At 39.1% G+C, this 72,089-nt stretch overlaps 1 protein-coding gene and 1 pseudogene across 1 annotated transcript; both read right to left on the bottom strand.

Annotated features, from left to right (window-relative positions):
• Positions 1-48,773: 48,773 nt before the first annotated feature.
• On the bottom strand, positions 48,774-49,256 carry LOC122065744 (annotated as a pseudogene).
• Positions 49,257-52,055: 2,799 nt separating this feature from the next.
• Positions 52,056-54,905, bottom strand: LOC122065745 (pentatricopeptide repeat-containing protein At5g16420, mitochondrial-like). The gene is made up of 3 exons (XM_042629594.1): positions 54,837-54,905; positions 54,407-54,677; positions 52,056-52,339 (listed from the first exon to the last, which is right to left on the bottom strand). Exons 1-3 carry the CDS (start codon positions 54,903-54,905, stop codon positions 52,056-52,058), a joined length of 624 nt encoding a protein of 207 aa, XP_042485528.1.
• Positions 54,906-72,089: the final 17,184 nt, after the last annotated feature.

Genomic DNA, 72,089 nt, shown 5'->3' with positions numbered 1-72,089 from the left:
ACGCTGGGGCAACTTATCAAAGAGCAGTTATTGCCATATTGCATGACATGATGCACAAGGATGTGGAAGTCTATATGAATGACATGATAGGAAAGTCAAAGGCTCAGCAGGGGCCTACCCCATGCTATAGCGATTCTTTGAAAGGATCAAGAAGTATCAGCTGAAGTTGAATCCTCAAAAGTGCGTATTTGGGGCAACAATAGGAAAATTGTTGGGGTTCTTGGTGAGTGAAAGAGGCATCGAAGTCGACCCTATCAAGATCAAGGCAATCCAAGAAATTCCCACACCTCGTATTGAGAAGGAGATATGGGGATTCTTGGGTCATATTCAATATATCAACAGATTTATAGCTCAACTGATTACGATCTATGATCCAATCTTCAAGCTGCTAAAGAAGGATCAGCCCACATAATGGAATGACCAATGCCAACAAGCTTTTGATAAGATAAAAGGATATCTTATGAACCCACCAGTATTGACATCACCGGTGGAAAGGGAACCACTTCTGTTGTATTTATCAGTTGGGGAGTATTTCATGGGCTCGTTGCTAGCACAAAAGAAGACAGAGAAGGGGGTAGAGCAGGCCATATACTACCTCAGTAAGAAGTTCTTGGAGTATGAGGCACGATACATATCTTTGGAAAGAACTTGTGTTGCACTGATTTGGGCAACAAAAAGGCTGTGACACTACACGGTAGCTTATTCAGTACGGTTGATCTCAAGGATGGATCCAATCAAGTACCTCTTCGAGAAACCAGCTCTAACAAGAAGGACGGTTCGATGGTTGCTATTGGTATCAGAATTTGACATCACCTATGTTGCTTAGAAATCTATCAAGGGACAAGCCATAGCCGATCATTTGTCATTTGGCTACCCACCCCACAGAAGATGGAAGAGCCTTAGATGATGCCTTTCCTAATAAAGAAATCATACCAATTGAAGAGGAAGATACAACTAATGAATGGCAGTTATTTTTTAATGGAGCTAACCTTAAGGGGTGTAGTGTAGGAATATTGCTTGTCACTCTGGACGTCCTTTACCTGCCTTTGTCATTCCGCCTTGATTTCCCCTATAAGAATATGAAGTTTGTGCCTTGGGACTAGAAATAGCTCTAACCATTGGGGTGAAAAGGATCAAGGTATATGGATATTCAATCTTTGTCATCTGCCAGATGTAAGAAAAGTGGAAGACCAGAGATGAGAAACTAAAGTTGTATCAAGAACATCTGGAAGAGGTGATTTGACACTTCGAGAGGATCTCATTTGAATACTTCCAAAAGGATAACAATGGGTTTGCCGATGCCCTTGCAACCTTTGCATCCATGGTAGAATGCAACCCTATGGCTCGGATCCGACCATTCTTAGTGGAACAAAAAAGCAAGCCCATTTACCAAAATATAGTGAAATCTCTCACTGTAGATGGTCGGTCCTGGTTTGCTCACATAGTGGACTTCATCAGAGAAAGGAAGTATCTGGTTGAAGCTACAAATGGGGAAAAGGAGTTCCTTATGAGATATGCTACCCAATTTATTCTCCTAGGTGATTTATTGTACAAGAGATCCTATGATGGGATACAATTGCTATATATCCCATCATAGGATGAAGATTAAGCTAGAACAATTATGAAGGAAATTCATCAAGGCTTTTGCAGACCCCACATGAATACCAAGATGCTAGCTAAGAATATTCTCAGACAGGGATACTACTGGAACACAATGGAAGCAGAATGTGTATGCTTTGTCAAGAGATGCTACAAATGTTAGATATTTGTCAATAGCATACACATCCCACCAACATAATTGCACTCACTTAGTTCTCCTTGGCCATTCTCTACTTGAGGCATTGACGTTATAAGAAAGGTCAACCCCAAAGCATCCAGCGGTCACGAGTTCATCTTAGTGGCCATTGATTATTTCATCAAGTGGGTATAAGCTCAGTCATATGCAGTCCTCACATATGCTATGGTCATAAAATTCGTCCAAGAAAATATCATTTACCGATATAGAGTGCCCCAATGGCTGATATCAAATCAAGGATCCCATTTCTAGGGCAAAACTGACAAGATCTACACAAAGTTCAGTATCAAAAGGCATCGCTCTAACACTTACAGGCCACAGACCAATGGGGTAGTGGAAGCAGCTAACAAGAACATCAAAATCATCCTACAAAAAATGGCTGAAACACATAAGGATTGGGCGAACAAGTTGCCACTTGCTTTATGGGCATACCAGACTTCTGTATGATCTTTGACAGGGGAAACTCCTTTTTCCTTGGTATATGGGGTTGAGGCAGTTCGGTCGATGGAAATTCTAGTACCATCCCTTTAGCTGCTCCTGGATAGTCAGTTACCTGAAGGAGAATGTGTGAAGACTAGACATGATAAGCTCAATTTTCTCGATAAAAGATGCATGAAGGCCATGGATAGTCTAAGGAAGTATCAACTAAGAATGGCAAGGGCCTTCCCAAGAGGAAAATTCAGGCCCAACTGGAGTAGCCCATTCACTATCAAAGAAATTCTACCAAGTAAGGCTGTGAGACTCATGATCCTCAATGGGGAAGAAATACCCGGACTGGTCAACATGGATCAACTCAAGAGTTATTATGTCTGAAAGGGTGAATAACCCGAAGTGTGCTAGACCTGATTCCTCTCAAAGGATATGTAGGCAACTTGATATGTGCAAGTGCGGTCTCACCAATCTCAAGGCAATATTATGGTTCCTAGATTAATAATAAAGGTATCTAAAAAGATCATCATAGCTTATGCTCCCCAAGAATCGTCATTTGGCATGCAAGGCCATTAGGTATCTATCATTCACCTGTGGCCCTCCAAATTTTTACCCAGAATTTCATCCCCCAAAAGTCACCACCCGGTACTAGTAAATCAAGGCCAGTTCATTCCCCACCCTTGATTAGTCAAAAAAGGAAAAACTTGATGCAATAGTGGTAAAGGTTCGGTTGTGTCAATATCTAATGTGTGATGCTTTGAAGAATCACTCTCTTCTTTGTTTGCGATGGTTTCAGGAAAGGAAATGGACTCTTTTGACGAGACATTAAGAAAATGGACTAGACATAAACATTATGGCACCAGGACTACTAGTACTATGAGTATGTCAATATTCAGTTGGGTCGGGTGCATAAAACTACATCACAGTTTACTCTGAAAGGTGCCTCAACACTGGGATACTGATCTTCACGTATTTTGGTTTGGGATAGTTAAGATCTGCCCGACTCTCAAAAAATTCCGAGCTTGTGTGCTATCTTCACCTAAGGGTAGATTGATTCAACCATCTTTGAAGAAAGATTACGTGGAGGAGATCCAAAGTTTCTTCGAATGGGGAAAGGAGAAAATGAAGCAGTTCATTAGATATGGGAAGATTGACATTTTGAAGGTGGCTAGGATTTTCACCCGATATCTATCATTGGGTGGAATCTGTTAGCAGAGATCCCAGGATACTTATCTACTTTGCATGATAGCTTGCTATGTTCTCCGAACTCCCAGACATGGTGCACCACTTGTTCTAATAGAGGTGGTAAAGCAGTTGAAGGAAGGAAGTAATATCTCCCCACAGTCCTCGTAGAGACACTTAAGGGATTTGATGACATGAGCCACAGCCACAGATTTGAAACTGATCATTATCAAGGAAGTCCTACTATTTTCCAACTTTGGTTACTTGAGAGGCTGAAACTAGCCAAGCCGTTAAATGGATGCCAAATTGGAGTTTCTTTCTATCAAGACAAGAGGGAAGTCATAGAATTTAAGCGCATCGTTGATTGGGAAGAGCACCTATAAGGAAGAACTACATAGGATATTGCATGGAAGTGCCCATGGTGGCCACAAGACGATTTCCTATTAAAGATTCCTGGATGCAACTATGTCAGGTTGATGGGATTGACTCATACATCCTTTTACTTGCCCTCTTAGCCGACAGTATGGACTGCAAGCGGAGGACCCCAAGGAATTGATGAACTTTTACCCACCCTAAGAACTGCCTCCCCACATTGTAACCTACATATCCTATCTTTGGTAGGAAATTTATTCCCCATTTCTATGTAATTCACTTGGTAATGAAGCGAGGTGATATTTGGATTTTCGTGTTATTCCAGTTATTCTAATGAAGACTTGAATTGTGAAATTAATCATGCCCTAAAATTCAAATTCATGAACAAGAAAGATTTTTCAATGCTAAAAGATAAGTTTTCATTCCCAACATAAAATGTCAAGTCTGGCTATACAAAAGATAAAAAAAAAATAAAGTAATAAACATGGGGGGAAAGATAAAAAAGAATACAAAAAACACAACATTTGTGTCTTGTAGGGAACAGGTTTCTAAGAAGCAGCATCTTCATCCATGCCACACTCAGGGTTGTCCATGGAAAACATTGGGGAACTATCAGACGTCAACCACGAGTTCGCCATTTATGCCGTGAGGTACGGTACCTAATGTGTGCAGCCTGTTACGTAATCATCTCCCTCTGAGAACCAACTTGTCCTATCAGAGAGCCAACCTATCTTGTCAAAGAGATAACCTACTCACCCTAGAAAGCACAAGAGAATGTCAGAACAAGAAAAAATGATGAAAGAGAATCAAGCCAAAGATATGATGGTACCCTCTGATATATCTCGTTACAAAGACCCTGATGCATCCACCGAAGTTCATTAGGAGGGGGATCATTTTGTTGCCAAAAAAAAATCGATGGGAATAACCCCTCACCCAAAGGTCAAGTTTTCAAAAAATCAAGAAACAAAGAATTAAAAAATCAAAAAATCAAAATTCAAAAGTTCAAATTTTCAAAAAATTATAAATCACAGAATCAAAATTCAATTTTCAAAGATGATGATCAAATCATTGAACCGGTCCCAGGGGGCCCAATCTCATTTGCATTGGTCTCAAATGGTCCAGACTCATTAAGATCAAGATACCCAGTCCCACGGTCCGAGCGGCCTAAGACCAAACTTTGCCTTCACCAGTCCAAGTGACCTAACCTAGGGAAGATCAAGATACCCGATCCCACGGTCCAAGTGGCCTAAGACCAATTTTCCTAGACCGGTCCAAGTGACCAAACCAAGGGAGACAAGATCAAGATACTTGGTCTCGCAGTCCAAGTGGCCTAAGACCAATTTTCCTAGACCGGTTCAAGTGACCCATCCTAGGAGATAAAATTAAGATGCCCGGTCCCACGGTCCAAGTGGCCTTAGACCAATTCCCTAGACTGGTCCATGGAGACCCAGCCTAGGAAAATCAAGAATCAGATACTAACATCCTTTGCAAGAATGGTGTGAATCCCTACAAGCGATGGCTCAGGAATGGCATAAAAAAGGATTGCCGAACCAAATCAAATACTAACATCCTTTGCAAGAATGGTGTGAATCCCTGCAAGCGATGGCTCAAGAACGGCATGAAAAATGATTGCTTTACCAAATTAGATAATAACATCTTTTGTAGGAATGGTGCGAATCCTTGCAAGTGATGACTCAGAACGGCATGAAAAAAGATTGCCGGACCAAATTAGTTACTAACATTTTATGCAGGAATGGTGTGAATCCTAGTAAACGATGACTTTAGAGCAGTAAAACAGGTAAGAATCTAAACTTTGAATAGTTAAGGGATATTACCTGTTGCATTTACACCTCCGTCACCCTTGAGCAAGATGATGAAAGTACATGCTCCGGGTGACAAAATGTGGTCGTTCTTTTCTTTGCCCTTCGACTGTGGCACAGGCCTCAGCCAAAGAGGGACATTCTGTAGAAACTCAATTTTGTCACCCTCCCCTGGCTATGATGACTCACAGATCATGGACATGGCCTTTTGCTTCTAATCAACAGAGATGACAACTAACTGAAGTAAACCAACCCCAAAACATCACACAGAAACCCCATGCGAGAGAAAAAAGGGGTCCAATTATGACATCACATAGACGAAGGAATCTAGTCCAAAGCGACTTTATGGATGGATAGTACTCGGAATCATGATTCCAACGATATATAGTGCATCAAAATCGAATTCCTCGTGGCCCCGCTTCGGACCAACGCAGCCCACTGACAACCCGCTCCACCTCGGATCGTTGCGGCCCCATGTCGGAGCCAGTGGCCCTATGCCACCCTGCTAGCAAACCCTACGCCACTACACCTTATTGGCTAAAAAACCACCTTTTTCACCCAATTGGCTAAGAAAATCCTCTTTTTCACCCCATTGGTCCAAGAAACCTATAAATACCCCCTCCTTGAAATTACACACTTGAGTAGCTTGGTGAGCACCCTTGTTGGAGACACCTTGCTCTTCTCTCCCTCCCCTTTGAAGTTCTTCCCAATTCCTTCGAAGTTCTTTGGAGTTCTTCGAAGATCTTTAAAGTTCTTTAAATTTCTTCGAAGTTCTTCCCAAGCCTTCCCAAGCCTTATAAGCCCTCCTATAGTCTATCCCCAATGAAAGCTCTACTAGAGTGTCACCTCAGCCTAAGCCCTCCTATAGCCTATCCCTAGCAGAAGCTCTGTCGGAGTGCCACCTCAGACTAAGCACTCCTATAGCCTATCCCTAACAGAAGCTCTGTCAGAGTGCCACCTCATCCTAAGCCCGGAAGTAGCCTTCCCTAGCTGAAGCTCTGCCAAAATCCAAATCCGGAAGTACCCCCTCCCTAGTGGAAGCTCTACTGGAGTGCCACCTCAGCCTATGCCTGAAAGTAGCATTCCCCAGTCGAAGCTCTTCCTAAACTCAAATCCAAAAGTAACCTTTCCTTGGCTGAACTCTACCCGAATATTACCACAGTCAGCATCTCTTGAAAAAAGGAAGTTGGAGGTCAAGACCATCTTCCCCTGAGCTAGGAGAATCCACAAGAAAGTTTGTGCCTGCACCAATCGGGGGTCCACCCCTCTTGACTAGAAACAGGGGTCAAGCTAAGGTATAATCTCTTACCCGAGTTAGCATAATGTAGACTCTTTATTGACCTTGTTTTAGTGTGCATAAGTAATCAAATTTAGTCAATGTATATATGTGTTATAACTTAGCCATGCATATAGTATAGGAATAATCTTGGAAAATGTTCGTCCTCAAGCATCTAGTAGGAAGACCGGTTGAATCGGATAGATAGGGTGTCTAACACCTTCCTAACTCTATAACTTGACACATGCCCTTTTCTCTGGACCAAACCAAATTCTAGGTCCTTTTCTTAGGAATTGGGCCCACCCTCGGGTCCTAGGCCCATAACCCTAGATGGCAACTCCAAAACCCTTTTATATGATCCCAATCCCCCGTATTGGACCATCATCAAACACCCGTCTCAATGACAACCCTTACACTCCTGCGAAATAGGCCCCCACATATCTCTGAGCGGTGGTACTGCGGAGTGGGGCCCGCAAAAGAGCACACACAACACACCCGTCCCTAAAAAAGAGAAAGAGAGGAGAGAGGATTAAATGCAAGTCTTCCCCCCCCCCACCCCCCACAAAGGGGAAAAGGATTTCTCCGGCCTCTACCCTCACAAGAGGAAAAGCTAACTTATTCAGATTTATAACTTTAAACATAAGGAAGGAAGAAAGAAGAGAGAGAATATGCTTTCACTTTTTTGTCATCTTATGGTTATTTTTTATGTTAAAAAAATCAAAATAATTTTAGTTTTTGAATCCCTATTTCGTAATTTTTTTTTTTTGGTCAAATATCTATTTTATAAATCAATCCCACAAAAAAGGTACCAGAAAAACCCTACACACATCAATCAATTAACAAAACTCCCACACATGAGGATTGAAATAAATTAAAAAAAAAAAAAGAAAAAAAATGAAGAGGTCAAGCTGGGCATGCCACCAATTTCCCTAGATTTTTTTTTATTTGAAAAATATATTTAAATAGAAAAGAAGAAAAAAAAACTATAGACAAAGCCAAATTGACTAGGCAAGGGAAAGACCTTATCTCAAAAAAGCCAACTAGAAAGGAGGGAGACTTACTGAACCTGCCCTAAGAAAGGGACATACTAAAAAACCAAAAAGAGAGAGAGAGAAAGAAGAAACATGTAAAAGAAGCATGGAGAACAAGAAAATAGGAGAAGGTAGAAACAAAATAAAACCAAACTGATGACACAAGAAAAAACAGGGAAAGAGGGAAGGAGAGAGGCATTAGGATCATTTCCAAAGGAAAGTGAAGGAGAGAGAGTGACACACTTTAAACACCCCAACAGCATGCCAACCTTTTTCCATTAAAAAATGGTAAAAGATTCAGAACCGCTAAAACAAAAATCCTACAACTCAACCTTTCAAGAAATTGAAGATAGCCAAACACAAAGTACTAAACATAAAGTGATTCGTAGCACTAACTCGAGAATCTTCCTATATCCTTCGAAATTAGGAGAAAGCTTTGAATGATTCAATCGCATCAATGGTTTTACCTGACAATCTATTTTCCATTTATATCTCAATTGTATGATTTTTTTATTTAAGAAAGTAACTTAAAAATATATATATTCTTTTGGCCAATCTTGTCTTTATTGGTGGATTTTTTTTTTTATGAAAAAATAAAATTCATTCAATGAGAAAGATAAGTTAAAACATCAATGTCTGGGTTAAAGTTGTTAATGAAAGACCAATTGTTTATTGCCGTTGAGGCTATATCTTGCATTAGGAGAATCGAATCAATGTAAGGCCTAAGACAAAAATGAGGTATATACAAAAGAGTATAGACATCTAAAAGTAGGGGTATAAAGCTCCAAGCCCACGATATGGTATTCCCATAAAATATATATATATATATATATATATATTCTATCTCCTTTGAATCATTCTAGATTTCTCCTATTCTCCATCCTTCCTTAAAGCTTGCTTCATGCCATAAAGAATGCCCCAAACATTGACCTCCAAAGCTGGTCCTGTCATCATGTAATTGACATATAATGAGAGAAATTTTCTTTTGTTTATAATGCAAGTAATCCATCCAGCAAAAAATTTCTTAAGGTTGGTGTATTGTTTGGTAGAATGAGATTATGGAGGTTCTTATTGTGGCTAGCAGGCAAAGAGTCTTGTATACCTGTTTCATGTGAGGGAGCCATTCTTGCACAAGGTTTAGAATAAAATAGGGGTTTGGTTTTAGCTTTGCAAAAATGGCCCGGTTCCTATGTGTATCCATAGAAAGTAACAGATTATAATAAGAACGCTAAAAAATATATATATATTATTTAAGTCATCAAAAGGTACAATATCAGAGTTAAATGGGTACATAATGAGAAATTTGAAAAAGGAGGCAAAGAGAGATTTTGTTTCGAGCCCCCAAAGGCCTAGCTGCACAGATACTTTTTGTGAATTCACAAGAGATGAAAATATTCTAAAAAAATTCTTGTTGATTTAGATATTTTATGTAACTTAAAATTAGGTTATTTCCACTAAAAAAAAATTAATAATTAAATAGCATGGTTACTTCACTGGTGGTGAGGAAAAATTTCCCACTCAATTAATTGGTGAAGTAATAGGGAGGGGGATGGTTGTCAAGCTACATACCCCCTATAATTAGAGTACTGGCATGGAAAGCCATTAGCAGAGAATCACTTCCCTCTAATTTTTTTAGGAAAAACCATTCCACCTTGAGATTGGCTAGTCACCAAAAGAAAAATGGTATTTAGCCACGGTTTTAACCGTAGCGATTGCTAATCTAACCGCAACAAAAGGTCAGTAACCGTGGTTTGAAAACTGCGGCTAATCCACAATCAATACCAACGTGGAAAATGAGAAGGCTTCTTTAGCGCGGTTAGATGCTTTGTTTTAACCACAGTTTATATAAACTAGGGTTTTTGCAATGTATTTTGTTGGTGTGGTTCAAGAAAATTGTGGTAAGTATTTTGCTTTTTGGCCACAGTTATAAGAAACTGTGGTTCTTGATAATTTTACTTAAGGCCTGGTTTAGAAAAACTTGAGGCAACTAAAATATTATTTAGCCATGGATTAAAAAAGTGTGGTGATTGTTTATCATTACCTGTGGTTTGCTTTATTGTGCTCGAATTCTTAGCTGCAATTTATAATAACCGCGGCCAAATGTTTTTTTTTTTTTTTAAATAATATAACGCTACTCTAGCTAACCATATAAACTAGAAACATTTTACCCAAACCCAATCTAGGGCTAGCTAAGCCCAAAATAAGAAAGGAAATGGAGATTAAAACTATAAATTAATTATCACCATTCTTGAGACTTGAGAGACAAAAATTGAGCACTTTTTACTAAAGATTTTCTTCACACAAAAACAAAGTCTGAAACTGTATTCAACATGAACATGTTGATGTACGATGTCTTGTATTTTGTCGCAGTTTAATCCAGGGAGTACTGGTGCAGGCACCTCGAGAGGTAGGACAGTAGTCTCGCTTGGCTTACTGCAACAAACTACAAGACATTGTACATCAACAATCTTCACCTCGGATTAAACTACGACAGAATATAAGACATCATACACAAAAAATCTCCACCTTGGCTTGAATTCCGTCAAGCCTCCAGTAAAGATAACATATAGATATCTTCATCCCCGTACCTCATAAGGGGTACAAACCCACACCTATTTTGTGCGACCCTCATCTTCAACAATGAGTGATATTAACTAAGCCCAAACAGGACTTGAACTTCTCTATAGTGACCGGCATAGTAAGCATATCTGCAGGATTGCGATCTGTATGAATCTTTCTCAAGTGAATACTTCCTTCTACACGAGCTTCCTGATCTTGTGAAACCTCACATCAATATGCTTTGTCCTTGCATGAAACACCTAATTCTTTGCAAGATGTATGGCAGTTTGACTATCACAATGTAATATTGTACCTCCTTGCTTCAACCCCAACTCACGAACCAATCTAGCCAACCAAACTCCTTCCTTGGCAGCCTCAACTGCTGTGATGTACTCTGCCTTTGTAGTGGACAATGCACATATAGGCTGAAGCATCGCGCTCCATGATATAGGTCCACCAGCCAATTTAAATACATATCCTATAGTAGACCTCCTCTTTTCTAAATCACCAGCATAGTCAGAATTAACATAACCCACCAATTCTGTGGAACTTCCCTTACCACTGAACATAATACATATATCTTTAGTCTTGCTCAAATATATGAAGATCCACTTAATTGCATTCTAATGCTCCTTCCCTGGATTATTCATGTATCTGCTAACAACACTGACTGCATGAACAAATCCGGCCTGCTACAAACCATAGCATACATGAGACTCCCAATTTCGCTAGCATAGGGGACTTGAGACATCTGCTCCACCTCCTCATATGTTGTAGGGCATTCCCTTTCAGATAACCTGAAGTGGCTAGCTAACGGAGTGCTAACTGGCTCAGCATTTTTCATGTTGAAATGCTTTAGTACCTTTTCAATATACCTCTTCTGAGTTACCTAAAGTTTACCTGCATTCCTATCTCTAAGGATTTCCATGCCAAGGATCTTTTTAGCAACAGTAAGATCCTTAATCTTAAATTCAGCACTCAATAAAGACTTCAAAGAGACTATATCATGCTTATTCTTTGTAGCAATAAGCATATCATCAACATAAAGGATCAATAAAATAATAGAATTATCACTTGACACTTTGTAATAAACACAACTATCATATTCACTTCTTGTATAGCCAGTCTTCATCATGTGAGAATTAAAGCGCTTGTACCACCACCTAGGAGATTACTTAAGATCATAAAGTGACCTTTTAAGCAAACAAACATGATCTTCCTTCCATTGCACCTTGAAAACTTCAGGCTACTCTATGTAAATCTATTCCTTCAAGTCACTATGAAAAAACGCTATCTTCACATCAAGCTGTTCAAGCTCCAATTCATACATGGTCACCAAAGCAAGTAGTACACGGATCAAAGTGTGCTTCACCACTGGAGAGAATATTTCATTATAGTCTACCCCCTCCTTCTGTGCATATCCCTTGGCTACAAGTCTGGCCTTATACCTTTCACGCTCATTCTCAGATGCTGCCTCTTTCTTACGAAAGACCCTTACACCCAATGATTTTTCTTCCCTTGGGTTTTTCTACAATCTCCCAAGTCTTGTTCTTCTATAGAGACTCAATTTCCTCCATCATAGTTGTCATCCATTTATCACATTGTGCATCACTCAAAGCATCCGGATAGGAAGATAGATCACCTGTATCTACAATGAGGGCATAGGCAACCATGTCCTCAAACCTGTATCTCACAAGTGCTTTATGAGTATGCTTCCTTTTATCCTTTGCCACAATATAGGAAACTTCTATTATTTCTTGTTGTCCTAGTAAGTCATTGGATGACTCGTTCGCTCTTGTTGTTTCTGACTCACCTAACTCCACATGCACAGCAGAACCTTCTTTATTTTTATCAATTGCTTGTGAACTATAGTTTGACTTCACCATGTGAGACTCATCAAACACAACATCCCTGTGAACGACAACCTTCTATGAACTTGGATCCCACAACTTAAATCCCTTTACACCTTTCTCAAAACCAAGAAAGATACACTGCTTAGACTTTGAGTTTAACTTGAAACGTTGTTGACTCTCTACATGAGTATAGGTTAGACAACCAAATATTTTTAGAATAGAATAATCTACTGGTTTTTCTATCCATACTTCTTCGGAAATTTTACAATCAATCGCCTTTGATGGAGACCTGTTGATAAGGAAACATACTATATTCACTACTTCTGCCCAAAATCTCTTACTCAACCCTGCATTCAGCCTTATACTTCAAGCTCTATCTAGAAGTGTCTTGTTCATCTTTTCAGCTACACCATTTTGTTGTGGTGTATTTGGAATCGTGAAGTGACGTGTAATCCTCTCAGCTTTACACAATTTTAGAAACGACTTGTTCCTATGCTCCCCTCCATTATCTAATCTCAAGTACTTAATTTTTTTTCTTGTTTTCCTTTCTATTCCTTAAATTTAGTGAACACCTCACTTTATGCTTTATGAAGTAAATCCAGACTTTCTTGAGTAATCATCAACAAAGGTCACAAAGTGTTCTACCCCACCTTTAGATTTGGTTGTTGACGGACCCCATACATTGCTATATACATAATCAAGCACCCCCTTACTTTTATATCTTGCAATTTTGAAACCAACCTTGCACTATTTCTCAAATATACAATACTTGTAGAAGTTCAATTTACAAGTTTTCACCCCCTTCAACAGTTTTCTTTTATGTAGCTCTATCAATCTTCTTTTTCTAATATTCCCTAGCCGCATATGCCACAGATAAGTATCATCTGTATCAGATCTTGCATCTATAGTTACAGATGCTCCACCTGTAACAGTGCTCCCTATGAGTCTGTAGAGGTTTCCTATTAGCTGTCCCTTCATGACAAACATAACACCCTTAACAACTCTAAGAACTTTATCTTCTGCTATGTACTTGTAGCCATTTGAGTCAAGTGCCCCCAAAGATACTAAGTGTTTTCTTAGTTCTTGTACATGTTTAACATTTACTAAAGCTCTTACTATTTCATCAAACATTTTAATTTTGATAGTGTCTATCCCAATGCTCTTGCACACAGCATCATTGCCCACTAGGACAGACCCATCACTATATGGTTGATACGTATCAAACCAATCCTTGTGTGGACACATGTGATATGAGCATCAAGAATCTAAAATCCATGAGTCAGAAGGTTGATTCTTACCTGATGATATAGAGAGTACATCTCCATCTGAACTATCAGCCACACTAGCTTCCTTAGATGCCTTATCTGTACCTTTCTTCATCAAGTCTACCTTCCTTTTCAAGCACTCTCTCTTAAGATGGTCTTCCTTCTTTGAATAGTAATAAGAGACCTTTGTCTTTGCCCTTTTGATTTCAATCGACTCTTCCTAGATTCCTTCTGATTTGATTTCCCTCTTTCTTGCTCTTTGTCACTTCTGAAAAGACCATCTCCTTGAGATTTCATAGTTCTGGCCTTCTTCATTGTATCATTAGACATGAGGCAGCCGCAACTTCATCCGTCTCAGGGGTCTCCTCCCCATACAAGAGGGTCGTTACCAAGTGATCATCGATTCTGGGAGCATCAATAGCAATAGTGTGAGGGTAGGGGCCAGAGAAATCCCCTTTTTCCCCTTTTTGGGGAAAAAGAGATAATACCTAAGCTTGACCCCTGTTTCGAGTCAAGAGGGGTGGACCCCTGATTGGAGTGGGCACGAACTTTCTTATGGATTCTCCAGGCTCAGGGGAAGATAGTCTTGACCTCTAACTTTCTTTCTCGAGAGATGTTGATTGTGGTAATATTCAGGTTGAGTTCCGTCTAGGAAATGTTACTTTCGGATTTGAGTTTTGGCAGAGCTTCGGCTAGGGAAGGCTACTTCTGGGCTTAGGCTAAGGTGGCATTTTAGCAGAGCTTCCACTAGGGAGGGGCTACTTCTAGGCTTAGGCTGAGGTGATACTTTGGCAAAGCTTCCACTATGGAGGGGCTATTTCCAAATTTAGATTTCGGCAAAGCTTCGACTAGGGAAGGCTACTTTTAGGCTTCGGCTGAGGTGGCACTCCGACAGAGCTTTCGTTGCGGTTAGGCTATGGGAGGGTTAGGCTAAGGGGGCACTCCGACAGAGCTTCCACTAGGGAGGGGCTACTTTTGGATTTGGATTTCGGCAGAGCTTTAGCTAGGGAAGGCTACTTTTAGGCTTAGGCTTAGGTGGCACTCCGACAGAGCTTCTGCTAGGGATAAGCTATAGGAGGGCTAGGCTAAGGTGACACTCCAGTCGGGCTTTTTCTAGGGATAGGCTATAGGAGGGCTAGGCTGAGGTGGCACTCCAGCGGAGCTTTCGTTAGGGGTAGGCTATGGGAGAGTTAGGCTGAGGTGGCACTCCGACAAAGCTTCCACTAGGGATAGGCTATAGAAGGGCTTAAAAGGCTTGGGAAGGCTTAGGAAGAACTTTGAAGAACTTCAAAGATCTTCGAAGAACCCCGAAGATCTTCGAAGGAATTGGGAAGAACTTCGAAGGGGAGGGAGAGAGGGGTAGAGTATCTCCAACAAGGGTGCTCACCAAGTGGCTCAAGTGTGAAATTTCAAGGAGGGGGATATTTATAGGTTTCTTGGACCAATGGGGTGAAAGAGGGGATTTCTCCACCAATGGGGTGAAAAAGGTAAATTTTTTGGCCAATGGGGTGCAGTGGTGTAGGGTACACAAGCAGGGTGATGTGGGGTACATATGCGGGTGAAGAGGAGAAATCACCAAAATCCGGCTGCCGACGTGGGGCCGTGGTGGTCGGTAGTGGGGCCGCTTTGGTCTAAAGTGGGGCCATAAGGAATATTCCTCAGAACATGTGACACCACAATTGGGCTCCTTTTCTCTCTTGCATAGGGTTTTTAGGGTTTCTAGAGTTTCTGGGTGAGTGTGGGGTGTTTTGGGGTTGGGTTATTTTTAGTCAGTTGTCATCTCTGTTGATTGAAAACAAAAGATAGTGTCCACAATCCGTGAGTCATCACAACGGGGGGAGGGTGACAAAATTGGATGTCTACAAATAGTAATGTTTTGTCTTCATCCTCGATCTTAACCTCCAAATTTACAAGTTTACTTACAATCTGATTGAACGTGTTAAGATGTTCTAATAGATCCGTACCTTCCTTTATCTGTAGAGAATACAATTGTTTCTTTACGAATAGCTTATTCGTTAAGGACTTCGTCTTGTAGTTGCTTTCAAGTTTCGCCCATAACTGCAGTGCAAATTCGATACCCACAATATATTATAGGGCATCATCAAAAAGATTGAATCACCTAGCACTTACCATCTTTTCCTCCATCTCTTCCCAATCTTCATCAGTGACCTTTGCAGGTTTCTTCGACTTTCCCAACAAAGTTTTTACCAAATTCTGTTGTATCAGAAGATATTTCATCCTTTGATGTTAGAGGGTGAAGTTGTTCTTCACATTGAACCGCTCGATGTCATACTTGACATTCGATCCCTTCCCTACCATCGTGATAGCAAACCCTAAAAAACTGAAACCTAGAGTTCTGATACCAATTTGCAGAAATGCAATCTTGTAAACTTGTGTGCATTATTTGTTCTTGTTTTTCTATCTTCTGCATCGTTTTAGGGTTGTGTTTCTACAGAACATGGATAAGAAACTTACACCCCAAAAGAGACCTGATCAATGTTCTTGGTGGATACTATAGATATGTATGGTAGCTTTAGCTATAATTGCTTTTGAGCAGAAAAAGGATATACAATAATTAGGACTTGATTCAGGAACATAACTTAGTCCCTCCACCTCCCATATCAACTTGGATGTAATCTCATCATATTCTGGGACATACTTCTACCAATTACATAATTAGGAGAAAATTAGGAAACTTGAGTGTGTATAAATTAACAAGCAAATGAATTGGACAATCAGAGTTGTCTTAAACCAGTCCCAATTTATCGAGACAGAAGAGAGTAAGAACCAACCAATGCTATATTATATTAAGGCTGCGTTTGGTAGTCATTCAGTTCCTGATAATAGGGGCAGGAAACACCAAAAAAAAATCCCATCCATTATTTATATACTTTATTTCCTTTTGATCCTGTAATTGAACTTCTTAAATTCATTTCATTTTCACCCGATTCGCGAGCAAACACAGAATCAGTCCAAGATGTAAGCATAATAGTTTTCTCATTCTATCCCATCCGTTATTTATCCTACTTCAATGCAATCTAAAATCAAGAATGCACCTAAGCAAAATCAATAATCCCTCCTGATGACAACAATTTATTTTCGTCTCAACATGGAAAACCAATCAATTAGGCTCTCTGCATGACAATGCATACTATCAACTCAACTAATCCTCATCTCAACTAATTGTAGCCAGCTAGAATCTTTTGCTATTTCACTCAACTCAGGTCCATAGCAACTGTTGCATTGTTCCAGGAACAACCTAACATTTAAGGAATTTCCATGAACCATGCTTGATGTTAGCTAAAAGTTTTGAATCCAGCGACTAATCTGATGCATCCACCCACCTTTACCCGCACTTGGGACTGGCAGCATAAAGGCACTGGTGGAGTGAGTAACTCGGAGCCAGAGACTCTCCGTGCCCTTTATGATGTGGTTATTGATGGTCAAATTTAGTGGAACCATGCTCAATTGGAAACACTTCATCAATTTTTCACTTTGTAGTTTGATCCAAGCTACCACAAAAAAAAACAATTGGGTGGTAGAATACGAAGGCAACACAACACAAACAGCTCAACTCAACTAAGCTTTACCTTACTAGTGTGAGTTGATGCTCCATATTGCACGGATAATCTTGTTAACGGCTAAGAGAATTTCGCATTGAATTTACTATGCAATCAACAAAATATTAACTGAACTACTAGATCATGTCTAATTCTAAGATAATGCACATAACCCACCTGAGGAGGTATTCCCAACTCGTCATCGTCTTTGAGACTCGTTTTACCAGCCAAGACTTGTGTTGAAGCCATTGCACGTGAATGTCACGATTAAGAGCCATGGGACCAAATTTTCAGATGTTTGAGAGGTGTAAGGGACTATAGGCTCACTACTTCCAAATTAATTTGGTGCCTTCCAAGCTGTGCTTTGAGATACATAAACCAAATGTCAAGCTTCACTGAGAGATCAGAGAAGAACTGAGCCATCGAACATGACACGAATTCTTCTATTGTTTGGATGACTACGACAACTAAAAACAGACACGCTTCGCCTCTCTCCCTCTCTCTCTCTCTCTCATATCACCTGGAGGCTTGTCTAGTTTTTTTTCTTCAACGATGTGCAAGGCAAGGAAGAAACATCAAATAATGAGAAGAATTGCAACAATATGATCGATTCATTCATGATTTGATATCTTCTTCGTTTAGAATTAATATATTTTTTCTTTTCTCCAATTGTTTCCCTTTGAAAGAACAAAGAATTTGTAGGTGGATATGATGAGTAATACCTCTTGGTCTGTGGTTCTGATTCAACCATGACAGACACCAATCGCTATTAGCCTCTAATCTCCCTCAGATTTTAAAAGCATATTAATTTTTTATTTCTTTGAATTTATTTTTCTTAAAAACCCTAATTTTTCATGTTTGATTTTGATCTCTTTTCCTTCGAAGAAGATTGTAGAAACATAATAATTTGCCATAAGATCTCAATTTCTTATACTTCTAATTCGCTTTCTTTTCCAGTACTATGGGCCTAGCTCTCGTTTGGTTCATGCTATCCTTGGACCCTAAGATTTGGGTTTAAACTTTAAAGAACAAAATTGCAATCTTCTCATGTGCAACTCATTAATGAATCCTTTTGGTATGGAATTTGAAAACCCCAGAACTGATCAGCCTCTGTTGCAGGAGAAAATAGATGCTATTAGGTGAAAATGATCTCTCATGCAATCAAAGGATTGCTAAAGATTATGGTTGTACTGGTTGTTTTCTTGTTTACCAGAGCTAAAATGAACTAGTCCCATTACCTGCCTATCAACCCAACAAGGGAGAGGGCAGATAGCTTCATTTTAGTTTGGGCATTGAGAATACTACGAAAGGTGCGACTTGACAACTCCAAATTTGGGGCTGATTCTGGTGTGCCCTCAAAAGCAGTCTCTTCGGAGGTAATAGAATCCCCAAATGGAGAAGCTAAATCCACTTTGGCTTATCGCTGTGAAAAGTGCCAGAGTTGTTGCAGTGAAAGATAATGTTGTTAGTCACATTCAATGTGATGGAGAGACATCCTTTTGAGTGGCAAAACTAGAGAAGTGGAAGAGAGTCCCTGAAAAGTCGTAAGTAGGAGGAGCCGGGTTGGGCCGGCACGAAAACCCTCTGATGCCAAAGTCAGAACTCTGCAACAGGTAATTCTTATTTTCCTTATTCAAAAGAATCGATCCCCTTTTTAGGGGCTTACCTCCAGTATTTATAAATGCTTGGTTATGGCTGCGTATGGTAAGAGTCCTGAAAGGAGGTCACGACCTGATTTTTGGGAAGATTTGGGGGATATTCCCTATTTGCTGAGGGTTTTGGATCCCACGAGATGATCCACTGTAGATTCTTTGCTATAAAATCGGACGTAGATTCCCTATTCGAGGTGTATTCCTTATCTGAAGAGTCTTCCCTTAGGGAACTTCCTTGTGTGGATAAAATCTCCAAAGATCTGGTGAGTAGTGCATCATCCTAAGTTGGGTAGAAATCGTCTGAAATTCCGTGTCTGTTCCGTAAATACAGGCACAGCTAAGGGGTGCAGCTGCACAAATGCCGAGTAGGAGGCTCATCCAAACAATGTCTGAGACTCTGAGCACGAGGGCTGTCCGAACAACGGCCGAGCTGAGGATTAGGCCATATGGTTGCGTTCCTAGGGTGAAGCGGGCATTTTAGGTAATGTTCCTGAGCCTGGTACATACTTGGACTCATCACACTTCAACAAGTTTGATGAGCATGAGTGCTCATTTATCTTCGTTGAGCCCCTTTGATGGATGACCCCAGGTATGACCTATAAGGCTATAACTAGTCTTAAGGGTTAATTCCAGTGCTGCGCCACATGGAGAAAGCCCGAGGAAGGCCCTTGTGTATTGGCCAGTCGTGGCCTTCCTTAAGGTCGAGCATAGTAACCCGTCTTCGATGGTCCTTCATTGCAAAACAAAAAGGAGCAGAGCCAATAATAATGGTGATAAGAGAAAGACAATGAGAGGGTTTTGGCAGAAGGAGAGAAGGCGAGAGATACAAATCAGCGATGGACAAAGAGGGATCTGAGTGGGCTTCGGTTGGGTTCAAGCAGGAAGAGCTTCAACACAAGTCTAGGCAATTGAGAGCCTAGGGTTTCAGATTGAAGAAGAAGATAGTTGCGAAGAGCGGAATCGGGTTCTGAGCTTTTCTTCCACGATTTTTACTTTTTGAACATTGGTATTAAACATGTGTGTGGTAGTTTGGGTATTAAGAAAAATAAATTCATGATTTAACGGACTATAGATAGAATCTTTCAGATTGGGAAGAGTGATATTTCTGAAAATGTCTAGGAGAGTATGATATTTCACCAAAGTACAGGAGAGGAGAGTGACATATCCTCATAATTTTATAACGGGATTTGAATCCCATTTTTTTCAACACGAATTATGTTCAAGTATTTTTACTATCCATTTACATTATCACTGCTCCCCCCCGATGAGAATTACATTTAGCCTAGGCAAGTTGCTGATAGTGCCGGGCAGTAATCATAGCAATAGAATCTTCGTGGGAGAAACAACTTCTTGAAGAGCATTCAATCTGTGCTTAATTTGCAAGCTCCAATTAGCCTAGCGGCCATTAGGATCTCAGTGGAGATGTGATCACATAGTCAGACAACAATGTGGAGAGGGGATTTATGGCAGTTAATTGCAGTAGAGACAATATTAGCCTGGAGATCAGCAGCTAGGGATTCTGCTTCTGTGGTGACCTCACCAGTGTTTGATCTCTGAAGAGGGATAACCTCTCAACAATTTCCTTTGATACAAAAGTTGCTCACATAGAGAAAGCCGCCAATCCGATAGTTATCTCCAGCCATTGGCATTCTCTCTCTCTCTCTCTCTCTCTCTCTCTCTCTCCTTTTTATCGTTTAATATCTGTGCGAATGCCTGTTTTGTGCAAGATTACTAAAATGTATGTTCCCCATGATACCTCTAAGGGTTAGAGTTCTCACCCTCTTAAAAAAAGAAGAAAATCCTAGATAACTTAAACTTTTGTTACCAAAATTTAGAAACCCAGAATGGGAGACACAATTAGCTCCATCCATTTCGATATCAAAATCAGTAGCAACCATGGTTTGAGGAATTGGATTGGATCGGTCAGGATCGGATTGAAATCGGCTTTGATTGATCTTAATTCTAAGTCAATACTGTATTAATAGATTGGTACGAACAAAGGGTAAAATAGTCTTAAAATGATTTTTTAATTGAAAGTAGGTTTTTTTTTTTTTTTATCCTGATCGATCCAAATCAGTATCGGATTGATATCGGTCTTGATCGATCCTGTTCCTGATACTGAGTTCTCAAACCTTGGTTGGAACTATTCGAAAGAGAAGGTCCTGATGTGACCACCCCTCTCCCCATATATCTGCCTATTTTATAGTGTTGATGAGGCACGGTGAATTGATTCCTGTTCATCGTAGCCTCGGGGAAACCTCCTCCTTTTTAATTAAAAGAAAAAAAAGCTTATAAATCTTGTCATGTGTTAAGTTTCATTGATGTTCTACTATTTTTCTGACTTAAGAAGGAAATATGTAGAAAAATGAAGCTCAAAGTTTTATGTTGAGTGCACAAGCATGAGAAAGAAATTGAGAAAACAACCACAGACAAGCACAGAGAATTTACCATGATTTAGCCCAATTGTCTACATTCACCGGTGAGAACTAAATATTTCCTTTATCAATTAGAAAATACCATACATCTCTCCACCTCATTGTGTTAACCAGTATTAGAGTTTTTCATAAAGTTACGATAAATAGACACTCTAAATCCTTACTTTCACACAATTGCAATCCGTCCATCTTCATGTAATGGACCCATAATCGACTCAGTAAACCATGTACAAGCATAATAATAACTGCGTGGATCTTACAAAACACAAGATGCAACATAAAAATCTAGACTACTTTGACTTAGATCTACAAGCCACCCTGAAGAAAAACGATGTTGATGTCGATTATATGAACTTTCTGAGTCTCTTTCCCTATTTGTCACACCCAAATTGATTAGCCCCCTACCCCCACCCAAGTGTCCTGCATGGTTTACTGTTGCACAATTGTGATGTGATTTTACCTCTCTACTATTGAAACTGGTCAGAAAGATCACTTCCAGTCACAAGACCTGAAGCAAAAGAGGCAAAAGAGGCCCGCTTCTTGGATCTGCATTTGTTCATAGTCTGAACTTTTGGTTTTCTTTGGCATCCTCTTAATCCTTTTGTCCGACTTCCAATGATGGCTTCATATGTTTCAACACTCTCTACAATTTTATACAAATTCCTAATCATCTGCCTCTGGATCTCAACTAGGGGTGAAACAGAGCTGGGTTAGGTTAGGTTTCTTAAAACCCCAGCCCAACGTTTGGTCCCCAAAATTCAACCTAGGTCCAATTCAACCCTGTTGAGCTCATGCATAGGGCTAACCTTGTCGGGCTCATGCCAACCCAACCTGGCCCCTAATTGACCCAGGTTGGGTTGGGTTGGGTCGGGTTGGCCTTAATTGGCCTTGATTTTAGCCAAGGTCAGGCTAACCCTGATTGAACCATTTTTTTCCATTTGTGTCTCATGCATTAAAAAAATATAATAATAATAAAAAAAAAAAAAAAAAAAAACAAACAAAAATTGTACATTTTTTTAATTTAAGAAATTCTCTTTGGCTATGTTTGATAACCAAGAGAAGAAAATAAAAGAACTAGGTTTAAGAAGTTCTCTTTGTGCTTGGCATGTCATAAACCAAGTGAAGACTTAGTCTTTGAATTTCAAAATTCACATTGGGAATTGTGAAGTTTTCTTTTGCTCCCAAAAAAAATCTTACCAAAAACACAAAAAAACATAACAAAATTCAAAAAGTTTTCTTTTCTTTTCTTTTCTTCTCTTCTCTTCTCTTCTCTTCTCTTCTCTTCTAATGGTAACCAAACATACATACTTTTTTTTTTATTTTCTCACAACTTCATTTCTTTTCTTCTCTTTTCTTTTTCTTTCTTTTCCAGATTCTTTTTTCTTTTCTTTTCTTCTCTTTGCTATGAAACATAGCCTTTGTGCTTTGTGCTTGGCATGTCCTGAACCAAGAGAAAATTCCTTTTATGAATTTCAAAATTCACCTTGGGAATTGTGAAGTTTTCTTTTTGCTCGCAAAAAACATAATCTTTCCAAAAACATAAGAAAACATAAGAAAATACAAAAACTTTTATTTTCTTTTCTTCTATTCTAATAGTAGCCAAACATATATACTTTTTCTATTTTCATCCCATTTCATTTTTTTTCTATTCTTCTTCCCTTTTCTAGGTTCTTTTTTCTTTTCTTTTCTCCTCTTGGCAACCAAACACAACCTAAGAGATCAAGTATAATCGGTAGGTAAGTAGAATAGTTCTTCCAGATATTCATCAACTTATTGAAAACTAGAATAATTGGAAAATCAAAATGTATTACACTTGATCCAACCAAAGTCCTTACCCAACTACTACATATCATATCAAAATACAAAACTTAAAAAATATTCACATTGAGTTTGTGTAGAGCCTTCCTCCCTAAACCCGGTTTATTGACTAGTTGGTTCAGTTTGGTCGTGCAAGGTCCAAACCAGCAAGGGTTGAAGCAGGTACCCTATGGTATATGACAGCAAGGGTGACATCAAATGCAGGATGGTCGGACAAGATTGAACTAGTGCTCAGTGTGGTTCACATGCCTAAACCATGCCCTTGCACGTATCATAAGGCCATGTACGAGTAGGAAATGTATGTTATCGTATTGGATAATGAGAACTTGGTCCACGACGAGTGGCGAGAGTGAGATACGTATTAAGAACCCATTTCCCACAAAAATACAACAAGGTTGGCCTTGTTTTGGCCAACTGGTGGGTAGTAACCAATGGGTGCGACCCCCCAATGTGACTTGTAGGAAAATGTGGGCCCCAGCAAGCCCGACTTGGGTGAGCACGTGTATTCCAGGTTTCCCATCGTAATGAAGTTGTGTGTGCCCGATAATGCCTGCTATTTCACCTGGTATTGCTATTAATGCGTTTTGGACCATAGAAGACCAAAACCAAACAAGCCTTAGTAGATATTTACAACCCAAGGTATATATAGCATTTACTTCTCTCTTTCTCTCTCTCTCTCCCATTTATGATTTCATCCAGAGGTTGGTGGATAGGAGTAATGAAGAGGGAGAAAAGAGGAAGGAGAAGAGAAGGAAGAGTGAAGAAGTGTTCCCCCTTGATTTTCGAGGCCGTATCTTACCTTTTCATCGCCAGAAGAGTGACCAGTGCCTTGAGATCTGCATATTGAGGTAAGTAACACCATAAACCCTTGGAATATGATGAAACCCTCTTGTGCATGGTCAAATAAAAGGGTTAATAGAAAACTTATGTGATTTCTTTGAAGGTTTAAGGAAGGAAACCAAGATTTGAAAGTATTTTGGTGACATTTTGAGTTGGGAAAGAGGATCCTAAGTTTTTGGGGTTTCTTGAGCTAAGGTATGATTTTGTTCCCAAAAATCTTGATTTAACTTAGATCTATGGTTAAATCAGGTGGATGAAACCTAAAATGTGTGAGGAATGAGGTTGGAACAACCCCCTTGGATTCCCAAGAGGTGGAATGAAGAAGAGAAGAAGTATAACAGGACCCGCTGAACACTGGTGGGTAGTCAGACCCACCAGTGCAACCCCCCAGTCTTACCTGGGCTTTTAAACCTATAGGTAGGTATGCTCGGTGGGTACCTAGACTAGCCGATATAATGCACCAGTCTTGCCTAGGCTTTGGGGTCCTACCGACGGGTAGGGCCGATGGGTACTAAGACCCATAGGTAGCACCCACAGGTTTTGGGTTAGCCATGGGGTCCTATTGGTAGGTAGGATTAGCGAGTACCAGACTCATCAGTAGCACTCGTCGATGTGTGTTTGAGTGTTGTCTGTTTGGGCAGTTTTCATAGGTGGGTCCTCCTATCCACCTGTATGACCCACTTGTAGTCCAAATGAGCTCCATTTGAACTACAACTCATCGACAACCTCCTTTGTGTTATTAAACTCGTTGTGACCATATCTTTCATCATTTTATGGTTCCGAAATGGACATATTTTAAGTTTCTTATATGTATTAGGTTTCAAGGCATTCTTCTTCGCACATTGGATCTTACCCGTACCATGTGTGCATATTCTCATACAAAAATAAGTAAGTGGGGAGAGGATGTTGATTTTATTTTGGGAGTGTTTATAACATCATCTTCATTTTATATATATTATATTGACATTATGAATACCATTCTCATGCATATGCTTGACTACTGTTGGATGCATATATGAATTATCATGTCGAATCGTTACATTTCTAAATACTTGCTTCTTGTTTCGAATCATGAGCATGGATTTATCGATTGTTGGTTTTATGATGATGATTAGTCAGGCATTTATTGAATGGCTAGATTAGATGCCATAGTCAGCTTGGAAACGAATGCATTGGTACACCACGGAATGGGACACGAAAGTATTATGTAGTCGTACTATCTCATATAGGAGCATCAAGTTAGGATTTAACATTCCCTCGTGCTACGACCCTTCCCAACAGGGGTTTAGGTGTTGGGTTATCACTGGGGGGAAACGTTGGTCGCGGACTGCCGTGGTGGTTAGAAGTACGCCTAGTTGATCATTAGGACAGTTGGAAACCTTGGTGCTATATTCAGAGGGCCAATCGTACTGCATTTATTTTCTACTGTGGTTCGGCCACGATTTACTTTTTCTATTGTGGTTCGGCCACAATTTACTTTTCTGCTGTGGTTCGGCCACGATTTAATTTTTTGAGTGCTCACCACTGGCCTTCTCCGACAACCCTATGGGTGTATCATGGGATGGAGAACACGTCTCGAACCCAGGGCATATGTCATTGTGGTTGTGAGTAGCACGTAACCTATGACCTAGTAATATTGCTTAGGTGGATAGGACTAAAACGAATCTCATGCATATAGTATCATTTGAATTGCAATTGCTTGTGTGAGTCATTCTTTCCATTTACTAAGCTAATGAGCACACCCCTGATGTACACACTTTTTTAGATGATTTTGTAGGATTCTCAGTAGTGGAACAAGTGCCAGGGTCCACCGACGAACCTCCAGTGGGGGATTGGTGGGTCCCAGAAGGATTTGATCACAGAGTTGGATGCCCGTGCAAGAGTTGTGTTTTGGGGCAACAGTAGTTATCACCAAACAAAGTTCTTATTTTTTATTCTTTTGGTATATTCCCCTTTTTGTGCTCTCGATAGTTAAATTGTTATTTCTTATATAATTATCATGCCTACGGGCCAACATGTAAATATACTATGTATAACAATTTGAGTATCAAGAGTATATGGTGATTTACAGGTATTTATATATGACAAGACTTTCCCTGAAATACAAAATTATATCTCCATGATTATATGTTGAATGTTGTGATGTGGTTACTGTATCAGATGATCCTAGTGAGTCTTGGTGGGAGGGAACTCGGTCACTGGTCCAGTTTTATGTGAACGGGGCGTGACAACGGTGGTATCAGAGCGCGATGCTCTAATCACACATAGTTTGCAAGATTAAACCTTGTAGAATTAAAAAAAAATGAGGGTATAAAAAATTTCCAGACAAAGTACAGAGTGAAACATAAAGAAGAAGAACAAAATAAAGAAGAGTCCTCAAAAACCAGAATTACATAACACCATTTCAAGCTATCTGTACCACCACTCAATTATCATCCAAATCTGTGACCTCTCCCTCACGGGACCTAGAGTTGACGTGGAGGTGATGGTCGCAGTAATCGAAATGGCAGTTCACCAAATCCACCTCCTCCTGAAGGTGCTTTAGGCTCAACACTATTTTTCTGGAGGCTAAGTCCACATCATCAAATAGGTCCTCGAGCTCCATTGACATACTCACCTGAGTCTCTTAGAGAGTCTTCTCGTGGGCTACGTTCTCTTTTTGGTTCTTCAGGATCCGCCCCTAACTGGCCTATAATCTCATTAAGCTGTCCAACATGCTCTTGTAATCCCATTAAGCTGTCCAACATGCTCTAAAAATCAAAAGCCCCACCTGGAAATGGTGGTGCTACATCTATCGAAACCTCTTCCTCAAACTCCTCTTCCTCCTCCATTGGAGGGACATAGTCTTTATCCTCATCCTCATCCTCATTCCCCTCCTGAGCTGCATCCCCCCTCAATGGGTCCCATCAAACCGTACAACTCCATCTTGTGTAAAATGCCCTGGGAAAACTTGTTCGATGGGGACCTTCCCTCCTCACCCTACAAGTCCACCTGGAAGTACTCAAATATCTTAGTGAGGGACAGGGCATACGGATAATTATGGTCTGATGGATGTGCGATGTGGTATTATATGGTCTTCATGATGACAAAGGGGAGGCATATACGAGAAGCATTCCCCAAGTCCATATAAATGCAATATGCCATATAAGCTCCCATAAAGTTTACCTGGTTTCGGTGATCGGCTCGAGGTAGCAAGTTAAACTGAACTAAGCGGCTGAAGACCCAGACCTCTAGGATAAATGTTGTCTCAGACTCGGGACAAATTACATAGCCACAGATGACCTCATAAATGTGGTTCTATAGCTCCTGGCTTATGTGGGGGCCTAGAGCCTTGCCCATGGGTGGACAGTAGTACCAGGTGTCATCCATGGAGATGCCCAAGATCTCCTCTATCAGCTCTATAGGGAGTCGGATATCCCATCCCTTCACCCTACTAGTGAGGGCATACACCCTATCATCAAACAAGACCTCCAGATTGTAGTAAAACATCGTGACAAGTTCAAGATAGCAGAGGGAGTCGACTGAAAGCATAGCCTGCTAGCCAAGAGCACTAAATTTCTCGAGCATCTGTACTCGAGCAAAGTCCTCCACCACAATGGTCTTCTCCATGAGCACAGGTCTTTTGGAGAAGGTGGACCAGGAAACTGCAGCCTCAAGGCTCCGAAACAGGTACTCATCATACTTTTCCATTTCTACCACAGTACTCCTCCTTGCCCAGGTTCTTTGAGTTGAAGAACTTGGGGCTGCACCTCTCCTTTTCATAGTAGGACCAGTTACATTCCGGGATGAAGAGGCAGCTTCCTTGCCCTTCCATGAAGACATTCTGCAAAATCCATGAGGAAGACATAAGAAACTAATAATGATTTCAAGAAGAATTGGTTAAAGCAAGGGTTAAAAGAGAATCCAGGAAATAACATCATAAGGAGGAAAATTAGTGTGAATGGTACTCATAATGGGTACTTGGTGAAGGACAATGAACCTTGGAAGACAAACACGAGGAGAAAATCCCTATAGTGCAATGCCATAGTCATGACGTGATTATATATTTATATATGAATGACAAGTTGGCAAAGCAATGTAATGACAAATACAATGTATTGACAAGTGAACATCATGGAGTCATGATTCTTTGATGCATTATACTAATAAAAAGCCAAGAAGTGAAAGCATTTACTTAAGGCATAGATTCATGCAAATGCCAAGTGAGCATCAATCCAATACATTTGACAGATTTCCAAGAGATGGAAGAAGGGGAAAATTTCATGAAGAAGAGCTTAAACCATGAATGTTCATAGCTTTGAGGAAATTCGGCAATAGTATGTAAAGGAGAGTTCAGTTTTATACAATTATACACATCTTAACATTATTGAGGTTAAAACAAGGAAAACCCCCCAATTTCCTCAAGAACCCTAACCTAGGAATAGTGAAAATTCATTCCAAGAGGGATAAGTGAAACATATATGCAATGTAACATTCTCACCACTATGATGCAACCAAATGTGAGTTGATAAACTCATATGAGTCCTACACTGTGCAAAGAAAGAGGAAGAGAACAAGAAAACCCCAAAACAACCAAAAAAATGGGAAAACTAGAGTTAAGCAACTCATGGAAATGGTAAATGTGATGAATGAAGAAGAGAATCATGGGAAAATGACCTACCCTCATGCCACATTCACACTAGTGTGGAAGAATCAAAAGAAAAATGAAATTTAAAGGATTATAACATGAGTAAATGAACTACCATTGTTCAAAAGAGAGAGTGGAGAAGAGAAACACTTACTTGTGGATTTGAGGTTGAGTTTGGACGCTTTAATCCAAATGGAGGGGAGTAGAATGCTTGGTAAGAGCTTCTTGACCTTCTCTTTGTTGCCTTGAATGAGTTGGAGAAAAGAGGGAGAAGAAAGAAATAAAGAGTGTTTGAGATGGGGGCTTTCTTGCCCTCATAATAGAACCGCGAGCACGACCGACGGGTCGCCACCGGCAGGTCCTGAACCCAGCCCACCAGCCGGTGTGGGTTTTTAGACCAAAATGTCCCAAAATTTGGAAATTTGTTCCCCAAGCCTAGTAGACCCTAGTTTTGCATGAATTGTAAGCTATTGTGCAATAAATTGCGTGCATGCTTGTGTGGGATGATTATGTCTTTATGTAGAAGATAATGATATGGATGCATGCTATGATGATGGAATGCAGTCTGATAATGTGATTTGAGACATGATGTGCATTTGATTTTGTTCTTACATGTAATAAATGTAACACTTAATCATACTTGACTTTGATGCAATCCAGGTACAAAGCATCATGGTACACACTAGATCCGATAGTAATGCACGAGGAGCCCCACGTGGTCCTTGTCCTATCGGACGACCACCAAATCCTCGGGGGCCTCGACCTCGGGTGGGCCCTAGGTAAGAAGAGATAATTGAGGACCCACTTATACATGAAATCCCAGATCCTCCTCCCATTATCATTCCAAATGATGTTGTGGCTCTCGGCCAATAATCGTAATAAGCATTTCAGTAGCAGTTACTCCAGCAACAGTAGACCTTTATAAATGTTGTGCAACAATAGTTGAACCCTATGAAAATGGGTCATCACCCTGGTGGGGTAACCTTCCCACAAGATCCTCCTATTTTCGGGTGTTGGGATTCAATTGGGGGGTGCATCTCCTCAAGCACCACCTGTAGATGCACAGGGGGGTACATCTCCTACAGTACCACCATAAGACTAGCTAGGGCATACACCTCTTGTGGTGACTCCACGATTCCCACCTTTTGGCACTCCTCTATAGATGATGCCACCGTCATATCCGTACTATCTGATTTATTCCCCCATATTACCCATTGATAGCCACTACTGCAAAGGTGGTGAAATCCTTTAAGAGGCACTTACCATCTTCACAAAGGTGGGGAGTGATCCTTTGGAGCCGGATCGATGGATCCAAGAAATGGAGAAGATATTTGAGGTGGTAGAGTGTACAGAAGCCTAGAAACTCATCAGTGCTGGGTTACAGCTGAAGAATGAAGCCGATACATGTAGGAAGGATTCCAAGCCTATCTTGATGGCAACCCCCCGAAGCCAACATGGCTTGAATTGTTCTTGTCAAATTATTATCCCAGCAGCTTCAATGACTGGAAGGAAGTAGAGTTCTCGGCCTTGACTCAGGGAAACAAGTCCGTCCTTGAGTGCCAGCAGCAATTTGAGGACTTGTTTTATTTTGCCCCTCCACTCATGAAAACAACGAAGGAGAAGGTAAAGAAGTTTTTGAAAGGGTTGAAGGTATTTATTGGTACTGTCACACCCCGTTCACACAGAACCGGAGCGGTGACAGGGTTAACTCTGGTTAACCCAAGCCTGCCAAGATCATCTGACACAGTATCCAACCACAGCATACACACATCTAAGAAAATGTTCAACAGTTCAGCGGAAGACTTAATTTACCTGTAAATATCCCCAATATACTTGATACCCAAATTGTAAAACATAGTTAAGTACATGTGGGCCAGCAGGCATGATATTTACACAAAAGAATACAATTTACATATCAAGTACACAAAAGGGATCATCAAAAGAATAAAAAAGTAACCCTGTATGGAGTCACTACTGTGGTCCCACAGCACAACCCTCGCACGTGCAATCCGTGCCGTGCTCATAGTCCTCAGGGACCCACCATTCCTCCTCAGGGAATTCCACTGTGGGGCCTGACCCTTGATCCTCAGGCTGGTGACCTGTAAAATCGTCTAAAAGAGGTGCACACGTGGGATGAGCTCACTAGCTCAGTAAGTGAAAAGAAGGACCACACAACAGTCCACACAACAATCACGACCATATGCACTATATGCTATGCAATTCATTTTAAATCACATCCACCTAAACAACATTACTAAGTCTTGGGTTTAGTGCTACTACAACCACAGTGTGCGTATACTCCGGGTACGAGCCGCGAACTCCATCCCTCGACACGCCCATAGGGCTGTCGGAGAAGGCCCACCGTGAGTACTCAGAAAAGTAAAGCATGCCGACCACCGACTCTCAACATAAAAGTAAATGACAGAAAATAAAGGTGTTGACTCTAACAATTTAAAAGCAGTACGATTGGCCCTCTTGAATATACCACCGGGGTTGCCGACTGTCCTAATGACCAGTCGGGAGTATGTCTAACCGCCACAGTGACCCGACAACCGCGACTACTGCTTCCCCCCAAATGGTAACCCAACACCTCAACCCCTGTTGGGAAGGGTCGGAGCGCATGCTTCTATATGACATAGCACGATTGCATAGTGCCACCGCGTCCCATTCCATGGGCCACCAATGCACTCGTTTCCAAGCCGACTACGGCATCTAGTCTATTAATGCAATATGCACAATGATGTCATCATTCATCACATAATCACAGCAACATTTGACATTGAGAAAATAAACATAACACACATGTCATAATAATATGAGGATGGCTAAGCTACACATAATTTGCATGATGACATGGGTAGTCTAGATACAATTAAATGAATGCTAAACAAGCCTTAAAATAAGGCCAAACGTCCTCTCCCCACTTACTTGTTGTGTACAAAGATTCACACCCGGTACGGGTGAGATCTGGTGCGAGAAGCGTAAGTTTTGGTGAACCTATCATAAGTGAATGGGGTTAGTATTTCACCACTTTGGGGTCAAAAATAACAAGATTTGATGACAAAATCATGTTTAGAATCCTAAAAGAAGGTCGCACGTCTGTTTTAGGTCCATTCGGACTTAAAAATCATGCCGAGAGCCTCTCGGGTGGGTCAGACAGCCCACCTGTCTTGACCCACCGGTCCTGACCGACAGGTAGGTCAACCCACCGGTCCTGACCCACCGATCATGACTGGCGGGCAGGTCAACCCACCGGTCGACCCGTCGGTAGGGTCCCACCGGTGCAGGGTGAGGGCCTGCTAGGACCGGTGGGCAGGTTGGCCCATCGGTTGGCCCCGAGGCCCTGTCCTCTTAGGTGGGTGCCCTCAGGAGGGCCATTTGGCCCACCAATCTTGGTGGGAAAATGCCATTTTTTCCTGAAACCTTCCCTAACCTTTGGGGAATCAAATGAGGCTTTCCCAAACCCATTCTCCATACATTCAAGGTCTCATAAGATGGCTCTAACCTAGATCTAGGTTAGATTTAAGGAATGGAAGCCATCTTACCTTCTTTGCTCAAGAACTCGTTCAAAAACCCAAAAATCACTTCAAATCACCAATGCTCCTCTAACCGTGGAAACACTTCTTCCAATCCTTCAAAATCAACACATAAACCATCTATTAAACCTCAGATTCATTATCTCAAGGGGAATCTACAAGATCTCAAGAACCACTACCCAAATGAAGGGTTTTACTTGGGTATGGTGAAAGTTTAGGGAATATAGCATTCGCTCACCTCTAAACGTAGATCTCGTGTTGGGGATCACTCTTCTAACGTCGGAATGGAAAGATCAAGCCTTGGCGCCGCTTAAATCCATTCCTTCTTCCTCTTCCTCCCCTTTCTTCTTCTCCGTTCTCTTTTCTCCCTCCTTTTCTCTCTCCTCTTAAATTTTCTCACCAAACACCCGAATGTCATAAATGAGAAAATGGAAAAATCATAAATGCTATTTATACTTTCTAAAAACCATTAGTAACACATGGGTGGGTCACTCAGGTGGGCGGATGCGCCCACCTGTGACCGCCCACCTGAGGGCCAAAAATTGGCCAACAAGTGGGATTTTGATGGAATTCGACTCTCGACACGAATCTCACTCTCGGCATAAGGTATATTATACATATACACTTTAGGATACGGCTACATACCTATTTTATCCGTACATGACCTTATGATATGTGCATGTACACGGCTTGGGTACACCCGTCTCCCTTGGTACTGACTCGGACTTGTCCGGTCAACCGGTGTTCAAAGTTACCCTTGCCATCATGGTCCATAAGGAACCCGCCTTAACCCTCTTGAGTTCGGGTCCTGCATGGTTAAACCGGGTCAACCGTGTAATTAGACCAGATTTAAAAAGTAGGGTATCACAGGTACAATATTGGGGGCTATGGATTTGATTGATTATGCCCAGATTGTACAAAAGGCCAAGACTATGGAGGTCAAGCAAATGGGAGTCTTCCACCACACCAGGACTCTGGAAGAGGTCCAACCTTTATGCAGACTTGGGCAACCCGAGCAAGAGTTTTTGTGGGCCATATAAATATGGTCCATCATACCAGTAGTCATATAGATCATCGAGTTATATGCCCCAACCGGCAGGTAGATCGAGTACTACCTCTTTCCACCCGAACACTAGCACGGTGCCCAAGGCCCCAAGGCAGCCTTGTCCTTCCACTGCACCGGGTTAGATACAGAGTGCACCAGTACCAGTGCAAGCCTCCCAAAATAGATGCTATGTTTGTTATGCAGTTGGGCATTTTACAAAGGATTGCCTGTACAAGCCAGCTATTATACAGAGTCAGCCTCCTGTTCATAGACCCGTGTTGACTCAAGGGGACCCACCTCAAGGGAGAATGTATGCATTGCCAGCCGAGGAGGTTGAAGCAAGCCCCGATGTTGTAGCAAGTATCCTATCTATCTCGGGTATACCAGCTTATGCGTTATTTGACTCTGGAGCATCACATTCTTTTATATCTAAAAGATTTGCTAGAAAAATTGACATGACACTCAGGGCTCTAGAGGGTAAATTGATTGTTAGCACACCTATAGCCAAAGTAGCACAATTAAATGAAATGTATGGATTATGTCCCATTGAAATAGGTGGAAAGAAGCTGGATGCCCAGCTTATCAAATTCAGCATGCAGTATTTTGATGTCATGTTGTGCATGGACTGGTTGTCAACTCACCAGGCGAACGTGATGTGTGTCGATAAACAAATTAAAGTGGTGAGTGATGAAGGTGAGGAGCTGGTGTATTAAGCAAATAAGGCAAAACGACCTAAAGAGGTTCTCATCTCTGCCTTACAGGTGGTGAAATTACTGGAAGACAGATGACAGGGCTACCTAGTTTCAGTACAAGATGTGGAAGCGAAGGTCACACCATTAGAGGAATTGAAAGTAGTTAGGGAGTTTCTCGATGTCTTCCCAGATGATCTAACCTGGCTACCACCTGACTGAGAGTTAGAATTTGCTATTAATTTAGTTCCCGGAGCAGCCCTAGTGTCTAAAGCTCTATACAGAATGGCACCACCAAAGTAAAAAGTGATGCGGACTCAACTGCAGGATTTGTTGGAGAAGGGATTTATACACCCTGGTGTTTCTCCTTGGGGTGCTCCAGTTCTGTTTATCAAAAAGAAGGATGGAAGTCTGCATATGTGCATCAATTACTGGGAATTGAACAAACTAACCATCAAGAACTGGTATCCGTTGCCATGCATGGATGACCTCTTTGATCAACTACAAGGTGCTAAAGTATTCTCGAAAATTGATCTCAGATCTGGCTACTATCATCTTAAGATAAAAGGCAGCGATATACCTAAGACAGCCTTTAGGACCCGGTATTGCGACTATGAATTTCTAGTGCTGTCTTTTGGGCTAACCAATACACCAAAAAATTTTATGGATCTGATGAACCGAGTATTTCATGATGTTTTTAACAAGTGGGTCATTGTTTTTATCAATGACATTTTGATATACCTGAAGACTGAAGAGGAGCATGCACTACATTTAAAAATGGTACTCTAAAGATTGAGAGAGTAACATCTATATGCAAAATTCAGCAAATGTTAGTTTTGGTTGAAGCAAATTGGATTCCTAGGGCAAAGTGTCTGAGAATGGAATCAAAGACCCAGGGAAAGTAAAGGCAGTAGTGGAGTGGGAAGCACCCAAGAATGCTACAGAGATTAGAAGTTTCTTGGGATTAGCGAGCTACTATCGGCGCTTCATCGAGAATTTCTCTCGAATAGCTGCTCCAATGATCAGTTTGACAAAAAATGGCATGAAGTTTGAATGGTCTAAGGAGTGTGAAAATAGTTTCCAATAGTTGAAGAGCTAATTGGAGTCAGCCTCAGTATTGACAATTCCAGAAGGCAAGGGTGGTATGACAGTTTATACTGATGCTTCCAAAATTAGGTTAGGTTGCGTTCTTATGCAACATGGTAAGGTAGTGGCATATGCATCTAGGAAATTGAAGGAGTATGAGAAGAACTACCCCACATATGATTTCGAGCTGGCAGCAGTTATCTTTGCCTTGAAGATCTTGCGCCATTATTTGTATAGGGAGAAGTACGAGATATTCAATGATCACAAAAGTCTCAAGTACTTCTTCACCCAAAGAGATATGAACATGAGACAAAGAAGATGGCTGGAGCTTATGAAAGATTATGATTGTGACATCCAGTACCATCCGGGTAAGGCTAATGTGGTGGTGGATGCATTAACTCGGAAAGCTCAGACTGTGTCTCTTGCTTACTACCGACCCACAACTTAAACAAGAGGCCATGTTGATGGATGGTCATTTTAAATGAAGGAGCGACCTTAGAGCTTGAGTAGTAGCCAAATAGTATAAAGCAGCTGACCTTATCTCTGGCGGCCTTACAAGTACATCCATCTATCAGGCATGAGGTGATTGTGAAACAACCCTTGGATCCTGAGTTACAGAATATCAAAATTATGATCCAAGAGAAAATGGTGGATGATCCTGATTTCACAATTGCCAGTGACGGAGCACTATTGTTTCGGGGCCAAATTATGTGTGCCCAATGACTTGGGGATACAGGACAAGATAGTAAAGGAAGCACATAGCTTAGAGTACACACTTCACCCCAAAAGCACCAAGATATATAAGGATCTCAAGCAAAGTTACTGGTGGATAGGGATGAAGATTACTGTGGCCCTAAATGTGGCGTAGTGCCTCATGTGTCAGAAGGTCAAGGCAGAGTGGCATCAACCATATGACACTCTTTATCCACTCCCAGTACCGGAGTGGAAGTGGGACATGATTACTATGGACTTCGTCACTGGGTTACCCCGTACACCCAAAGGGATGGATGCAATTTGGGTGATAGTTGACAGGATTACCAAGACTACCCATTTCATTCCAATCAAGACTACCCACTCCATAGACAAGCTAGCACAACTTTACATAAAAAATGTAGTTTGTTTGCATAGAGTGCCGATGAGTATTGTATCAAATAGAGACCCAAGGTTCACATCTAAATTCTGGAAGAGCCTCCAGCATGCCATGGGAACACAGGTGGACCTAAGCATGACTTTCCATCCATAGATGGACGGACAGTCAGAGCAGACTATACAAATACTAGAATATATCCTTCGGGCTTGTGCAATGGAAATGAGTGGCAGCTCGAAGGTAAACATACCTCTTATAGAGTTCGCTTATAATGATAGTTGTCAAGCCACCACTGGGGTAGCTCCATATAAGGCACTATATGGCAGAAGGTGCAAAACTCCCTTATATTGGGATGATGTGGGAGAACGTCGAATGCTTGGGCCAAAAATGACACAAATGACTTGTGATAAGGTTGATGTCATACAGGAGAAGATTAAGGCGGTCCAATCACGTCAAAAGAGCTATGTGTTAACCACAGAAAAGACATTGAATTCCAAGTGGGGGAGAAAGATTTCTTAAAATCTCTCCTACCAAGGATTTACACAGGTTCCACAATAAGGGCAAGTTGAATCTAAGATATATTGGCCCATTTGAAATCTTGAAACGGGTTGGCTTAGTAGCATATATGATGGCCCTTCTGCCTTCATTCAGTAATGTCACAATGTGTTCCATGTTTCAATGTTGAAGCGGTATGTCCTTGCTCCATCGCATGTGTTGGCCGTGGAACTAGAGTACCTGGAGGCTAATATACTAATGAAGAACAACTGGCTGAATCCTAGATCGGAAGAAAAAGACCCTTCACAACCAATCCATTGCTTTTGTAAAGGTGTGATGGGCCAACCATTCACTTGAGGAGGCATCTCAGGAGGAAGAAGGTGAAATCCAAGCTAAATACCCTTATCTATTCGGACTACTAGGTAACTTCAATTTCGAGGATGAAATTTTTAAAGGGGGTAAATGTAGAACCCTGCTCCCTGAACCCGGTTTATTGACTGATTGGTTTGGTTTGGTTGTATAGGGTTGAACTGACAAGGGTTGATGCAAGTACCTTATGGTATATGACAGTAGGTGTGACATCAAATGCGGGATGGTCAGACAAGATTGAACCGGTCCCCAATGTGGTTCGCATGCCTAATTCTTGCCCTTGCACGTATCATAAGGCCATGTACGAGTAGGGAAGATATGTTATCATATTGGATAATGAGAACTTGGTCCACGACAAGTGGCGGGAGTGAGATACGCGTTAAGAATCCATTTCCCATAAAAATACAGCAAGGTTGCCCTTGTTTTGGCCAACTGATGGGTAGTCACTAGTGGGTGCGACCCCCCAGTGTGACCCACCTATAGGAAAATATGGGCCCCAGCAAGCCCAACTTAGGTGAGCATGTGTATTCTAGGTTTCCCCTCGTAATGAAGTCATGTGTGAACGATAATACCGGCTACTTCTTCCGGTATCGCGATTATTGCGTTTTGAACTATAGAAGACCAAAACCAAACAAGCCTTAGTAGATATTTATAACCCAAGGTATAAATAGCATTTACTTCTCTCTCTCTCGCCCATTTATGATTTCAGCAAGAGGAGTAATGAAGAGGGAGAAAAGAGGAAGAAGAAGAGAAGGAAGAGAGAAGAAGTGTTCCCCCTTGATTTTCAAGGCCGTATCTTACCTTTTCGTCGCCGAAATAGTGACCGGTGCATTGAGATCTGCGTATTGAGGTAAGTAACGCCATAAACCCTTGGAATATGATGAAACCCTCTTGTGCGTGGTCAAATCAAAGGGTTAATAGAAACCTTATGTGATTTCCTTAAAGGTTTAAGGAAGGAAACCAAGATTTGAAAGTATTTTGGTGAAATTTTGAGTTGGGAAAGAGGATCCTAAGTTTTGGGGGTTTTTTGAGCTAAGGTATGATTTTGTTCCCAAGAACCTTGATTTAACTTAGATCTATGGTTAAATTAGGTAGATGAAGCCTAAAATGTGTGAGGAATGAGGTCGGAACAACCCCCTTGGATTCCCAAGAGGTGGAATGAAGAAGAGAAGAAGTACAGCAGAACCCATTGAACACTAGTGGGTAGCACTGGTGGGTTTTCAGACCCACCAGTGTGAACCCCCAGTCTTACCTGGGCTTCTGAGCCTATAGGCAGGTAAGACCGGTGGGTACCTAGACCCATCGGTATAACCCACCGGTCTTGCCTGGGCTTTGGGTTCCTACCAGCGAGTGGGACCAACGGGTACCAATCGGTTTTGGGTTAGGCCCGAGGTCCTACCAGTGGGTAGGACCAGCGAGTACCAGACTCTCCGGTAGCACCCGTCGGTGTGTGTCTGAGTGCTATCTTCCTGGGCAGTTTGCATAGGTGGCTCCTCCTATCCACCTGTATGACCCACATGTAGTTCAAATGAGCTCCGTTTGTGAAACTCATCGACAACCTCCTTCGCGTTATTAAGAGCATTGTGACCATATCTTTCATCGTTTTATGGTTCCAAAATGGAAGTATTCTAAGTTTCTTATATGTGTTAGGTTTCGAGACATTCTTCTTCACACGTCGGATCTTACTTGTACCGTGTGTGCATATTCTCATACATAAATAAGTGGGGAGAGGACGTTGATTTTATTTTGGGAGTGTTTATAATATCATCTTCATTTCATATATATTATTTTGACATTATGAATGCCATTCTTATGCATTGGTACACTACAGAATGGGATACGAAAGTACTATATAGTCGTACTATCTCATATGGGAACATCAAGTTAGGATTTAACATTCCCACATGCTACTACCCTTCCTAATAGGGGTTTAGGTAGTAGGTTATCATTGGGGGGAAGCGTCGGTCACGGACCGCCATGGTGGTTAGAAGTATGTTTGGCTGATCATAAGGACAGTTGGAGACCTTGGTGATACATTCAGTGGGCCAATGGTACTGTATTTATTTTCTGCTGTGGTTCAAGCACGATTTAATTTTTCTGCTATGGTTCAGGCATGATTTACTTTTTCTCTATGGTTCAGCCATGATTTACTTTTCTGCTATGTTTCGGGCACAATTTACTTTTTCGGGTACTCACAGCTGGCCTTCTCCGACAACCCTATGGGCGTATCGTGGGATAAAGAACGCATCTCGAACCCGAGGTATACGTGCACTGTGGTTGTGAGTAGCACGTAACCTATGACCTAGTAATGTTGCTTAGGTGGATAGGACTAATATAAATCTCATGCATATAGTATCATTTGAATTACAATTGCTTATGTGAGTCTTTCTTTCCATTTACTGAGCTAGTGAGCTCACCCCTCATGTACACACCTTTTTAGATGATTTTGTAGGATTCTTAGTAGAGGAACAAGTGCCGGGGTCACCGACGAACCTCTAGTGGGGGATTGGTGGATCCTAGAAGGATTTGATCACGGAGTTGGATGCCCGTGAGAGAGTTGTGTTGTGGGGCAATGGTAGTTATCACCAAACAACAGTTCTTTTTTATTCTTTTGGTATATTCTCCCTTTTTGTACTCTCGATAGTTAAATTATTATTTCTCGTGTAATTATCATGCCTATGGGCCCACATGTAAATATACTATGTATAAAAATTTGGGTATCAAGAGTATATGGGGAGTTATAGGTATTTATATGTGGCATAAATACCACATATTATATTTGACAAGACTTCCGCTGAAATACATAATTATATTTCTATAATTATATGTGGCATATTGTGCTGTGGTTACTGTATCAGATGATCCTGGTGAGTCTTGGGTTACCAAATAGAACCTGATCATCGTTCGATTCTATGTGAATGGGGTGTGACAGTTTTTGCACTTTGATATCTCCTAAACATCATCTGATCTGATGTGATAAGCTTTATGGAGGCAACCGTCTCTTAATTCCACCCGTAATAAGAAAGATAGCAATCCCTTCTGCTCTGGTGTCAACCTGTGGGACACTTGATATCAAACTTGATTCTCAAGTTCCCTTTCTTTGATGGATCTTTTGGTATAGGCATCCCTTCCCCTGGTACAACCTCTTCATATTTCGGATGGATCACATTGTTGATAGGAATGGTAAGCTTCTAGATGTACTGTGTGACCTGTGAGAGCATTAACAAGAGGTATCTTCTCTGTGACTATTAGATCATTTCCATCTCTAGTGAACACATCATGTGGCTATTGATCAATGATGAAGATGATATTCGCCAGTGTAATGTTAGGCTGTTCATTCGCTTTCTCTGGGAAGGTGATCTTTGTTGCTTTCTTCCAATCAGGCTTTATGTTTATAGTTAAAATCTCTTCCACTGGAATTGTTTTCCTGAACAGAGAATGTGTATTCAGTATAAGAATAAACAGCCAAGACAACAACAATCTCTCTTACCTAGTAGTATGCCTATATGGGTACACTTTTGAACAGATAAGATGAACAATTCTTTTCACTTATTCATTAACACATTAAAACAAACAAGTAATATAGAGGACTTGCAGAACTAGGCCAAAGGAAATGGTAGTCCATAATATGCAATGATCCAATCACTACCATATGCAAATTACTTGAAGTACATTCCGTTACGATCCCATATTCAAGATTTTCATGTTAGGTAGTGGAGGTGTTATTTGGAGGAGTGCAAAACAAAAGTCTACAGGTGATTCTACCACTAAGGTTGAATACATAGTAGCCAGTGAAGCAACCAAAGAAGCAGTTTTGTTTAAGAAATTCTTGAGTGATCTTGAAGTTATCCCTGAGCTTGTTAAGGATTCTATTCCATTGTATTGTGACAACAAGGGAGCAATAGCTCAAGCAAAGGAGCCTAGGGCTCATAAGAGGAACAAGCATGTACAACGAAAATATCACCTGATAAGGGAGATCATTGGTTAAGGTGATGTAGCTATCATGAAGGTTGACTCAGCAGACAATGTGTCAGATCTCATGACTAAAGGCTTGGCACCTAATGTGTTGTTGAAACATTTGGAATCTATGGGTGTAAAGTATATGGGAGATTGGCTTTGATGTACAAGTGGGAGATTGTTGGATATGTGTATCCATCAAACCCCGTTTTAATAAGATTGTTTATTTTCATTTATGTATGGCATTTGTTTATTGGGCTTGTAAGTTGTTCCATGGGTTTTCACCCAAAATTATTCTCGACTAGGGAGAGGACCGGACATCCTATTACATTGTATGTTACCAGGGATGTGATTCTGGTACATAATTGTAAGTACACATACTGTGTGTGTATAGAAAAGAATCTGGTAAGAATCTTGCATATATTACTGTCAGTTGTGTGGGGATGAGATCCATACCTTGACCTTTGACCTAAGAGATCCTATTTGTTGTAGTGTTGTATCACATGTTTTGGTAAACCAATGGTTGACGTCCAACAGACTATATACCGGTACGCTGGGCACGTGGTCCCACATTACTAATAAAAGAGATCAACATGGGATCCACTGTCCTTATTTGGTGAATATCAAGGAGAGAGAAGTATGTGTTTGATCGGACAAAAATCTGGTACCAATGTCATTTTTGTAAATTGTTTACAAAGTTAATTTTTATTATAAAATATATTTTATTTATTAAATTTTATTTGAAATATTTTTTCGACGTCCGATCATGTTCACAGAATCTCTAAAATAGACATGTACAATGAGTTAGGGTTAGGCAGTATTAAATTACATGCCCTATAGCTCATTATGGGATATTGAAAAAGTGGAAGGTCTTATGTGCAAATTAAAGAATTAATATTGCGTGAAAAAATTTGAGATTATTAAATGGTTAATTTTTTTTTATTTATGGTAGTGAATCAATTATAATTTGATTATATTTGTCACCCGTAAGAAGTTAGATTCTATCACTTCCCACTTTAGAAGCAAAGTAGTTGTTCAATTTTGGAAACTGTTCTCTACCACCAAGATTTGGCTTTCTTTTTTTAGGAAACAGAGATTTTACCAAAAGAGAAAACCCTAAAAGGGATTTTATTATATAAGGGACAAGAGAGAACAGATTAGTTTTTTTTTTTTTGGAACTTCCTTTCTTCTCTCTTAGGTTTTCCCTTTCCCTTCCTTCTTTCGTTTGTGAGTGTGTGTGAAGGAGAAAACTTTAATGGTGGATTGCTCTTCTCCAATTGAATGTGAATCGTAGTTTCAAAGTGTTGAGATCGATTCCTACGGTTGCTCATGTGTAGAAGAACTATTATCTAGAGGAGGAACTCCAATTGTGGTCCTAAGGTAAACCATTTCATTCTCATATGATTAATTTTTTGTACAATGATTTCAAATGCAAGAGATCCTAATCCAATTCCTTCCGCTGCACCATTGGGTTTCTGCCAACAAAGCAGAGTTACCCTCATAGTTCACATGGGATCTGGCACTCCATTAAGCATCAAACTCCTCCGAATTGTGGTTAAAGGAGGGTCTGACTCGTGTTAGAGGGGGATGGAGGGCCGGATCCCATGTGGTGTGACCTCCTCACATGGGAACAGGATCTAGATTCTTGTCGGGGGAGAGTCTTTGGGTTATTGTAAGGGAAAATACCTTTTTTGGTCTTTTTCTCTCTTTTCTCTTCTATTCTTCCTTCTCACCTTTGACCTGCCTTGGATTGAATGGCCTCCAAAGCATGGTCTGGCAACTATTGGGGGGATGGGGAAAGCATGATTTTTGGAGTCACTATCTAGGATTTAGAGCCTAAAATGTGGAGCTCAATTTCGATCGAGGGATTGAGCTCGAATAGGGGGTTGGTTCCCTGGGAAAGCAAGGAATCTCCTAATTTGACTTCATACCTTGGTTTGTTCCAGAGATAGGGGTCCGTGTCAGGTTACGAGTGTGGAAAAGTGTTAGGCACCCACCTTGCCCGGAATTCCCAGTCTTTCTACTAGAAGCTTGGATTTCAAATATTCTCCCCCAAGAATTTTAATAGTCTAAGCTAGCACAGTTCTCTTACATAAAATAACGCAAACATATATATATATGAACTGGCTTGAAAGAATTCTACATAAAATAATGAGAAATGCAGCTATTTTACCTGCATACATGTGCTCTGCTCTATAACAGGAAAATCATGATCGTTATTTTATATGAGGAACACATGCGATAACATGTAAAATGATGAAACAAACTACATTTCATGGACAGATGCTAAAATTAATACATAAAACTACAATAGTAAATTCTTATTTTATGCTATAAGCACGTAAAACAAATATATACAGAAATGAGGCAAATAAAATTACAGTATAATATTCACATGATAATAATCGATGAAAATGGTGAATTTTTTGATTATTTTCCTCAACTCAGAGGCAATGATTTAATTTTCTTCTCTCCTTCTTGGAGAAATTAAAAACTCCCGGCACCTGGGTAAGAAAGGTGATAAGGCACGTGTATGTTGGAATCAGCTCAGGAATTTTGGGCAAAGCTTCCGCACCATATTTCTAGGGTTGGAATTAGCTCAGGAATTTTGAGCAGAGCTTCCGTGCCGTTTTTCTAGGGTTGGAATCAGCTCAAGGATTTTGGGTAGAGCTTTCGCACCGTAATAAAAATATTGAATTTAAATAAAAAGAATTTGAATATGAGTCTGATACTAACCTGATATGGACAACCTGGACAGCCTGGGCTTTGGGCTTCCTGGGCTTTGGGCTTCCGACAACTTCAGCTAGCTTAGGATTCTTCCCTCTTTTTCTTTCTTCTTTTTTTTTCTCTCTCTTTTGGAACTTACTCTCTGTTGCTTTCTATCTTGTTTTTTTTCTACCTATTGCTTTTTGTCCGAGGTTTTACAGTGACCCATGGGTCACTATTTATAGGAGAGGAGGAAGGGTAGGGGTGTTAAAACACCCAAAGCCGTGAGAGGGGGGCCAAATACGTGTAAGCCCCCAACAAATCCATGTAAGGTCTTACACGGATTTGTGATCCAGACCCCCCCTTCATGTCACCCCGTTAATGTACGTGTCACCCTGAAAATAGGTACGTGTCACCTTGTTGAGATTTGTAATAGTACGTGGTACCCTCTTACACCTCCAGATACTCCCCTAGACTTGGGGCTACTCCCTAGTCTGGGCGACAGTAGCCTTTGGTGGAGTCCTTATCTCATCAATAGCAGTCGGTAAGTCTTGGTTTTGGATAGGGTCTGGTTTAAGTTCAAGGTTTGATTTTGGTTTGACTTAAAAATTTGATTTTGGTTTGATTATAGGTTTTATTAAAAGTTGGATTAAGGTTTGATTATGGTTTGATTTATGGTTTGATTTTAAGGTTTGACTATAGGTTTGATTTATGGTTTGAATTTAAGGTTTAATTTTAATTTGATATATGGTTTGAATTTAAGGTTTGATTATAGTTTGATTTTGGTTTGATTATAGATTTGATTAAGGGTTTGATTTTAATTTGATTAAGTTTTGATTAAAGTTTGAATTTGGTTTGATTTTAATGTTTAATTTAAGTTTGTTTAAGGTTTGATTATGGTTTGATTTAAGGTCTGATTTGGTTAGATTTTAAGGTTTGATTGTAAGGTTTAAGGTTCGGGTTCTAGTTGGGTTTAGGGTTTTGATTAGGGTTTAGGGTTTAAATTAGGGTTTGGTTTGGTTCAGGGTCTGGTCTGGTTTGGTTTGGATTGGTTTGGTTTTGGTTTTGGTTTGGTTTGGGTTGGGTTGGTTTGGTTCAGGGTTTGGTTTGGTTCTTTCTGATTTAACTGGTTCAAATTTCAATTAGGCATTACGGCACACCTGGGTATCCGCTTTTTTCATACAAGATATCAATGAGACCGTATTCCCGAATACTTTCCAATGATACAGGAATCGAGCACCTGCTAGGCTCGATTGTCGCTTTTTAGCAAAAGGCATTAATGACCACTTTCGGTCATCTTCCCCGCATTATCTAAATTTTCACCAATCACAATTTCTGGGATAGACTGGATTTGTGCCGAAAATTCAACTTCTTTCCGAAAGAGAAAATATATGTCTCTTCATTACCTGTAATTCATCATTGCCAAGGGGGGACAAAATTTGGTATCTACAGTTGCTTCCTTAGAAAGTTTCTTTGAGCCAATTGTACTAACGATGGTCGCGCTGGCATGGTTCATACCTTGAGGTCTAAGGTCATTTTCATTTGGGTTAATTACACTGCCATCCCCTGTGGTTTTCCATATTATTATAACCATCCCCTGCATTTTCGTGAGAGCATTAAGGAGATCATCAATGAGGAGTTTGGTGATGGCATTATGTCAGCTATAGACTTCTGCTGCTCCATGGACAAAATTAGAGGTGTTGATGGGAAGGATCGTGTTGTTGTGACATTTGATGGGAAGTATTTGCCACATTCCGAGATGAGGACCGAGGATATGGTGTCAAGTATAAGGTTGCAATAAAACTAATGGAACCCCCCATTTTGCCACCTACAAAAGCCATGCACTTCTTTGTTGTAGCTGCACTTGTCTGTTTGACCTCGGTCTTTTCATGAATGCAGCTCATTAGGAGGGAACTACTACCTTTACATTGTAATTGTATGTTTGGTTTTGGCTTTTCTTGAATAAAATACCATTTAAAAAAAAAAAATCAGAATCCATGCATCAACATTGCAGCTCAAAAATGACAGCAAAAGTTAAAAAGGGGTGAGGAGAAGTAATAGAAAAACGACTTCACAAGACACTTGAGGTCCCGAATAATCATGAACAGAGGTACACAAAACAATAAAGCTTCAAGACTTCAACATATTGCTAGCATTATACTATACAGTCATGACAAGAATAGAAAGCAAAAATAAGTAACAATGCGAAGAAATTTGAATGAGTAGATTAAAGCAATAGAAATGAGCCAGCTAAGAATACCAAAATTAAGTTTTGAACTTCCAATAAACGAGAATGAGTGGTCCGTCCGCTTACCTGAAGAGAAGAGTGACCTACCGGAGACTTGCAGAGAACCCAGAGGGGGGAATCTTTTTTTTTTTTTTTTGAAGAAAAATCTGTTCATCAATCACAAAAACACAATCAAAGATGGATAGATAGAGACAGAGAGATTGGGGCGGCGGGGTGGCTTCCTAAACAGAGAGTAGTGGTCGGACGGGGACTGGCAGATAACCCAGAGATTTTTTAGAGAGAGAGAGAGATAGAGAGAGAGAGGCAGCGAGGAGTTGCTTGAATCTTAAACAGAGGAGGAGAGAAGGGATAACCGGGGAGCTCAGGAGCAAGAGGCAATGAAATTTTCTACATTTTAGGGGAAAAAAATTGGATTTAAAAAATCGGGTTTGGTCTAGTGAACGGTTTTGGTTTAGAGTAATATTAGATCAGATAGGAGCCAATCGAATGATTGACACTTAGGAATTGACCGGAATCGGTCCCAGAAAACCTAGATCAGCACTTTGATTAAGGAAAAAAAAAAAACAGCAAATCTAATCCATATAATCTAGAAATTGTCATTCTCGAATGACCAGAATAAGGATCAGTTACGGTTGACTTTGATCTAAATCGACCGATTTGACCAAGGATTATAAACTTAGAATCAGAGATTGAATTGTACTTGCCGATTCCGACCTAAACTCTAAATTCAGAATTAGAGATTGAATTGTCCCTGCCGATTCCAATCTAAATTCTAAAGTTGAAGTTGAAGATCGGATCGTTCCATGCTGAATTCAATCTAGATCAGATATGAATCAACTGGATTTAGCTTCAAAAACCTTAGAATCGGCCCATAAATCTTAAAACAAAATAATAAATAAATAAATCAATCTAAGGGTGTTTTTTTTAAAAGAAAAAATAAGAAGGGTATCGTATTGGTTGTATCGCCATATCATATTGGTATATCGATACCTGACCGATCCGAATCAGTTGCTTTATCATTTCAAGGGTACAATAATAATAAATTTTTTATTTTTTGGAAAAAGTTGAGACAAAAGTGATCGATACACACCGATTAGATCAGTATCAGATCAGTATTGACATATACTAATACGATCCTTAAGGCTATGTTAGGTTGTAAGGGATATTTAAGGGGAAGGGAAGTAAAATTTTCATACTTAAAATCCCATGTGATTGTATAAACTACTCAGGTTTTTTAATCATATTTAGTAATGATACATCATTTTACATGTAATTTTTATTTTACATATTATAGCAAAGGGTTCTGGATTCAAAATAAAGAAAATTTAATAACTAAATATTGAATGATTTGAAGCTAATGACATAGTCAGATGGGATAATGATTATAAAAATTCCTTTTTTAAGTATGAAAATTTCACTTACCTTCCCTTTAATTCCCCTTGCAACCAAACGAAGCATAATCAAATTGATGATTTCCATCGAAATTGAGAGATGACCAATCCCAATTCAGATAGTTCTAAAATGATCAATTCTAAGGTTTTTAGGATTGGATTGATTTATTTATTTATTATTTTGTTTTAAGATTTAAGGGCCGATTCTAGGGTTTTTGAAGCTAAATCCAGTTGATTCATATCTGATCTAGATTGAAATCAGCATGGAACGATCCGATCTTCAACTTAAAATTTAGAATTTAGATTGGAATCGGCAGGGACAATTCTATCTCTAATTCTTAATTTAGAATTGAGGTTGGAATCGGCAAGTACAATTCAATCTCCGATTCTAAGTTTATAATCCTTGGTCAAATCAGTCAATTTAGATCAAAGTCAACCGCAACTGATCCTTATTCCGGTCGTTCCAGAATGACAATTTCTAGATTATATGGATTAGATTTGCTAGGTTATTTTTTTCTTAATCAAAGGGCCGATCTAGGTTTTCTGGGACCAATTCCGGTCAATTCCTAGTTGTCAATCAATCGATTCGCTCTTGTTTCAATAAGTTTGAACCATTTTTTGGTCTAATATTACTCCAAACCAAAACCGTTCAGTTTCGTGTACAAAATATATATATATATATATATATATATATATATAATTATCGGATTTTTTCAATTTTGATTCAGCTTTCAAATTCAATTTGAGCCATTTTTGGTTTAATATTACTCTAAACCAAAACCGTTCACAAGACCAGACCCAATTTTTTAAATCTAATTTTTTCCCCCTAAAATGTAGAAAATTTCGTTGCCTCTTGCTCCTAAGCTCCCTGGTTATCCCTTCTCTCCTCCTCTATTTAGGATTCAGGCAACTCCCCGCCGCCTCTCTAAAAGATCTCTAGGTTATCTGCTAGTCCCCGTCCGACCACTACTCTCTGTTCAGGAAGCCACCCCGCCGCCCCAATCTCTCTGTCTCCGTCTGTCCATCTTTGATTGTGTTTTTGTGATTGATGAACAGATTTTTCTTCAAAAAAAAAAAAGATTCCCCCCTCTGGGTTCTCTGCAAGTCTCCGGTAGGTCACTCTTCTCTTCAGGTAAGCGGACGGACCACTCATTCTCATTTATTGGAAGTTCAAAACTTAATTTTGGTATTCTTAGTTGCTCACTTCTTTTGCTTTAATCTACTCATTCAAATTTCTTCGCATTGTTACTTATTTTTTATTTCTATTCTTGTCATGGCTGTATAATATAATGCTAGCGATATGTTGAAGTCTTGAAGCTTTATTGTTTTATGTGTCCCTGTTCATGATTATTGGGACCCTCAAGTGTCTTCTGATGTCGTTTTTCTATTACTTCCCCTCACCCCTTTTTAACTTTTGCCGTCATTTTTGAGCTGCAATGTTGATGCATCGGTTCTAATTTTTTTTTTTTTTTTTAACTGTTCTTTTATTCAACAAAAGCCAAAACCAAACATATAATTACAATGTAAAGGTTGTAGTACCCTCCTAATAAGCTGCATTCATCAAAAGACCGAGGTCAAACAGACAAGTGCAGCTACAACAAAGAAGTGCATGGCTTTTGTAGGTGGCAAAAAGAGGGGGTTCCATTAGTTTTATTGCAACCTTATCCTTGACACCATATCCTAGGTCCTCATCTCGGAATGTGGCAAATACTTCCCATCAAATGTCACAACAACACAATTCTTCCCATCAACACCTTTAATTTTGTCCATGGAGCAGTAGAAGTTTATAGCTGACATAATGCAATCACCAAACTCCTCATTGATGATCTCCTTAATGCTATCACCAAAATGCATAACGGCTTCATTCAATCTGTAAATAGCAGGTGCATTGACAATGGAAGGGTCGTAAGACCTCATTGGAGGAGTCATCATCTCCTAGATGAGGTCGTCGGTGAGGTCCGGAAGTCAAGCCTAAGTTTAGGGGCAGTAGAATGGCTTGAGTTCGGCTTGCCTCCCCAATAACTGATCTACATACACATTGGTGGGTCCTGTCTCCATAATCTCGCTATAAGTCTGATCGGACTTCTGTTTCACAGCAACAAGATCAGACACCACGCTTGCTTTGTTCTCCATTGTTATTGACCATAACAATAATACAGTATAAGTCTCATCGCTGCTTTCGACTTTTAGCAACACAAATGCATTGGTTATGGGAATACCATCTTCCTCAATCTAACACTAATTTAAATGGTTATCTCTACAAATCCCTTATCCCACCGGTAAAATGACGTGGCAGAGTCGTAGAGATGCAAAACAAACCCCCAAGCCCCTAGGGGACACGCATGCATGCTTGCATGGGTTCTGATTGTCTTTTTCCTTATTCACTTTTTCTTTGTTTAGATTCATTATGGTAAGATGGTTGGTTACCAGTGTTGGATGATTTAGTTTTTGAGTGATTTCTGATACTGAATGTTTGTTGGGACATTTTTATCTTGCTCTCTATACCTATTGGCTTTTCTTGTTTTCAAGCTCAATTTCTATGCTGAGTCGATTATGTCTTCTATATTCTGTACTTCATTTGCCCATAGTTCTAAATATCAAAATCAGTAATTTATCATCTATCAGTAGTTGCCTTGTGGCTAGTTAGCAATTCGGCCGAATAATTAATAGAAATTTTCCAAATTAAATAAAAATTTATGACCGAATCTGAATAAAAAATAAAAATCGATAAAAAGCGTGCTTTTTTCTAATTTGATTTTAAAAAGCGAATAAACCGGCCAAATCGAATTAAACTGAATTTTTCGGTCCACTTAAACACTCTTAAAAAAAAAGAAAAAAAACCACGTTACATAAGAAACCCACCACCGAAATAGGTTTTTTTTTTCTCATCTTCTTCTCCGTTCTCCCCCAAATTTCCGCCTCTATTTTCCTATCTTCTTTCTCCACCTAATTCTTCTGTAACAATCATACAAATCTTCTCTTTGTTTCATCTCTTTCATAACTTCATCAGTTCATTCTGAGACAGGGGAGATATGAAGCTCTGATGGATAATTTGAGGTTCTGGGACAGATTCGTAAACTTCCGTTTCTTCAGAGGTTGCTCAGCCGAAGCCATGACAATGTGAGCTCGAAAGCTCATGCTCAATCACTCTTCTCTCTTGTCCCTTCTGTGATACTCCGGTCACTAAGTCTTGAGTCTCTCGACTCTTCTCTATTGGTTGCATGCACACCGCACATGAAGTCACAAACACAGTTACACAAGTATGTGTTCTTCTTAAACCTTTTTTTTTTTTTTTTCTTTTTAAGTATTTTGTTCAAGCTTTGAATCTGAAATTCTGAAGTTCTCTGTTTTCCGATCACTTCAGGTTTCTTGTTCTTCGTCTCCGGTCTAGGCCTCCTCGCATTGTGAAACCCTAACACTCGATTCAAGTATTGGTCGATCTTCTCTTATGTTGTTGACTTAATTGTGAAAAATTAGTGCGTCTCTATGTAGTATGGGTCATGTGAACTCAAACAAAAAGGATAGTGAAAAAATTTTGGTGGTCAATTTATTTATTTGTTTTATTGTGGTTGTAATCTTGCTTTCACTATTTTGGGGCCTAGTCTATTTCATGAGTAGAAATTGGATTATTGTAACCATTGCTTCCATCACTCAATGACAACTTTCTCTTAGTTTTTTTACTTTATTGTATAGTAATTTGCTCTTTCTAGGTGTACATATCAATTTAATTACTTGACAAATAAAACAGATACAATAAATTATAAAAATAATATCCGAATTTTTTTTCCTGACTTTTATCTTTTTAATCGAATAATTCCGGAATCCGAATCTGAATTCCAATTTTTATTTTGTCTGCTCGAATAATTTCGGAATCCGAATCTGATTTTTATTTTGTTTGCTTTTTTGACCGCTTTTTTGACTGAATCTTAAATTAACCAATCGAATTATTCCAAATAATTCTTTGCCCGAATAATTCCTGAATCCGAATTTGTAACTATGGCCCTGCCCTGCCCTGTTTATTGAAAGTCTGATCAGATTTACCATCTGACTGTCACACCTTGTAAACTGATTGAGAAATCAATCTTTAGTGTATGAAACTGGTTTGTGTGTGAGTGCAACTGTGATCTTATGAAAGTGTGGGGAGAAGCAAAGAAAGCTTGTTAGAATACTTGATACTTTGAAAGGAACATTTGGCACAAACGGTAATTTTGATATCAAAAAGAAAATCAAAAAAATAGAAAAGTAACCCACGATGGATTTTCCGTAACTTTTACGTAAGAGATTACGGAATTGATAATGTGACAATATCAGAAAAATAATAATCAGTAACCAAGCAAAGAGAGAGAAGAAGTGAGGAAGAAAAAGTGAAAGAAGGAGACTGCTGACAAGTAACTGCAGTTGATACTCACAGCAGTCCTCCCCCACATATACTTATATATCTTCACAGTAGCAAGAATAGAAAGGAAAGAGATTCCTTGTTAAGCAAAAAGAATAAAAGGGGAATTACAACCTTACTAGGAAACTACAATCTAGCCAAAATAAGAACAACCATAACAACAACTCAACCTTATCGCAACTAAAGAAGAAAACTATAGTTAGAAGTACTAATCCACGATAGGGGACACTCCCCCTATCAACAACAACAACCACTCAACTCTATCCCAACTAAATGGGGTTAGCTACGTGGATCCAAGCAAAGACAGGAAATAATAGTAAAAGTGAGGTAAAAGAGGAGGAACACAACAACAACACAACTCAGAAAAATCCCACCTAAATGGGGTCGGCTATATAGATCATTGCCCTCCAATCAGCTCTATTCATGGTCATACTTGGGAGGAGACCTAAACTGTGCATATCTTTCCTCAATGCTTCTTCTATATGTTATTTTTTGGCCTGCACCTAGCTCTTTTAGTTCCTACAATATGAATCAAATCACTCCTCCTTACAGTTGCATCTCAAGGCCTTTTGTTGAATGTGGCCATGCCATCGCAAATGACTTTCCTGGAGCTTATCATGAATCGGGACAACTCCCAAATCAGCAATCATTGGAATTTTGAGTCTACAATACTTCCACTTGGGAAGCAATGCAATGATTGGAAGGCTCTTGATGACATTGCTCAACTTCCCAGACTCTGAATCTTCTATATCAGCTAAAACTCCATAGAAGGAACTATCCCTTAACTTAATTTCTTTGTTGCAAAACTCCAGACCAGTTTCTATATCAGGTACAACTCCATAAGGGTGTCAAAATATAACCAAAAATGTTTACCGGAATCGAAACTGACTGGTTATAACCGAACCGAACCGCACCATAGGAAATTTATCCAGTTTTGGTTTTATAGGCCAATTTCTGATTCGGTTCGATTTAGAACCGAAAAACCGATGATTAACCAGCACCTAGTATTAAATACTTAAAGTGTTTTGAATTTTGATGTCCCTACGAAAAATAAAAGAGAGAAAAGGAAAGTACTAACTGAGAGGGGCGACTAGAGGGGAGTTTCACTTTCACACAATCACACCTCTTGATTTCCTAATTTCTAGGATCATAGTTAATTAATTACCGTATGTGTAATCTTTTACATAGAAAGTATATTGTCTTTAGCAAAACAAAAGTATATTGTCTTGACTCTTTAAGAAGTTTAGTGTATGTAGGATTCACACTAGCTGTAGGATTCACGTTGGCTATGATATTCTAAGCTGACAAGGCTTCTATAATATTACATCTATATATAACAACTATAGAGATAGATTTGTGAGAATAACACGATACAAGGGCTAACCTCTCTCTCTAATTTTGATCTCTGAGAACCCGTTACAGTCGACTATTGATTTTGAAAGCTCTAAGCCTCCAAGGAGTAACCTCTCTCTCTCTCTCTCTCTCTCTAACTGATCTTCTTTTAGAAAGTGATAAAGGAAAAAATTCTGAATTTGGAAAAATTATATACACACTTACCTGGGTTTTGGAAGCTCCCATTAGAAGCAAAGCAACACTTGTATGCTGCAGTCTAAACTCCAAAGGAGATCAAATGAGTCAAATCTACAATTAATAGTATTTGGGTAACCATGAAACCACGACTTGCTTGACCTCTAGACCATGGTTCGAAATTTCTTCGAAATTTCACCGGAATTTCGGGGGTTTTTTTTTTTTTTGGCCGAAACGAAAGAAGGCCCGAAAGAACATTTGTACAAAATTTCGGTATCTCACCTATCTCGGTACATTCCATGTATTATAAATACCATATCTCAGTCGAAATTTCGGTATTTTGGTCAAAATTTTGACTCTGTCTCGCCTGTCTCGGTGGTTTCGGTTCCATTTGCATATTTTGAAGGAAAAACACTCCAACAAGCCTCTAATTAGCCACATCGTCACACATTTTGACTTCCATTGGACTCCTACAAGATCTACACATTAAAACTTAGGAAAGGTAAAATTCTTTATCCAAAACCAAGTAAAATTTTCAGAATAGTTCGACGGTTGCTGCCAAACAAAGATGCAACTCTAAAACAATGTCATGTCCTAATATTTTTGCATTTTTATGTTCTAAGCATGTTTATTAACCTTAAAATAAGTTACCCACCAAGTTCAGGTCAAAATATGGACATTTGACAACCAAAATAGTAAAAAAAAAAAAAAAACACACACACACACACACACACATTTCGGCCTAAATGAAATGAAATTTCAAACCGTGTCTAGACTAAGAGAATCCATCTTATGTGCCATAATATTTAGTTATTGAGAGATTCTTTTGGTGAATTATTTCTGTTGGATTTAAGAATTTGAGTATCTGAACAGAAGTGACCTTGGTTTTCTGAGTAAAATATTACAAATAAACAATGATAAAAATTTCTTCTTATTTTCTTATACTATTTCCCCCATTTTTCTTCTTACTTCTCCTCACGTTTCCTTTTTCTTCACCCCTCTTCCTCCTTTTTATCTATCTTTCTTTCTTCTCAGCAGATCAGATTTTAGTCTATTCTGTGGCTTGCAATAGCTCTGTTTTGCACTTTTGCTTCCAAATTGATTCTTCTATATCTTAGTTCTTTGTTCTTTTTTTGCTTGATATGCGGAAGTGTATGAATTCTTCTATGTATTGACTGAGATTGCTATTGCTGTAAATCTGTGAATAGCTGTAAGACTATATTGATGGAGATTGCTATTTCAGTAATGGGTTGTAAATGTATATGCTTGTGTTGCTTACTATCTCTAATGGGCGGTTATATGATTCATAAATCACCAAACTCGCTAAAATGATTGTAACTAACCAAATTAGGCTATCCACCTTTAGCAATTATCTCATCCAACAGTCTCATTGCTTCATCTACCCCTCTCTCCCTGTTAGCAGCTTCAAGCAAGAATGAGTAAGTAAGTACATTTGGGACCAGCCCCTTTCGCATAAGTTTATCCAAAAGCTGCAAACTTTGTTGCAGGTTCCGTTGGATACAAAGCCCTCTAACAAGTGAATTATAAGTAACTGTGTTGGGTGGACAGCCATGTTCCTCCATTTTCTCCACCAACTGCATTGCATACCCAACATTCCCTCTTTTACAGAACTGGTTCACCAAGTAACAATAAGACTCAGGATCTGGAGTATTACCAGAAGTAACTATAATCTACATAACTCTCATTGTTTTTCTAAGTTTATTGGCCTTACACAGATCATGCAATAGCTGAGTGGACTGAACTTAATCCGGCTTTTCCCCCTTACCTACCATGAACTCCAAATAAGAAAATGCATCATTGAGTTTTGAGTTCTTTGGTTCTTGGATCATTTCTCCCATTCCTCCAATGGGTAGAGTGAAAAGAGTCTCAATAGGAGAAATATTGAAGTGCCCAGAAGCTAAAACCTAGAAAAACCCTTGTTCAGTGAATGAATCTGAAGATTTGAAACTGAGGGAAGAAGCAACAAGCTTTTCTTGTATTGTCTGAAGATGGGTAAATGAGGAGAGACATGGGGTGCAGAAGGGCTGCCATAGCTGGAGATTGAAAACAGTTTCTGAAGTGAAACTGAATCAATATGCAGACACAAGTGATTATTCACCTCAAAACATTATAAATAGATAAGGGTTTATGACAAGGGATAGTGGAGGAACAAAAGAACGGATTTAGAAGAATCAAATAAATGTAACAGAAGAAATAACTGTGCGTGTGTGAGAGAACACACCACTGATTTGTGAAAGCTTTTCTTTTTGGTTTCCTCCTTTGCTCTACGTTTGGACGACTCAGCTAACCCCTAACATTGTCTGGTTTGGGAATGAATTTCGAAAATAATTAGTTTAAAAAAATTGGTTTTATTTACACCAAGCAGTCGTTAAATATTCCCGCCTGTAACGCAGGTGACCCGGGTTCGATCCCCGGCAATGGCGATTTTCTTTTTTAATTTGTGTCAATTCTAGGCCCAGCTAGTAAAATTCCTGCCCTGGCCCTGTTTACTAGCCGGCTGTTCACGGTGCAAGGGTATGAACCGACGGGTGCCGATCAAGCCGACTGATTATGTGCCCAACCAAGCTCAGCTTCTTTACCCATCACCCAGCCCTACCCTCCCCTATTGGAAATTCCTAATCTACCCAGAAGCCTAAACCATTTACACAAATGATCAAAACCCTAAAATAATAAAACCTCTTACCCTTGTCAAATGGCCATGTGAAAAAGAAAAAAACCCTAACTGCCTAACCTAATTCTTTCCCTAATTTCCCTCTTTCTATTAGGGAAGGCCCGTTTATAGCCCCACGGTCAATGCCTGTTTAGACTTAAATTTGGCTAAGGCCTGATTAAGCCAGTTTATGACAGTTCAATTATAGCCTGAGGCTGATCAACCCGATTATAACCGTACCATGCCCACCAAAACTAAGTTTGTTTAGCTAAACGTACTTTCATGGTGCAAGACTTGAAATTGGTCAAGCCCAACTAGGCCTGACGGAGCCCAATCAGTTCACACCCTTAGTTGTGCACAAGACCTTTTTTTTTTTTTTTTTTTAATATAAATATAACTTTATTCAAGAAATGAGGAAGGAAATTCCAGTAATACAAGGTTACAAATAGATTCAGTTCTAGCTTTATAAGCTAACTGATAGGCTATAGAATCATGTTGTGGCATTGATTAACCATATCAAAAGATAGAAACTCCTGACATAAGTGCTTTAAATTCATCAAAATTACTCTGATGGCCAATACTCTTGCTTTGCTGAAATAGGGTGACGATTTCTTCACAATCAGTCCGTCGGTGATTAGGAATCACCGCGCCTATATATTTCACATGAGAATGCCTCTAACATCTGATTTTTGTGCATTCCTGCAAAACCAGAATTAACGGAAGCAGAAATATTGGAACCATGCAGAAAAATCACAGCCACCAACAAGCCTTGCAGTTATCCTTTACAAAATATTCATATGTAACAATAAAACATTATGTGCTTGGAATAAAAACTAGGTAGTCTAACCAAGGTATGATTGAGTCGTAAGTGGTAATCTTAGGGTTAAAAGGGTGTAGAAGATTTGCATCATGAATCCATTTGTTGATTCATCAAGATCCTCTCCAACACCCCTAACACTCATCAAACGGTTGGGCAGACTTGGGGGGGGGGTGTGTCCAGGTCTTCCCAGCTGTTCGATGTGCGTTGGGGAGCTGGACACGTTGGGGAGGATCTGGATCCTTTGTTGATATTAATCAGTCTGATGGGGATTATGGGGTCTTCCTTGCTTTATACAGAGGTCTCGGGTCATCGAGATAAAAAAGCATGATATAGAAAAAACAGAGATGAAAAGAAAGAAATTGTTTTTGGAGGTTTCACATGGAATGAGAAAATTCTTAAGCATCAACTTGATTGAAGATTCCTTAAAACTTTTAGTGCACAAGCCCAGAGTGCCTGCAATCCAAATCCTTTTGAAAAAGTCACACGATATGAAGAGATGCCAATCGGTTTTCCATTCATACAAGCGTAAAGGAAGCTTCTAGGGTGCATAGTGTACACTAACATCTTCTTGTGTCTATTTCTCTCCTCTTTCCTATTGAATGATATAGCTGCCCTCGACTATGGGAGGAGAGATAGACAATCATATAGGAAGTCACTAGCATACACCCATGGTTTAAAGTATCTCTGATACCGATACGATACCCACTGATACGTATCTTAAATTTAGTCGATCGATACGATACACACCAATACGATGCATGGAATTTTTAAAATTCTTTCGTATCGATATATATCCTACGATACATACCGATATGCACCAATACACTATCGATACGTATTGATACTCTATGAAAAATATAAAATCAAGGTGAAATATACATTTCGGTATGTATCGATGATTATTTGTATGTATCGATTGGTACGAATCGATGAGTATCAGTACGTATCGGTACATATAGATGAGTATCGGTCTGTACCGATACAGTGCGCTACGGTCATATAATGGCCAAGATGAGTATTTTTTCAGAAAACACGATTTTTTGAGGTATTTTTGTTCCAAAGTTGCTGCCAGCCATATTTCTCTTTAACTAAAGTGGAAATCAAGGTTGTGAACAAGGATTTTACATTTATGGGACAACTACAAACCTTGAATTCTTAGTAAGATACCCTCAATTTAGTGTTTATGCATAGTACATGTTATCAATAGTTTTTTTTTAATAAATTTTTTACGCAAAAGTGTTTAAAAAGGTATTTCATATCCATTTATGTGTGTATCTTTAGCATATCTTAGTGTTTCTCCGATACAATACGATAACCTTCGTTATGTATCTTAATTTTGGTCAACCGATACGGCGACCGACACCGATACTTTAATCCTTGATACACCATACAACTCAATCCCTTTTTGGTGGGAAAAAGAATGCCAGCAGGATGAGTGAAGCCTGCACCCAAGCACAGGAAGGGCAAAATAACCACCTACTCCTTGTAAAATGAAAAACTGGCTGCCCCTCGTGTTCCATTGAACCAGTGCTAGTGCAGGGGCTACGCAGCAAAGCAATAGGTAGAGTTAAATAATAATAATAATAATAAGGGTATAAAATGTATCTACGGGCAGCACCATCATCACCTGAGCTCTCCTCATTTTCGTCAACCCCACCCCAACTTCTCCAGTGACAATCTTGTGTGTGCATGTATATGTAGCATTAGAGGAGATTACTTCGTTTGACTTCTTAATTGGTTATTGTTATCCCCTCTGCCTCTGGTCTCCCTGTTATCCACTCTACTGGTTGTTTTGGAAGTGGAGGACCTTGCTAGTACCTGCTACTGCTATACCTTAGTTAATAGTGACTCATGACTTGACTGCTGAAGTGGTGGACCTTCATTTTCAGGTCAAATATCATATTTTCCTATTGATTTTCCAATACCAACAACAGTCTTATATTTCTTGGCAACAATTGAATAAAATCAAGCGCTTCTCTAAGTTCATCCAAATCATGTTTTAACACATGCTGACTGATCCCCAATCTCAAATTCAAGAAATTGGCAAATCAGACATTGAAACAGATCTCTAATTCTTCACGGACTCGAATGCCTCCTCCATTGAAGTCCCATGCTTCTGATTTCCAAGATAGCCTTCTTCAGGACCCATATAACAAATAAGCTCTATGATCATGTCCAAAAGTGGCTGCTATGGAGAACTCTTGGGAATCAAGGGCAACTTTTTCAAAGAAAGTTCCCACTCCAACCGTTGTTAATCTTGAACAACCATACTGTTCGATGTTCATCGTCATCACAAGTCCCATTGAGTCTGTGAAATCTGGAAGTGAGAAGACAAACAAATCAATTTAAAACCTGTCTGCCAATATGTTCCAAGTAACCATAATACTTGGATGAACTTAATCAGCAATCCAGTTCCCACAGAAGAAAGGGATGGTTGTGGTTTGGCTCCATGTAGTCGAACAAATAGCACAAAATAACAATGTCATTTACAAGGCTGGGCTGCCTTTTCAATCAATCTCTGGCTGCCAGCGTTGATTTGGTACAATAAGCAAGGAATCTTTGAGTTCTCCTTTGAGAGGCAATCTCTGGTATATGGATCTTGACAAGGACACTGATCAATTTTCCTGCAGAAGAATTCTACCAGTTTGATATGCTCTCCAAATGTTCGAAGACTAACTGTAGAACGAAAAAATTTCAAGTAGAATTCTTACGGTTGCATCAACCTGTACCTCTTGAACAGTGATTCCTAGGAACTAGTGCCTTTGCTTCAAGTGATCCTGCAAAAGCTTTCCTTTCAACGACTACAAGAAATAAACTACCAAAGAAGAAAACCAAAAAAAAAAATTTGGGGAAGTGGGGGATTGAAACATCTGACTCACAGTTCACATTGCCAAATAAAAAAGTAACAAATTAAAGCTCTAAAAATTGAGATAGGGGAGATTAGTTTATGTTGGAGAATTGTATTACAATTTATCACAAAATACAAATTGCAATACAAAGCTTTTGCAGTAGAAACTATGTTGTTGTAGTGTTGATCCTTAGCTGAAACGAGATAAGGAAAAATTTGAAATAGATGTTGAATCACCACCACAACAACTAAAGAAACTTCAAACAAAATAGAGGTTGAGCCACACTTGTAGTGTTGCTTTTAAGGTAATTAATGCCCTCTACTGCCAATAGTTGTTTTGCACCTCTACTTCCAAGATAAAACAACCTCCCACTAGAAGATGAAGCAGTTCTTCTAATTCCTTCTAGGAGCAAAAAGCTACAGCATAGCAACCCCCCTCTAACCTTACACAAGACTTAGAGAAAATGGAAGGAAGAAAAAGATTTGTATGGTTGCAATAAATAGAAAATTGACGGAATGTCAATGTGTGAATGTATATCTCTGCAAGGTATTTGGCTGGGTTTATATAGACCCAAAACCAACCCTTACACCCTCTTGGATTCACCAAGAATAACCTCCAACTGATGGCAAGTTAATTGGAGAATGACGTCATATGAATATGAATTGAGAATTAATTCAATAAATTGAATTAATCCCAATCAATTCCTTAGCCCACCTCCCCACTCATGGTAGTGACCATGAATGGACTTTAGGGCACCCATATAATGATATTGACTATTTACCTCCATTGGGCAATAACCTATGACATGAATTAAGAAAGAATTAATTTCATAAACGAAATTAATCCCAATCAATTCTCTTTGCCCACCTCTCCACTCATGATAATGGCCATTAATGGACTTTAGGGCTCCCATAGGGTATTATTGACCCTTTTCCACTGCCTTGACCCCAAGGGTCCCACACCATAAGAAGACAATCAAAACACATAAAAGATAGACCTCATGTTGAAACTTAAATATAATAAAATAGATATAAAATCTAACAATCCCTCACAAGTTTCGAACGACATGAAAGACACATGTGCTGTGACTGTATTAGACACTATAGGACACATTGTTGTAGGTGTCTTTTGGATTTGAATCTACACTAGGTCTAATTGGCCGCTATAGAGTATGGATAGAGTCAGACTCCTTGAACCTTTCCTCATTAGTGTAGCTGATCGACCCATCAGCGACATCCCATAAGTCGACTTTTTTACCTATCCATCATATAATCACTTTGGACTTTTGAACCGGCCATGTCCCTTGTCTTGGACTCACGAATGTTTAAAGAACTTGCCTATAAGTTCTAATCGGCGGTGGCCACACCCCCTACATTCACTTAGGTTAGTCCCCGATGTGCATCACAATTAACACACCTCCACATTTATTGGGATTAGATTAATTAAGAGCTTTACCACTCAACCTTTCTCCTTGTGGTGGTACTATTGTCACCATCTACATCTTGGAATGAATACTTATATAAGTAATAGTACTGAACTGGTCATCCCATGACTTTGTTTGTACCCCTTGAACCTAATTCATGCATTAAGCCTCTTCACATAGATAGTGTGTCCATCACATGACCTAAGGATTAGGCATCAACCCCATTCCTGTAGATGTACTAGTAGGATTAAAGTATCGATATAGGTCGCCGTATCGATCGACCAAAATTAAGATACATATCGGAGGATATCGTATCGTATCGGAGATACGCTAAGATACGCTACCGATATGATACGATACGCTAAAGATACGCACATAAATGGATATGAAACATCTTTTCAAATACTTTTGCATAAAAAATTTGTTAAATAGCTATTGATAACATGTATTATGCATAAACATTAAATTGAGGGTATCGCACTAAGAATTCAAGGTTTGTAGTTGTCCCATAAATGTAAAATCATTGTTCCCAACCATGATTTCCACTTTAGTTAGAGAGAAATATGGCTGACAGCAACTTTGGAACAAAAACCCCTCAAAAAATCCTGTTTTCTGAAAAAATACCCATCTTGGCCATTATATGACCGTAGTGCACTGTATCGGTACATGCCGATACTCACCAATATGTATCGATACTCATTGATACGTATTGATCGATACATACCGATAATCACTTATACATATTAATACTCATCGATATGTATCGAATGATACATACAAATACTCATCGATACTTACCGATACATACCGAAACGTATATTTCACCTCGATTTTATATTTTTCATAGGGTATCAGTATGTATCGATAGTGTATTGGTGCATATCGGTATGTATCATAGGATATATATTGATACGAAAAGATTTTAAAAATTTCATGTATCGTATCGGTCAACTAAATTTAAGATATGTATCGAAGGGTATCGTATCGATATCGGAGATACTTTAAACCATGTGTACTACACAAGTTCTTGATAGACATAGGCTTTGTGAACATGTCAACTTCGTTACTTTCTAACTTCAGATAATTGATAGTTATCATTCTTTCATCTATATACTGTCTCACAAGATTGTTTCTTAGGCATATGTGCCTCCTTTTACCATTGTATATCCAGTTCTTGGCTAAATGTATAGCCGCTTGATTATCATAATGTAGTGATATCGATGGCGTCGATTTTTGCACAATGGAATATTCGCCATTAAGTTTCTAAGTCATTCGACTTTCGTTCTCGCCTTTTCTAAGGCTATGAACTCAGCTTCCATGGTAGAGCCCGTTCCACAAGATTACTTTGTGGACTTCCATGAGATGGCACCGCCTGCTTGTGTAAATACATACCCACTAGTAGCTAAGGACTCGTTTGTATCCGAGATTCAATTTGCATCACAATACCCTTTTAACACCGCTAGTTTACCACTATAGTGAAAACTATTGTTTGCAGTACCTTTTAGATACCTCAACAACCTATCAACCACGCTCTAATGCTCCATACTTGGATTGTGAGTATGTTGACTTAACTTTCCTACCGCAAGGGAAATATCAGGATGCATACAATTCATTAGATATGTGACTGAACCAATAATTTAAGCATACCTTTTTTGATTCACCGGTTCACCTAAGTTTCTTTTCAAATGACATCCCATATTAAAAGGTGTTTTGACCACTGAAACTTCATGGTACCCATACTTTTTAAGTGTGTTTTCTACATAATGGGCTTGGGATAGTGAAATATTATTCTCTTGCTTGATGATCTTGATCCCAAGGATTATATCAACATCTTCTAAGTCCTTTGTGTCAAAACTAGACATCAAAAGTTTCTTAGCTTGATTCACTATTTCCAAGTTTGTTCCTATTATCAGCATATCTACATATAGTAGTATAAATACGCCCTTACCACCATGAAACCTACTATATAAGCACCTTTCAGTGCCATTCACAACGAAACCATTTGAAATTAGAACTTTGTCTAATTTTTCATGTCATTGCTTTGCATCAATCCATATAAAGATTTTCGAAGCTTACAAACTTTTTGCTCTTGTCAATTTACAACACAATCTTTTGGTTGCTTTATATAAATTTCCTCATCTAAGTCCCCATTTAAAAATTCCGTTTTCACATCCATTTGATGATTGACCAAGTTATGCATTGACGTCATTGCTAACATAACCCTTACTGTGACAATTCTAGAGACTGGGGTAAATGTGTCAAAATAATCAATGTTAGGTTTTTACCTAAACCCCTTGACTACAAGTCTGGCCTTGAAATGATCAAGTGATCCATCACCTTTTAGTTTCTTTTGAAATATCCACTTGGTTTCCAAAATTTTGAAACCAATTGGTAAATTTATCAATTCCCCAGTATTATTTTCCAAGATTGAATCTAGTTCACTCTTGATTGTCTCCTTCTAAAAGACGGCATCTGATGATGTAATAGCCTCTTTGTATGTAAGAGGATCCTTGTCTACCAAATAGACAAGCCACTCATCATTCCAATATTTGGGTCTTTTAAGTCGCTTGCTCATCCTTGGTTGACTTCCATCACCATTACCTAATTCTTGATTGGTAACCCTTTCATTTGACTCCATTTTCCTATAAGTCAATTGACTATCCTTACTTGTAGGTAAGTTGGACTTAAAGAGAAATATGTTTTCAAATAACTCAACATCCCTTGATTTTATGATGCTATTTGTTTCAATAACATCATCCATGGCTTTAATCACCATGAACCGGTAGGTTGTACTATTTGTAGCATACCCCAAAAACACACAATCACATGTTTTTGATCCCAATTTTCTTTTCTTGGTATCCGATAATAATACCTTAGCCAAACAACCCCAAATCTGCAAGTGTTTTAGTCTTGGTTTCCTTCCAAATCATTTCTCAAATGGAATCATACCATTCTTGTTATGTGACATTATATTTGATAGATAAAATGCCGTTAGCATGGCTTCCCTCCACATATCAAGTGGTACACTTGAACTCAATAACATAGAGTTCATCATCTCTTTAAGAGATCCATTTTTTCCTTTTGGTAATCCCATTGGATTTCGATTGGTGCGGAGCCGTTGTTTCATGGATAATTCTATTTTTCTCACATAACTTATCAAGGTTAAAATACTCAGTCCCTCTACTGGTTCTAAGTCTTTTAACATTCTTGTCAAGTTGATTTTCAACTTTCGTTTTGTAAGATGTAAATGCCTTTCTGGCCTCATCCTTTGATTTGAGTAAATAAATCATGGTATACCTGGAGTGGTCATCTATGAAGGTTATGATATAGTTGTTTCCTCCCCTAGACTCATATGACTTATAGTCACTCAAGTCATATGGATCAATTCCAAGAGATCACTCTTTATATCCATAGTCTTATGAGGCTTTTTGATTAACTTTGCCTTTACACAAGTTGTACACTTGTTCATAGAGGGTTCCATCTTTTTGGTGATCATGTCTAACTTGCGTAGTTTGGTGATATATTTCACACTACTATGACCCAACCTACCATGCCACAAATCAAAAAAATTAATAGAGGCAACAATGTAAGAAGAAGAAGTACTAGCTTTCTCAATTACAAAATGTTCAACGCTTAGTACAAATAACCCCTCGCTAAAGTATCCCTTCCCCACAAATACATTGTTCCTAGTGATAACTGCCTTATCACTCTCAAAAGCTAATTTTATTCCTACTTTATTAAGCAAAGGAACTGCAATTAAATTGTACCTAATGTCCAGTAGATGGAGGACATTGGTGAGAACCATAGTCTTTCCTGAAGTGAGCTTCAACATTACTTTTCATTTTTCCATAATAGGGGTACTTTGGGAATTTTTCACGAATACCTTTTTGTCTTCCATACTCATGGAATAAGAGGAGAACATCTTTAGATCACCACAAATGAGTCTTGTAGCACTAGTATCCAATACCCAATCCTTTGATTTTTCAACCAAATTTTACTTCTATGACCATAGCTACAAAGACGTTGTCTTCAACTAGGTTCACCTTTTCATATTTTTTTCTTCTTGAATTGGCAATATTTCTTGAAGTGCCCTAGCTTACTGCACGCATAACAAGTGAGATTTTTCTTCTTAAAAGAAGGCTTATCATTGTTTTGACGCTCTTCCTTTTCTTGTCTTGTTTGTTGGTTTCTACCAAGTTTGCTTTTAAGCGGTACTCCCCAAGGTCTTTTTCACCTTTGTCCTTGTTCCAATTCTTTTCCTCAATTTTGATCCTTACAATCAATTGGTCCAAGTTTAACTCCATCATCTTGTATTTTATAAACAATTTGAAAGCATCCCAAGAAGATGAAATTTTTTCAATTAAGGTACCGGTCATAACTTCTTCTAGTAGAACCATTTTTTTCTTTTGCTAGCTTTCCAACCAAGATTTGAAATTGATCAATTTGGCTAAAAATGGTGTCACTATCTTTCATAATAAAATTTAGAAAGTTAGCCACCAAGTACTTCTTGGGCCAGCATCCTCAAAAGAGTACTTATTTACCAAATCATTCCAAATCGAATACGCATACTCCAATGAACTATACACATAGTATAAATCATTGTATAATACATTCAAGATCCGATTTTTACATTGGTAATCCACTTGAATCCAAGCCACCCTTGTACCCTCCTTTACAGGATCATTGCTTTTTTCGGGCATAGGTTCAGTCAGGGTAAGTACCATCCTAATTTGGGCTAATGCAAACAACATCATTTGCCTCCATCGTTTGAAGTTTTGACCTCCAAACTGCTCAATTTTGTCAAATTCAGTGACAATCCTCATCTTACCCAAATCCTGGATAAGATCAGTTACCGAAGGAATAACATTGGTGGGAATTGAATCAATGGTAGAGAAATGAGGAATCCACTTAACATTGTGGCTAACATGAACCCCGCCTCCTTGGTTGTTGATTGTTCCTTCAACATTGATGTTGAAGGATCTCTTACGTTGATAGTTCCATCAACGATATTGTTGTTCGAAGCATCATCTATGATAGTGATTGAAAGACCATCTGTTGAGGCTTGCATCTCCAAGATCAGCCATGGGATCTTACAACGATCAATTGCCTTAAACTTGTTGAAGAATTGTATTACAATTTCTTATAAAGTACAAATTACAATACAAAACTTTTGCAGTATAAGCTATGCTATTGTAGTGTTGATCCTTAGCTGAAATGAGATGAGGAAAAATTTGAAATAGATGTTGAATCACCACCACGACAACTAAAGAAACTTTAAACAAAATAGAGGTTGAGCCACACTTGTAGTGTTGCTTTTAAGGTAATTAATGCCCTTTACTGCCAATAGTTGTTTTGCACCTCTACTTCCAAGATAAAACAACCTCCCACTAGAAGATGAAGCAGTTCTTCTAGTCTCTTCTAGGAGCAAAAAGCTACAGCACAGCAGCCCCCCTCTAACCTTACACAAGACTTAGAGAAAATGGAAGGAAGAAAAAGATTTGTATGGTTGCAATAAATAGAAAATTAACGGAATGTCAATGTGTGAATGTATATCTCTGCAAGGTATTTGGCTGTGTTTATATAGACCCAAAACCAACCCTTACACCCTCTTGGATTCACCAAGAGTAACCTCCAACTGATGGCAAGTTAATTGGAGAATGACGTCATATGGACATGAATTGAGAATTAATTCAATAAATTGAATTAATCCCAATCAATTCCTTAGCCCACCTCCCCACTCATGGTAGTGACCATGAATGGACTTTAGGGCACCCATATAATGATATTGACTATTTACCTCCATTGGGCAATAACCTATGACATGAATTAAGAAAGAATTAATTTCATAAACGAAATTAATCCCAATCAATTCTCTTTGCCCACCACTCCACTCATGATAATGGTCATGAATGGACTTTAGGGCTCCCATAGGGTATTATTGACCCTTTTCCACTGCCTTGACCCCAAGGGTCCCACACCATAACAAGACAATCAAAACACATAAAAGATAGACCTCATTTTGAAACTTAAATATAATAAAATAGATATAAAATCTAACAGTTTATGAATAGAAATAATATATTATGCACCAAAATTTATGAGTGAAATCCTTCACCGAAGTTTGTCAAATCTCAATCTTACACTATGTTTGGTATACATTCTCGGAATAGATTCTGGGTTTAGAACACATTCTGAAACCCACTTTTCTCCATTTTTCTTGCTTCAGAATGCTTTTTAGACCCAGAATCTATTCTGAAAATGCATACCAAACACAGCCTAAGATTGTCAAATTCTAGGAGAAATATTTCATTTATCCAATCATTAAAAGCTAAAACCCTAAAGACTCAATAAAAAAAGAAGAACAAATTCCACCAGCTTAGTTTTCAGTGAGAGTCATCAACCCATCAGAAATTCACTCTTTAATCCATGCCACTGTTGAAAATTTCAGCTTCAAAATCCTCATTGGTCTACTACTTTTCTTAAACAACCAAATCATTAACATCACATGAGATTTACCTGCTTCTCCAAAAGCAGTTTCAACCACTATAAATGGCCAGTCCAACCTAAATGCTTACACACAAGTTTATGAAAGAATTAGGAGAGAAGAAATCACACCAAACACCTGTAATTTCTCCAAGGAACACACCTTATGAAAAAAAAGAAAGCAAAGGACGTGGTTTACTCATTGATAGTCTGATGGTTATTTGGGAATCATTTGACTCATTAATCTTATATCTGTGTAGGAATGAAGGGTTTTGGGTCTATTGACAGGTTAGATTGAACAATCAACTATAGATAAAGTAGGGATATAAAATTATCCAAAAGCCTTTCCACACTTATTATATTTCCACCTTCATGACTAAAGAATTTTTTGAGGTTCGCACACCTAACAGATATATCAATGGGCAAAAGAATAAATGCTAGCAGTATGTACGACAATATCTTCACAAACAAACCCCTCAATCAAGACCTATCTTTGTGAAAATTCTATAGTAGTTCGCCATCCATTTTAAGAGCTTGCATCAGTCTAGCTCAAATTAAAATAAGTAAATAGAATTAAAAGGTTTAAAATATAAATTCTAGTAAAACTAGCTCCTACAAAAACAAACACACTGAAAGTTGTGTAGTATTTGACCCAACTTCAACAAAAGCAGTTCAAACTGAAAAGGTTGTCTGCAGAACAAGAATTCTATTGCATAGTTTGCAAGTAAATTAATTTGAAGAATGAATCAGCTATGGCATGAGCTATCATAGAAAAGGTTCCAAGATTGGAGTTTGGTAAATTGATTTTGATGTACAATTGGTATGAACAATCCATCTTTATGACTGGATGGAAGATCAGATGCATTTATTTGAAACATTACAAACTTCACGGGAGATTACGGTATTGATAATGTGACAATATCAGAAAAATAATAACCAGTAACCAAGCAAAGAGAGAAAGAAGAAGTGAGGAAGACAGAAGCGAAAGAAGAGACTGCTGATAAGTAACTGCAATTGATATTCACAGCAGTCCTCCCCCACATATATTTATATATCTCCACAGTAGCAAGAATAGAAAGGAAAGAGATTCCTTGCTAAGCAAGAAGAATAAAAAGAGAAGGACAACCTTAATAGGAAACTATAATCTAGCCGAAATAGGAACAACCATAATAACAACTCAGCCTTATCCCAATTAAAGAAGAAAACTATGGTTAGAAGTACTAATCCACAATAGGGGACACTCCACCCTATCAACAACAACCACTCAGCTTTGTCCCAACTAAATGGGGTTAGCTACGTGGATCCTATCAAAGATAGGAAATAATAGTAAAAGTTAAGTAAAAGAGGAGGAACACAACACAACTCAGAAAAATCCCACCTAAATGGGGTCGGCTATATAGATCCTTGCCCTTCAATCAGCTCTATTCAAGGTCATACTTGGGAGGAGACCTAAACTATGCATGTCTTTCCTCAATGCTTCTTCTATATGGTATTTTTTGGCCTGCTCCTAGCTCTTTTAGTTCATTCAATATGAATCAAATCACTTCTCCTTACGGGTGCATCTCAATGCCTTTTGTTGAATATGGCCATGCCATCGCAAACGACTTTCTTAGAGCTTATCATGAATCGGGGCAACTCCCAAATCAGCAATCATTGGAATTTTGAGTCTACAATACTTCCACTTGGGAAGTAGTGCAATAATTGAAGGCTCCTTATGGCATTGCTTAACTTCCCAGTTCCCAAACTCTAAATCTTCTATATCAGCTAAAACTCCATAGAAGGAACTATCTCGTAACTTAATTTCTTTGTTGCAAAACTCCAGACCAGTTTCTATATCAGCTACAACTCCTAAAATCCATGGTTTCAAAATGTAAACCTTTGGGGATCTACAGTTGAAAGAAAGACTTTGTTCGTGAAATCATTGCAACAAAACATAATTAGTAGGGAATCCCATGAGGGCACCATTATGTCATGCTTTGTGTGTTGTGTGCTCTATACACATGACATTAACCATGAGTTTTTTGGCTAACAATGACAACACAAGAATGCCATTCAGAAACTCAACTTATAGAGTTAGGAAAAGAAGAAAGGATTTTGTAGATAAAAATTATCAAATTGAACCAACCACCGATTTATCTCCTTGTAGTTGCCCTCTAGCCTTGTGATAATTAGGCATTATATTAGTTCTATTGTAATATGCGTGTAGTACCAGTTGGGATCTTCCCTGAAGTAGTAGTAAAATGAGGCTTATATATGTTTCTGAGCCTAGGGTGCATAGTTGTCAAGGTGTGTATTGTTGTTTTTAATGCAAGTTTTTAAAAACAAATTAAGATTCAAAACACTTGCCCCCTTCAGTTTTTGAAGATTCTTTACATCCCCCCTTAATTCCTTTAGTTTTGGAGATTCTTTAAGTCTCTCCACATAATGGTTATTAATCTCTACAGTTTGCTAAAAGCTCCTTAAGGCAATTCTCTTTTAATCGTTTGAGTCACTTTATGTCTCTATATGAGAAGCCTCTTGAGGCATCAATTCTTCAGTTTTGGGAGATGTATAATCTCTCATTCAAGTCTCAATTTAATTCATTCTCCTTTACTCCTCATCTCACTTGTCTTATAAATAGAGGGAGGAACAAGTCATTTGAGTTATTCAAGTGTGTTCTTAATTTTTCTTCTCTTGGGTTTTGTTGGATTTTAACATATCCATTGTGTGAGTGTTTTGTTTTCTAGTTTGAGCACAACCCTATAGCATTCGAAGGGGTCCAATAGTCGAGTGCACGATTACTGGGGCAGCCATCGGGATGTTTTATCTTGGAGGCCGATTTGCAATATTCCCAGTTGCACCATAGGGGGCATCTACAGTCTTAAGGACAGTGTCAAGTGACATGACTCAGCCCACCACTTTTTCTAACAATCTTTGTTTCAGGTGTCAGGAATATTTCATACAGGTGATAGATTGAAAGTTCTCTTATCAAGAAGGCAACACTAAGGTTTGCTCTCTCAATAATCTGACACAACCTTCCCTACAATTCTTAAGACTGTAGATCCCTGGAATGGTTTAAAACAAACACCTAAACAATGGTATGAAAAATTTGATAATATTTTAATTTCAAATGATTTTCAAGTAAATGATTCTGATAGGTGTGTTTATAGTAAGTTCCATAACAACAAAGGTGTTTTTATTGTTTTGTATGTTGATGATATGTTAATTATGGGCACTAGTCTTGATTTAGTGAAATCTACTAAGGCCTTTCTAAAGTCCCATTTTGATACTAAAGATATGGGAGAGGCTGATGTGATTTTAGGAATCAAGATTATTAGAAAAGAAGGTGAAATAATTTTATCTCAAGCCCATTATGTGGAAAATCTACTAAAGAAATATGGCTATTTTGATAGCAAAATCATGAAAGTTGTTGGAATTCATATACAAAGAAATAAGGGAGAACCAGTTTCACAAAAAACATATTCCCAAATTATTGGTTCTGTCTCTTATCTAATGAATTGCACAAGACCTGATATAGATCTTGCTGTTGGAAAATTAAGCTAACATACCAAGAATCCAGGAATGGAACATTGGGATGCCTTAGAAAGGTTGTTAAGTTATTTAAAGGGTACTATGAATTATGGTTTACATTTTCGTGGTAACCCTGTTTTGCTTGAAGGATATTGTGATGCTAACTGGATATCTGATTCAAATGAAACATTGGCTACTAGTGGTTATGTGTTCACTTTAGGTGGTGGAGCGATTTCATGGAAATTGGTTAAACAAACATGTGGTACAAGTTCCACCATGGAAGCTGAATTTATAGCTTTGGAGAAGGCTGGATCTGAAGCTGAATGGCTAAGGAATCTAGTAGCAGATAAACCATTATGGCCTAAGCCTGTGCATTCTTTATATCTACATTGTGACAGTCAGGCAGCCATTGCAAAGGCTAAAAGCAAAGTGTATAATGGTAAGAAAAGGCATATACGCCTTAGACACAACTTGGTGAGGGAATATATAAATAATGACACCATTGCTATCGAATTTGTAAAGTCAGAGAGGAATGTAGTAGACATGCTTACAAAGCCTCAATCCACTAAGGTTATTCATGAGACATCTAAAGGAATAGGCTTGAGGCCCATGTCATAAGTTAAAGTGATGGACGCCCAACTTATGTGATAGGAGATCCTTGGAATGAATGGATGACTTGATTAGTATTATCATGTGCCTATTCCAGATTATATGTGAAAGATAGTACTCACCACAATGACAAGGAGGATGAGTTTATAAAACTCTTAATCGGCCAAGGCTCATGTCAGATGGGGGTATGTTAACTGTGGTGCATACTGTGGGCTGACCTAAGTGGATGTAGGGGGTGAGGCCGCCTCCGATGAGAATTTTACGGGCAGATTCTCTAAACATTCATGATTCCAAGATGGGGACAAAGGAAAAAATTATCCACAATATATAAAAGAGTGACTATGGCGTCGGATGGTAGGATATGGATGGTAAGTTAGTGGCTACACCAATGAGGAAAGGTTCAAGAAGTCTGACTTCACCTGTACTCTGTAGCGTGGCTTATCATACCTAGTGTAGATTCAAGTCCGAAAGACATCTGCAACGATGTGTCCTACCATTCTAATGTGCTCAAACTATATTTTTTTTGTATTTATACTTTTACCAGTATTTTGAATCTTGTGGGGGAATTGTTGTTTTTAATGCAAGTTTTTAAAAACAAATTAAGATTCAAAACACTTGCCCCCTTCAGTTTTTGAAGATTCTTTACATCCCCCCTTAATTCCTTCAGTTTTGGAGATT

Source organism: Macadamia integrifolia, unplaced genomic scaffold, assembly GCF_013358625.1.
Source record: "Macadamia integrifolia cultivar HAES 741 unplaced genomic scaffold, SCU_Mint_v3 scaffold2110, whole genome shotgun sequence".
Lineage (NCBI taxonomy): Eukaryota > Viridiplantae > Streptophyta > Magnoliopsida > Proteales > Proteaceae > Macadamia > Macadamia integrifolia.
Note: the sequence above shows the minus strand (reverse complement) of the source record. Positions and strands in the feature narration are given on the sequence as shown.

Bases quoted from the DNA above. Each gene is read 5' to 3' on its own strand.
- LOC122065745 (XM_042629594.1), bottom strand. From the start codon at position 54,905: ATGGGAGAAATGATCCAAGAACCAAAGAACTCAAAACTCAATGATGCA. The intron at 54,678-54,836 runs GTAGGTAAGGGG...TTGGTGAACCAG, and splicing joins TTTCTTATTTGGAGTTCATG to TTCTGTAAAAGAGGGAATGT. The intron at 52,340-54,406 runs GTGGATAGCCTA...TACCTGATATAG, and splicing joins GGATGAGATAATTGCTAAAG to AAACTGGTCTGGAGTTTTGC.